This window comes from Cryptomeria japonica, chromosome 8 (genome assembly GCF_030272615.1).
Source record: "Cryptomeria japonica chromosome 8, Sugi_1.0, whole genome shotgun sequence".
In the NCBI taxonomy this organism is placed as follows: domain Eukaryota; kingdom Viridiplantae; phylum Streptophyta; class Pinopsida; order Cupressales; family Cupressaceae; genus Cryptomeria; species Cryptomeria japonica.
Window position 1 is genome coordinate 565603777 of NC_081412.1, and position 72089 is coordinate 565675865.

Below are 72089 nucleotides of genomic sequence, written 5' to 3' on the forward strand. Positions count from 1 at the left end.
GTCAGCCTAGTCACTCCTCTTCTCTCTGTCCTCGAAGATGTCTTCCTAGATCGACTAGATCTCATCGCCATAAAACTGGGAGCTCTGCGCTCCCTGGGAACCAGATCCTCATACAGTCGCTGGTAGTACTCAGCCTCCTTGGTTGTATATTGCATCTCCCTCAAAGTGTCTCTCATCGAGCCACTAGCCACCACTCTCTCCAGACTATCTACCCGAGCCTTCGCTCGACCCAAGCGCTCCAAAACTGTATCACGCTCTGTGGTCAACTCTGTAATATGTTGCTAATGTGCCAGTAACTATGTCTACAGATGTTGCACTGACAACTGTAAGGATTTAATCTAAGCATCCTCTCGGTGAGTGGGAATTTGAATCTGGAGGGGTACCTGTGTAGTGGTACCCCCTATCCCTCTCCCTATCCCCGGCACTGGTGGGGGTAAAACATCTGACCTCCTCCTCTGGGTCGGCCGTCTAAAATCATCTATCCCTCCCACAGCTGCTATCACCTCCCCTGCTCGCCCACCACCCCCAGCTCCAAATGCATAACCTCCTCGGCCTCTATCCTCCACTGCCAGTCGCACTACTCTCTCAACTCGTATCCCTCTATCCCCACCAACTCCACCTCTATCTCGTCTCCTCCCCTGATCTCTTCTCCCTCCTCTATCTCCACGTCAACCTCTGCCACCTCCTCCACCACCTCCATCATCACCTCCTCCACCATCCCCACCTCCCTCATCAAACTCCTCTCCCTCCTCTCTCTGTCTCCCTAGCCTCTTGAGATACTCATCCTCATCCTCATCAAAAGAAGGAATCATCTCCGCTGGATCAGATATCCTGGCTACAGCATGAGCCACAAAAAGCGTTGTGAACTCCTTTGCCATACCTGCATCCACTATCTTGTAGGCATAGTCCCATATCTGGTTGGCTAGGTGCATGTACTCCTCAACCACCGCAACATTGTCAATAGTGGGTCCCCACTCTAGCACATCCTGCCTCCGTTGAGCATATAAGCATTCTTCCTGTGGAATCCCCTGCTATCATCCATACTGTCGTTGAACTCGCCTGTGCAGGAATCTCTCAATAATAAAGGGCGTCTGCCCTATCAAAAATCGGGACATATATAGATAGGGCATCTCCATCCCATCCTCCGCCCACACCTCACAATCCATATACGGTCTCCAGACGACCGTATCGATATCATCAAGCACCCTCCTCCAGTGTTATAATTTGCCCAGCTTACGCTAGATAGCTATCCCCGTGTATCCATATGCATAGGCCCGTCCAACTGGCCTATCTCTATCTGCAAGTGGCCTCATTGTGGGAATATGCTCCCATGCCCATACTTGTAGCAACATAACCCTAGCTAATAGACTGCCATATCCCAAGTACACCACCTAATGCAAGTCCCTGTATAAGTGGGCCAACATAGCCGACCCCCATGCAAATCGGCAACCCTATGTCACCATGTCCTCCAAGACCAACCCCCATCCCACTTCCAGTCCCTTCGACCTACGGTCGGGACACAAAAAGCCACCTATGAAACCTGCCAGTACTTATGGTAGAGGGGTGTAATCCAAATCAATAAACTCTTGCTAGGGGATCTCATAACTGCAAATCATATCATCTTGCAGAATCCAGCGAAGGGCCTCTGTCCTACCCTCCTCAGTCTGCTTGTATGGCAATAGTGCACCTAACACGGAAATCCCCAAATCCGGTAGCAATCCTCAGGTGTCACTGTAATCTCACCTGTCGCCAAATGAAAGGTGTTGGTGTCACTATGCCACCTCTCTGCCAAAGCTATCAATAAACCCCGGTTAATGATATAGCGGGGCATCTCTAACAAAGAGGACAATCCTCATCTCTCAATGATGTCCATGTCTGCCTGTGTCAATCGTGGAATAAAAGACAATGGTCTCGGAAATCGCTCTCACAACTGCACAACCCTAAGCCACTCCTATCACAAGCAAAACATGTCCAATATCAGTTCCACTATCATATCAAAAATCCATATCAAAACATTATATCCACATCAACTTGAAACATTGAAAAACAAATCAAGTTTCACATCATATCCAATCCATATCAACTTGACACAATGCAAATCAAATCAAGTTATCTATCAAATCCATATCAACTTGAAAAACAAATCAAGTTTCACATCCATATCAACTTGAAAAACAACTCAAGTTTCACATCCATATCAACATCACATCAACATCAACTTGAAACACTGAAAATTAAATCAAGTTCATATCAAACATTCATATCAAAATTCACATCATATCCAATCCATATCAACATCACATTTACCCTAACTTGAAACAATGCAAATCAAATCAAGTTATCCATCAAAACTCCATATCCAAAAACCATATCAGAACTCATAGCGGACATCCAAAAATTATTCAAAACAACACACAGCAAGCACGCAGATCAACTATCGCACCCATCCAGGAAAAATTGGTAGACACCTACCTACACCTACCTATCTTCATTCCACTCAAAATCTCTCACAAAATCCTATTTTCTCCAACATTTTCCGCCTACGTGCTAAAAAAAAAATTCTCCATGCTAAGCTGCTAGCTATGCGCTACCGCATTCACCCTATGCGCTAAACTTCATCTATGCGCTATCCTATTCTATCCTTGTGCCACCTAAATCACCCTATGTGCTAAACTTTATCTATGCGCTATCCTAATCCACCCATGTGTTGCAACCCTAACCATATGCGCTAGGTTTACCTATGCGCTATCCCATTCTACCCATACAAACCCATGTTGACCGTATGCACTAGGTCTTACCTATGCGCTACCCTTTCCACCTTATACGCTAGCCTGTTAACCCGTTGCGCTAAAATCCCTAGATGCACTATTCTAAACTACCTATGCGCTACCCAACCCAACCTGGACGCTACCCTAGATTTTAAACCTCGACGTGCTATCCTTTTTATCGTATGCGCTAGGGTGCAGACCCTACGCGCTTAACTGTTAAAATCCACAATAAAAAATGAAAATCGTAACTAAAAATGACAAAACAAAAAAACAAAAAGGGGCAAAAATTGATGACTTATCGGTGGTCCATACGTGGCAGGACTCCGATACCGCCAAACGTGCTCGAATCGATGAGAAGCATGGGGAACCAGCATTTTGTCTTTCTCTCCAAATGTCACTTTCTCCAAAGTCAACAAGCACAAATGATACAAATGAAACCACTTTTTACCTTTTTATAGGGTAAATGGAAATAGGGTTTAGCAGGTGGAACATGTAAATTGCCCGTGGTCTCGCTTCTACCCCTAGCAAACATCATTATCGGGAGATGAATCAAATTAACACATTCAACATAGACAAAATTTTTAAATGTGATGAAATTTATCAACAATTATCAAAATCACATCATATTTTCATTTTTTTGATTCATCTCTCGAGGGGGCATTATCAACATCATTTATCAAATTTGGGGCACAACATGAACATTTCAATACATGACATCACATTGATCATGATCAAATTTTGACGACACATCAATTTTCTTCGAATCAACATGTGCACACACGTCACTTCAAAGAGGGGCAAAATGTAGACGTATAAAAATGACCATATTTCTAAATGAATATTTAATGTTCATTTTATTCTCATTCCTCTATTTAATTAAATCTAATTTAATTAAATCATCCACATTCCTCAATTTAATTAAATAAATTATTCAATTTATTTATTTAAAATTCAATTAAGCCTTTTATATCATTTAATTGAATAAATCATTTTATTTAATTAAATCCCTTCTCTCTACTTTTAATTAAATTTACATTTAATTAAATAAGTTCACCCCAAATAAATAAATCTAATTTATTTAAATCCCCCACTTGCAACCAAATTGAAATAAAGCAATTAATTTTAATTAAATCATATTATCCCTCACCCACTTGCATTTTCCTACATCTCCCACTTGCCTCCTAACCCTCTTCCTAAATTCTTCTCGAAACCCTCTAATCCTAATCAATTAACCTAAACCCTTCAATTATCCCCTTTCCCTAAATTTGAGGTCACTTCTCAAATTTGGAGTAAAGTCTTCCAAAGGCATTAAAGCCTTTATGCCTTCAACAAGCTAACTTGTTGAATACCCTCACATTTGGAAGGACTCTTACAAGTTTGTCCCCAAAGTCTCTCAAACCATTAATGGTTAACTAACCCTTTGTGGCATGGTTAGAAAATTTTTCCTTAAATCGACCCCCATCTAACCCAAGGGTCTCATCAAGCATTCATTGCTTTGACCATGGTTATCCCTTTAACCCTTGCACAACAGTTTACCCTTTGGGTAAAAGATTTATCCAATGGATAACCTTAACCTAACCTTAACCCTTACCTTCTAAGGTAACCATGAGGTCTCCTCAATAATTTAATGCTTCTTACATCTCCTCTCAAGCAATCTTATGTTGACAATTGTCACCACTTCATTGGTGAGAATTGCAAACATGGATTGATAACTTTCAATCCTGACCCTTGATAAGATCCTTCAATCCTGACCATCCATTGCCTTGTTTCTCCTATAAATAGAGCCCTCATCCCTCCATTTTATAATCCAAGTCTTTAGCATCATACTTATACTCAATTTTAGCAAGCATCTAGCCTCTCTTTACAATAGAAATAAATCTAATAATCATTTTAGAAGCATTTCTATCATCTTAGTTAAATCATATAACTAGTATATCATGTTAGGATAGTATTTTTTACTAATCTTGTCATCTTATCATCTAGTTTAGTTCATTTGTTAGAATCATGCATAGATAGGATGCATTCATACTAAATTTGATTTAAAATATCCCTCATTCTTACATTTGTCATCTCTAAGTTTCTTTTCTCAGTGATCTGAGAGCAAAGGCATTGGCTTGAGGGATCTTGGGAGATTGATAACAATGGAACACCCCTTGGGAAGTTGAGCTATTTCTCATAGCTCCATAGCTTGCACCAAGAGTCCCATTGGTGTGTGGGCAAGTCTTTGAATAATTTTCATAATTTCAGTTTCATTGAACCTTTTTTCCTGCATACAATTACAAAACAAATTTGCTTATCATACTTATCTACTATGCTCTATGGTATCCTTTCTTTAGCTTTCATCTTAGTTTGGAAGTTTTTGAAGTAGTCTGCTATAATGTTGTCATTGTTAGAGCCCATACCGGTGATAGCTTCCATGATTTGTCTACCTATCGGGATGTCATATCCAAAGTCCTTATGACCAATGTCGGGTATCTCTTTGGTGAAGTAAAGCATCAAACACACAAGTAGGTTGTCAAAACGGAATGTCCCCTTCTTGTCACCTTTAATATTTTTCAGGTTATCAATCAGTTCATCCTTAAGCCATCCACAAATATCAAGCCTAGCATTGTTTTTAACCATCTCATATGCACTATGAATACATAAGCTGGAAACCAAATTTAATATATTTGTATGAGTTACTCTATAGCCAAGTACCATGCTCACATATCTTACATTTGCATCAGTAATGTCATTAACCCTAAGATATTTGTTGTCAGATGTAGCTCCAGTTAAATCTATAACACCCTTGCTAGGTATCTTCTTAGTTTTGTCAAGCCTACTACCGATTGAGGGTAAACCAGTAACTGCCTTGATTGATTCCTTTGAGATTTTAAAAATAAAATCAAGCCACATGAATTCTCCATGAACTCTTCTCAGTACAAGACAGACTACCTCCTTCGAAAATTTAGGTATGTTTAGAATTTCAACAAATCCTAGGTCTCCTACAATCTTGTGCTCCAGTTTAACCAAACCTTGCTCATCTGTAATAACGTCATTGTACATGTTTTACAAATCATCAGTCCCTAAATTCTCTACGTTGCAGTGAATCTAGATTCTAGGGTGTTCGGCAAAAGTGACTCCCTTCGGAATTTTCGAAAAAGCTCTTATAGAACCATCTTGCTTGGCAATTTCAGGTATGATCTTAAACACGGGCCTAGGGCGCTTAATATTTTCTATCACAGTAGGGTTTGCAATAAACTCAGGTGCAGAAGATGAAGATGTCATTTTGAAAGATAAATAGCTCTTGCTTGAAATCTTGAATGCTCGAAAATACCTTGTTGCTTCACCTTTGGATGCCTTTGCTCAATTTTGCGCTCTCTGAATGCTTGAATGCTTGGTGGATGAAAAATGAGGGTTTTCCAATGCTTTATAACCAAAAAGTTCTTCAAAAACTGTATTTAATGCTCGTCGATTAAGTGAAAACTTAACACATCTGTCGATAAAGAAGAAATGTGTCTTCTTACCATCAACTGAGGGTAGAATGCATGTTTTTCAACTTGTTGCCATACCCCCTAAGGATTATTCCTTAGTTAGATGAATAATCTCCTACCGGTGGAGGGTTACTCTGTTCTACCAGTGCAGAGATAGATTCATCAATTCTCTAGTCTCTCTTCTTAATCCATTGTTTTGAAAATTCTTGCTTTATTTCATTTACCTTTTATTTTCCCTTCTCATTAGATCCTTTATTGTTTGTTGGTACAGTCTTGCTTCTACAAAATTTTGCAATATGCCCAATCTTGTTACATGCATAACAAGTTACATTATTCCTCTGAATATCTTTTCCATATCCTTGACCGGTTTGTGTTCTGCATTGATTAGATAAATGTCCAAATCTACCACAAACATAGCATTTCACATTCATTCTACAATTTTATGAATTGTGACCAACTTTATTGCATTTGGAACATTGACCGGTGGGTAAGTTTGTATTCTGATTATTTCTAAATCTACATTAATTTGCTCTATGACTGAATTTGTTGCAATTGAAACATTTCCCATTAAATTTATAAGCATTACGTTGTCTTACCGGTTTACTATGATCTTGATTATTTGTAGTCCCGAAACTTTCTCCATGTTCAAATCCAAGTCCAATTTTATCTCCATCAGGTTTTTGTCTTTTCAGCATGTCATGAAGTCTTTCTGAACTTTTCTTGAATTTGTCTTTGTGTTCATTTGCAATGATCAACTCATTTTCTAGAATCCCAACTTGTCTTATAAGCTCATCTTTATCATGTTGTATGTGAATCGGATCTATCTTTAGCATATTATTCTCATGGCAAAGTCTCAAGTTTTCATTTGCTCCATCATTAAGTCTCCTAGTCAAGTCTTCTTCATTCTTCTTTATGTCTTCAATATCCTTACATAGCCTCATGGTTAAATCTTGTGTTTCAATCCTCATGTTACAGTTCTCTTGCCTCAACTTCTCTGCAATATCTATAAGAGTTTATTTTTCATCATCATGTTTGTGCATTTGCTCATGAAGTTCCTTCCTCTTGTTTTGTGTTATAACCAGGTTCTCCTGAAGTCCTTTAATGAATTCTTGAGCAATCCTCAGATCATCTTCAAGTTTTATATTCTTCAATTTTTCTACATCAAATTCTTCAAGAGCTCCTTCCAACTGTTTTCTCAAACTCTCCATCAGTACCGGTTTCAGAATCTTCCTCAAGTTGTTAGGCTTTTGCAAATAGAGGACCAGGCTCTGATACCAATTGTTAGATGCAACAACAGTCTCAATGAAACTAAGAGGGGGGGTGAATCAGTGTCTAACCAGTGAATGGAATATTTGAACTTATTTATAACTTTGCAAATTAAATTACTGTACCGGTAAACAAGAAATAATGCAGTAAAGAGAAATAACAAAGACAGCATAAATGCACACCATAACACGGAATATTTTGGCGAGGAAACCCGGTGTGGAAAAAACCTTGGTGGGATTTGTGACCCACAATATTTACTCACTGGCCAATATGAATAAATATTACTTACAACATGGGCCTACACATGCAGGAAGGCCAACAGCCTAGAGTGCACTGCTCAATAGAAGAGTCTCACTAACTACAAAATGGATAATTAAATCCAATATAATGTACTGCTCAAAACAGCATCTCTAATGCCTGGTTCAGTACTGGTTTAAGCTCAGTCAGATACTTTAACCAAAAACCTTTCGTTGTCTTACATATACCAACAATAAATCTATCCTATACTTCATCATACAAAATGATCTATAAGATAGCATACATATATGAGTCTTTACAATACATCAATTCGTCTTACAAATAAATAATTGCATTTACAATATAATTCATATAAACAAAACTTTGTCTCATGTCGGCTTGAGAGACGGTATACTCCATTGTCGATGTAATCTGGATGTCGGTGCATGCCAGTGTATGATGTCTGCGATGTCGGTGCCTGTGTAGAAATATGTTACAGTCAGTTGCCATCAATGACAACATCAACCATATTCTCATAGAGTGTAGAATGCGAACACTATTAGGATGTCTTAAGGGGATGGCCAAAGAGGATGTCTTAAGGGGATGTATAACATAAAAGAATACATTTAAAAGTTTTTCAACCAAGCATGCATATGTAACAATTTACATAAATTAGCATACTTCACATAAGGGGATCTAAAGTTAGGACCTATTAGGATGTCTTAAGGGGATGTCCAAAGACGATGTCTTAAAGAGATGTCCAAAGTGCATGTCTGAAGGAGATGTATATCACATGTAAAAGAACATGTATGTATGTAATTGAAGAATACATAAAATCATAAGTATAAAAGCATTTCAACCTTGAGCATGCATAACAATATATGAAAACCATTGTTCACCATGTAAAATAAAAAAAAACTAGATATGATCCAATATTAAAAAATCATCTCTAAGTTTTGATATGGTCCAAAAATATATATATCCAGTCTTAGTTCAAATTAAACATGAGTTCAAACTCTAGTTCAAATATAAAAGTATGAGCTACAAAAACAAGTTAGATAGCCTAAGTTAGCTCCCGATACGTATAGTCTAGATCCTCTCTATCTTTTATTATCTCCAAAAAAATTCCATGCTTTTCAAAAGGTAACATCCACTTTTGGTTGCCACGTCCTTTTTTTGGCAATGTCTCAAATTGCAGCTTTGTCGCTATAACCAAGTGATTGTAATGTACAACTGTTTTTCTAGGCATGTATTCAATAAATTGAATACGATTTTTGTCTATCTTAGTTTGTTAATAATAGGTTCCTTCTATAAGAACTGAACCAGTTGGATATGATTGTTCATCACTGTCTATAGTTACTTTAGGCAATTTGAATTTTGCTTTCGTGCATCTTAGTAGATAATAATCTACACCTTCCACATTGTCAGGATCCACAACCATAGCAAAAATATCACCTACATGTATGTACATCCAAATGACACCATATAAATTTATAACAAAAGTAAGATGTATCTATAAAATTTGAACATGTCACTACATGATCTAAATTAAAACTAAATAAAAGAACATGTATGCACACACGCACCTGAAACGACTAAATCAGAAACACGTTCATAATCAGTTGAATATATAGGATCATGAATGTCTATGTCATTTTCATCATCTTCATAAGGAGGCATTTTGATTAACTCTTTCATATCCCACTGTGAGACATATCCATTTGCAATATTCTCGCATTGACTCATTGGATAGTGCTCAACACAGTCAACACAAAAGCATGATTTTTCTCTTACTTGAATCAATGGAGGCTTGTGGTGTCCTGTAGTCATCACTTGATGTAAAATTCTAATACCAACAATTGTTTGACAATTGTAAGGGTTAGATCGATCAATACCTATTACAAATATGAAATGAAATTTGCACATTTTAAGATCAACTACTTTAGGATAAAAGTGAAATGCAGAGCTGATGAATTTTTTTAAGAATTCTTGAGAACAAAAATATTTTACGTTTCACTTCCCAAAAATAATGTTTGTTGTATGGCGTGTTCTGACAAGCAAAATGACTTTGACGTCATTCAACAATATTGTTTGCATTCTCTATGCTATTACCTACATAAAAGAACTTAGAGATTTTAATATGTGCACTTCTTTTTAAATGAAATTATATTAAGAAATAGATACAACCAAATTGATAACAAAATTAACAGTACCTGCAAGTTCATGTTGGCGAAGTGCACGCTTCACACATGCTCCTGCTCCATCGTGCTCTCCTTTTCCATGCCCACTTTCAAAGAAGTTCCACAGAAACTTAACATTGTGTCTAGCATGTTGCATGGATAGCCAATTAAAGGCTTTTGCAAATTTAAATTATCCTGCTCCATAAAGTTGTATGTCATGTACATGTACAATTGAACATTTAAAATAAAATTTATCAAATTGAAATCAAATACAAATTTACATATAAATGAAAATGAATTGAAACTTATGTACTCACCTGCACAACCATCCGACCAAATCTAGTGTTGTGAAACATTTATCCCGCGATTTGCAAGATCTTCAAAAAAACAGTGCAAAACAATGAGCTACATAGCTCCTATCATGAACTTTATCATCGTTGATATAGAAATGAACCTCCTTGATGATAATGCGTTCATTTGGATTAGTACATTTTTCTACCCCATTTACATCAAATTGCACATGTTTATAGGTCACTTGCACAAATATTGCAACTTGATCAGAATGATAATATTGAGCTTGAATCTGCGATTGAGAGGCAAATGTATAGTTCTCGGAGAAATCTACAATTGAAAGAATACAACCAAGTGGAAAACAATTTTTGCAATCACGAAATTGTTTATCTTGCGATCGTGCACCATGACAATGTTGGATATGTGATAAATCATAGTACAAAATCTGTTCATAAATTCAAGGTAGGGCAATTCACTCTCCTTCAATGCAATTTTTTTGGATTCATCTCCTGACTTAGTTCGATGTCTCGTATTGAAATCTCTTCCACAAAATTGGCATTGAAACAACAATACTCTCAATTTGTAACGGAAATTTTTGCAAATCTCCACAATCAATACATGTACTTTTTATACACTGTACATTGAAGTCATTTAAATCTTCTAATTTATCACATAAAATTAATTTCACAAATTGTGTCGTACTTCCAGGGATGACCAAGTACTGCCATAGCTTTTTTATATGACTCTAAGTATAGATGAAACTCAACATGATTTCGACAACAAGAAGTTTCGCGTACTTTATTTATGTGTACAAAGCAAGGGCGCAACCTCTCAAATATTCTCTAACATATTTTCACATCTGAAAATTCTTCCTTGAATGCTTCAAATAGTTCACTTTGTGTTGTATCTACAAAATGTTTAGGATGTGAAATCTTCATACGAGTCTCTTCATCTTTCATCCGTATAGTGTCCCTTCTATTGGAAGAAACACGGGAGTGGCTGGTCCAATATTCGATGATCAGTCTTCTTACATCTTCAAAAAAATTATGCCTTTTGAGGAAGTCTACAAATATTTACCCAATTCATTTCAATGTTTTCATCTAACATATTTCTCCTCCTAATATATCTTTGAACAGTTTTTCTAGATATATGTAGTAATTCAAAAATTGTTGTAACTTGTCTTTTATGTGACAACCTACTACTAGAAATCGTAGTCATCAACGCTCTACGTGCAGCACTTGAATCAGCTCCTCGACTTGTGGTGTCAACAAGGTTCATTGCATTTGCAAATTTTCAACTATTGTTTCTTTTAAAATGACCTCCTGAGCTTTTGCTATTATCGAGACCCAACAACTCCAAAACAGGAGTCATTTCTCTTTTTCTGAATAACTTTACAAATAATTGTGCTCTCCTAACCATAGATTTTTTTTCAAAATATTCCTCCCACACGTTTTTGCAATGCAATTTAATTGTGCTCTCAAGTACCATGTGTTCAAATGAAATTTGACTGAAAAGAGAATCCTCATTCATCTCCATCAAATTTCTCATGACAATTGAAAAATTTGTACCTTGACTAGTACTAATTTCTTCCGCTACTTCAATTACATCATCTTCAACATCAACGGGATCTTCCTCAACATCAATAGGTTGCTCTTGATTGCGTTTTGTATGACCATTCTTTGAATCATCCCTTAAAAGATCATACTTTTTTGCTCTATTTCTTTTATTCCCCATTACACAAAGTATTGAAATTTGCTTTCCTAAAATTGCAACTGAATACTCTTTAAGAAAAAAATCAATTCCTTTGCAAAAAAATCACCTCCTCCCTTGAAAAAAATCAACTTCCTAGAAAAAAAATTGAAGATTTTATGAATTGTTTTTTGTTTTTTGTTTTTAAAAAACTAAAAAATCACTTCATTAATATATGAGGGAAAGGGTGGGGAAGCAAGCAGTCGCTTCCCCATGCGACTGCTCGCGTAGGGTCCCACCGCTTGGGGAGTCCCACTCGGCTGAGGATGCCTATGTGGCATCCCACATGGCAGCCTACTCAACAAAAACCCCCCAATTTGCAGAACTTTCAAGTTCTGCTAAGAATTTGACCATCAAATTTTTATTTTTTTTTAAACTAAAAATACTCTGTTCGAGAGCTCAGAGTGTGGAACGTTGACATATAATTTTTATAAAATTTCAATTAGAATTAGTATATTAAAATTAAAAAATACTATAGGTAGGTATATTAATATTTGAAAAGACTCTGATTCGGAAAAACAAAAAAAATAGTAAATCATATCAAAAAAAATTAAAAATTATATATAACACTAGAGGAGAGAGTCATCTTCAAGAATATATAATTTTGGGGGGAATTTCTATAGTTTTGATAGGGGAAATTCGGTGGGAGATGAAAATTGTCGATTTCGGGAAACTTCGACTTTGAATTGTTATAACAGTGAAAATATACATTGAAATCAGATTTTTTTTTCTGCACTGGATATGGATGTCATCTAGAACATATTTCAAAATCAAAGGAAAACAAGATTATTTACATATAGTTTTGTGGTGGGAGGTGAAACCCCTAATTTGCAGTATTTTTCAATAATTGAAAAAATGACTTTAATAGTTAAAAAAACATATAAATTCTTGTTCCAAATTTTTTTTTTAAATAATAGGCATAAACTTCATTCAGTTTTACACATTTGATCTGTTTACATCATCTTCAAATACCAAATAGAAATATCACTTTTGTGCTATTGAAATTGAACTGTTTTGTTGTTGTTAACCTTTTCCTTTATAAAAGTGACACAAGTTTGTACTTTTACCCTAACATCACAATAGTACAATAAATGTCCCCCTATAAGAGAGAGAAAATGAGGATAAGAATCCCCCCAATGAAGAAGAAACTCATGTGCCAATGATGAGACCCTGAAGACAAATCAAGATTCATTGCCTTCAAACAACATTTCTCCCCTTAGCAAGAAACAAATCCACTAGAAATTAGAAAATACATTCCTATTCCCATTCTCAACCCCATGTGTCACATTCATAATGAAGAGACAACATAAGCTATTATTAGCCTAATCGAATAAAAGACAAAAAGAACTTAAGTTTAGGTTAGGTGAATAGAGTGATAAGGACTTGTATGGTTAAAATATGGGGGATGCCTGCACCTGCAAGAAAACACAAATCACACACACACACATGAGACATTACGTTAGTGAAATCAAGAGATAGAAAATACAAAGTAATCTACTTGTTAGTCCAAGAAATCTCAAGATTGCTAAGCCCGTCTCATGCTTCTCTATCCCTAAAGATCTCTAAGATTCAAGGTGACCCTCACTTGGAAGAGCACTTGATCCTCAAGATGACAACCTAGAGAACGAGTTATGAATGATGATTCTAGGATCAAAATGACTACAACTAAGATCGTAGCAAAGATGAGATGATAGATAAAGATGCAAGATGAAAGATGCAAGATGGAGATATGAAATGAGTTCCAAATTGAAAGATTAAGTGAACTAATTAGGCTAATATGAGGATGAGATATGAGAATGCTATGAAAATGATATGAATTAAGCTAGCAAGATATTCTAAACATGCATAAACAAACTAAGCTATGATGTAATTAAAATGGCCTAAATGCTTGGTGATGGGGATTGAGCTCCTTGATAACTTGCACAACAAAATTGGACTATAGATTGGATGCAATAGAAAACTTGATGCCTAGATTGAAGAAATGGGCTCTATTTATAGAGAAAATAGAGAAATGGATGGTTGAGATTGAGCAATCTCAACAAGAGCTAGGATTGAAAGTTATCAATCATTGTGAGGGATTCAATCTAGTCCCAAGGTGACAAATGTCATCTTGAGATGGCTTGAGAGATGCTAAGCAAGCATTAGATACTAATTAAGCATTAGGGAAGGCTTCAAGGGGTGACATCATTGGATAATGCTTTTATCCAAGGAAGAAGGCTATTGTCCAAGAGGTAAACTCTTGTGCAAGGATAAAGGATGGTCGAGTGGACAACCATCATGGGTTAGGGGTGTGGGCTTGTAAGAGGCATTAAATGCCTTTTGAAGACTTTGGAGGCTAACTTGCTTCAAGAGGAAAACCACTAGTGGTCTAGGGAACAAATTTGTAAGAGCCTTACAAATTTGGGGGTATTCAACAAGTTATCTTGTTGAAAGGAAAAGGTCTTAAATGCATTTTGAAGACTTTCTCCAAATTTGGGGAAATGACTCCCCAAATTTAGGGATTGGACATGATGAGGAGAATTAGGTTAATTAATGAAAGATTAGAGGGATTCTAGAAGAAATTAGGAGGGCAAGTGGAAAATGTAGGATTTGGCAAGTGGGTGAGGGAAAATAGGAATTTTAGTAAATTAAAAAGATTTAATTTATCCAAAAGAGGATGCAACTTGCATTTATAGGATTTTGCAAGTGGGGGAATTTACAAATAAATTTTGATTTATTTAGGTGCAAAGGATATCGTAATTAAATGTAGATTTAATTAAAATGGGAAAGGGAGTAAATTGATATTTTTAATTAAAAATGAATTTAATTAAAATGGTTAGAGGGGGGATATTTAATTAAATATGAATTTAATTAAATGGCTTGGATAAAAGAAAGGTATATTAATTAAATCTTAATTTAATTAAATGGCTTACATAGAAGAAGAGTATATTAATTAAATCTTAATTTAATTAATAGGCGATTAGAAGAATATGGGTATTAATTAAATCATTAAATCTTAATTTAATTAGTAGGAAGAATTCTTGATGATTAAATGAATAAAATCCATTTAATTAGTTGTACCAGTTTTAGGTGTCTATGGAACCTAATTAGATAATGTTCTAATTACTCCAAGAATGACAATCTTACAAAGACATTTTTAAATAGCATCAATTTGAAATAATAATAAAAAAAGAGAGAGAGAAAAGTTAATAAATACCAATTAAAAAAATCATAGAGAAAAGGTAAGCATTGAGCAAGATCAAATTAATGTGAAGATGAAAAATATGCTAACACAAACATGACCTTAACAAATGAACTCAACCTAGAGTAGGCAAAATTTAATTGTAGAGTTTGAAACATCACATTAATAAAAAGATAGCATTTCCAAAGTGGAGATATTCTAAAATGCAATACCATATTAAAAAACATTCTTTTTTCAGCCTTCACTAAATGTTCATATCTTTCATATTTGCATCTTATACATAAATATTTGATTTCATATTTCTAATATCTATTATCAAACAATCATTCTTTCCTCAATTATAAAACTAAATGTTCATATCTTTCATATTTACTTTTTATATATTAATATTTAACTTCTATTTCACATACCCACAATTACCAATGTATCTACATCCTATTGGGTTATCTTAGATGAATCACAAGGAAAGATTATTTTTGTTTACAAAGATATGCACTCTAAACAAGAAACATAATTGCGATTACAACCCATGTCCCCATGCAGTTGCTTAATTGCATTTCCTTCTTAGTTTAAGCAATTGGAGTGTTCCCATACAAATTTAAAATTGTGGGAAAAGGATAATTTAGAATCTTTCTTGTGAAAAAGGGGCTTGACATAAGTACAAGCATATTGGCAAATATACCTTCTGACTCCACAAATTTTGTTCCCTCTTTTTTAACATTTACTTTCCATTTTTTCTTAAATTTTAATTGAATATATTATTATTAATACTACTAATATAAATTCAAAATGGTTGCTTAAAAATAAGCCAAAAAAATAAATATGCATGGAGCTAAGGGAAGAGCACCAATTACCGCCCATGTTCCAATTATCATTCACTCTTTGCTCACCCAACCCCCTAATTACTAAGTTTAAAGAAACCAAAAAAATGATAACTAAAAGACCATTAATAACTTTATCATGTACCCTTGTACCCCAAATAGTTAGTGTAGATGGAGGAAACGGATGGAATACAAGATTCAATCTTCCAACATCCAACAATGGAGTTTTTCCTGCCAAAACACACACATGCAAATCGAAATCTAAACTAAAACACACATGCATGTCACACAATCTACTCCATTGCACTCCTTAAACCAAGATCTCATGTAGATAATATTGCTCTCAGAAGCACACACAAGAAGCTATGGTTTTTGGAGATTCAAGATGATGAATGCAAAGGAAGCTAAAGAAAACGAAATGCAAGCTCAGAAAAATACAAAGAATGAACAAATTGCTAGATTGCTAGATAGCCTCAAATGAGAGAGGAGTTGAGCTTAAATATAAGTCCTCAAGAGTGGATTTAGGTTGTAGGGCGAATGTGGGGTAAAATATTGGATTGGAGACTTTAGTGTTTATCCCACATGCATTGGATGAGTGAGATTGATAAGAGTGGGATAGGATAAATAGGAGATGAAATAGATATGGAAGAAATTTGGAAAAATGGTTTTATTTAAAATGAATAAAATGAAATATATGTTATTAAATGGATGAATGATAGAATATATTTTGATTTAATGGAACAATAATATTTTATGACTATTAAGATATAATAATAGAATAATGAATATTGATCAATGAATATTATAATGGAGAATGATGGATAATGAAAAATGAATATTAATTAATGGATCTACTTGATGATGTTGGAAAAATTAAAATTAATTAAGAGGACATTTTAATGGAAATTTTTGTGTCTTCATTTTGCCCCTCTTTGAGACAATGCAACCTGTCATGTTATTTCAAAGAAAATGATCAACTAATATATGCCCCAAAGATATCTTGGTAAGGGTGATGATTGATCGATTATGCCCCTTCGAGAGATTGATCGAACAGATTGATGGATATTGATCTCTCGGTAGATTATGAAAAGGAGATAGGATGATTGATGCACGAGTGATTGATTTGAGATGTACATTTGATGGAAATGCACAGTTGATGAGGCGTAACTAAACAATTGATGGAAATGAATAGTATAGCTAGGTTGATAAGCTAATTAAGATGATTGAACTAATTAAGCTGCTAGGGATTGATGCGAGAGAAAGATAAGGCGATCCAATGATTGATTGATTGATTGATTGATTGATTCAAGGGGCATTGAGATTGCAAGAAGCAAGTTGGTTGATAAAGAGATTAAAGATTCAAAGACATTGCATCAGTTGGATAAAGTGTTTGATCGAATTCAATGCAATAGAAGAATGAAGAAGATGATGAAAGAAATGATGAAAAAGATAAATGAGAAGGAGGATAAGAAGAGAAAAGTGAGGGGAAAAAAGAATGAGTGATGAGAAAGAGGATATGAAAGGTGATGATAATTCTTATTCTTTTGAAGTGCTAAAGTCATCATCAAGCTTATTATAGAAAAAGGATAAACTCATCCAGATATAGATAAGACCCAAATGAATCGTCATACCAATTGTGTGCAAGAAAACACATCAGACAACCAAGGAATGCCCCAGTTCACAGGAGACCCATATGTCCTCAATGATCTTAGATGATCATGTCCTAAGGCGATTCATTATATCACTAAAGAACAATCCACAAGCAACAAATAGGTGAAGATGCCCCATCCTCGCCTTTCTAGTCAAAGACATCCTAGAGATAAAATCTCTAGTCAGAGACATCCTGGAAAAGCTAAAAGACACGTCACCAAAAAAAAAATCTGAAACAATCAAAAGACATAACCAATCAAACAGACATTATATTTTATGCCACAATGATTGTTGTTCTCAGGTAATGTGTTTGGTTTAGAAGTTGATCAAATGTTGTTATGTTTGCTCAATCGTAATATCGTTGCGTCATGAGTTCGTTGAAGTGCAAAGTTGCATGCTTATCCGAAGTGTTTGTGTCATCGCAATGTTTTTTGTGGATATTATTGATGGTGCAAAATGAAACAGTCTGGAAACAAACTCAGTCCAAAAGAATATGCATTGTACTAGATATTCAGAAATAAGATATGAAGCACAGACAAGGCACAAGCAAGCAAAAATATGATAAGATTGTGCAACCTGCAAGCAAAATGAAAGATTACAAATCTACATGCAAACAAAAAACATTAACACCTACAATCAAACACCAAAATGATAACTTCTATCAAGCAAATGAAACACGAGGAAAGGTCCCACCGAGCATGTCAAATGTAGATGGGGGAAATGAATAGAATACAAGATTCAATCTTCCAACATCCAACAATGGAGTTTTTCCTACCAAAACACACACATGCAAATCAAAATCTAAACTAAAACACACATGCATGTCACACAATCTACTCCATTGCACTCCTTAAACCAAGATCTCGTGTAGATAATATTGCTTTCAGAAGCACACACAAGAAGCTATGGTTTTTGGAGATTCAAGATGATGAAAGCAAAGGAAGCTAAAGAAAATGAAATGCATACTCAGAAGAATGCAAAGAGTGAACAAATTGCTAGATTGCTAGATTGCTAGATAGCCTCAAATGAGAGAGGGACTGAGCTTAAATAGAAGTCCTCAAGAGTGGATTTAGGTTGTAGGACGAATGTGAGATAAAATATTGGATTGGAGATTTTAGTGTTTATCCCACATGCATTGGATGAGTGAGATTGATAAGAGTGGGATAGGATAAAGAGGAGATGAAATAGATATGGAAGAAATTTGAAAAAATGGTTTTATTTAAAATAAATAAAATGGAATATATGTTATTAAATGGATGAATGAAAGAATATATTTTGATTTAATGGATTTAATGGAACAATAATATTTTATGACCATTAAGATATAATAATGGAATAATGAATATTGATAAATGAATATTATAATGGAGAATGATGGATAATGAGAAATGAATATTAATTAATGGATCCACTTGATGATGTTGGAAAAATTAAATTAATTAAGAGGACATTTTAATGGAAATTTTATGTGTCTACAGTTAGAACTCGTAGACTTTAATTAAAGATGTGTACAAAGTATTGGTAATTTAACTACGTGTTATGCGCATTTCCGTAGTACATTAGGTCTATTCAGGGCCCACAACGTGAGTCATTACTACCCAAAAGCTAGATCAATAGCTATAAATAGTTAAATCGCATTACAAAAACAACAAAAAAAACCATCAAATTTCAATATACCTTTTAGAATCTGTAGATACACGAAAACCATCAAATTTCAATATACCATTTAAAATCTATAGATACACAAAATTAACTACGCTTCCCCTACCAGTTCCACATATTCACATACCAATAACCATAACAAATTAAACACCCACATGAAAACTTACACTAGAGGGCACCCGCCGTGCACGAAGGACGGGCTCCTTGTCGCGGGAGGCGTCTGTCTAGCGTGGTACATTCTAGCGTATGCCACGAAACAGAGGAGCATGACACGGAGCTTGAAAACTCAAGGGATGATTGGACGAAAGGATTAACATCCGGAACAGACGCCTGTTTTAGGATAGAGTAGATTTAATTGAAAATGATAGGAAAAGACAAGATTACATGATACATCTACTGGTGTTCGCGGCTGTGGTTGGTCGGAGAGATCCTTACCGGATAAAACCCACACCCAAGCACCAACATAAATATGACAAGCTAAACCAAACCTCCATACCAGTCCTCCACATATATCACCAGAAGAAGAGAAAGCAAGAGAGTAAAGCAAAGCAGAAACAATGGCAGCAATGGCGAAGCTGTCGTCCCCAGCATTTGCAGGGCAGATGGTGAATGGCGACTTCGCCAGACAATTGAGGGCATTGAACGTGGGAGAGCGAGTCAACATGAGGAGAGGCGCCACCAAAGCCCCTGTCTCAAGCTCCCCCTGGTACGGCCCAGACAGGGTGAAATACTTGGGACCCTTCTCTGGTGAGCCCCCATCCTACCTGACCGGTGAATTCCCCGGTGACTACGGGTGGGACACCGCCGGTCTGTCAGCAGACCCAGAGACTTTTGCCAAGAACAGAGAGCTGGAAGTTATTCATGCCCGGTGGGCAATGTTGGGAGCTCTCGGGTGCGTTTTCCCGGAGCTTCTGAGCCGAAATGGTGTGAAGTTCGGGGAAGCGGTTTGGTTCAAGGCGGGCTCACAGATCTTCAGTGAGGGCGGTTTGGACTATTTGGGCAACCCTAGCCTGGTGCACGCACAGAGCATCCTTGCCATCTGGGCATGCCAGGTCATCCTCATGGGTGCCGTTGAGGGCTACCGTGTGGCTGGTGGACCGCTCGGGGAGATCACTGACCCGCTTTATCCCGGTGGGAGCTTTGATCCCCTCGGCTTGGCTGATGACCCTGAGGCTTTTGCAGAGCTTAAGGTTAAGGAGATCAAGAATGGCCGGCTTGCTATGTTTTCTATGTTTGGGTTCTACGTGCAGGCTATCGTTACCGGAAAAGGTCCCCTGGAGAACTTGGCCGACCATCTGGCAGACCCTGTCAACAACAACGCCTGGGCTTATGCCACTAACTTTGTTCCCGGGAAGTGAGCGTTCTCATCGTTTCAGTCTCTCGTAACAGCTTTGTGGTGAAGGAAGCACCAAGGGCCGTTAAGTTTCTTATCTCTCGCCAATTTCAATCAATTCTGTGCATATGTTATTATTATTATGTATTGCTCTGTTTTGTTTAAATTTTAATGGAGATTATGGCTCGTTAAATGTGGCTAAAGTGCAATGTATATGTTAATTAATGTAGATGTGTCTCCTTCTCGTCCCGTTGCAGTTTCCTCAGTTTTAATTGTTGCACAGTTATATGGTTTCCGCTTGTGGCAAAGATTTTATTGAAATTAGGATTTCACCATAAGCTTGAATTTTATTTCAATTTTATGAAAGGAAATGGAGATTGTATATTTCAGTAAGTTTTTTATTAATTAAGTTTTTTTAATGTAAAATTGTTATATAAGTGATGTAAAAATTGGCATGATTCAGTTATGTAAAATTGAATTAAGTTTGAGATGAAATTGTTTCTAATATATACATAATTATGAAATTTTCACTTATTACCATGATTTTATTGAAACAAAGATATTACTATAACCTTATATATGTGGTGTATGAACTAGTTTGATTTATACAATTATGAAATTTTCACTTATTACAATGATTTTATTGAAACAAGTATTTCACTATAACCTTATAACCTTATATATGTGGTGTATGAACCAGTTTGATTTAATGGTACAAAATTGAATTAAGCTTGAGGTGAAATTGAGTTCAATAGATTTTATCATTACACAATTATAAAATTTTCACTTGTAAAAAATTTTATGATAACCTTAATTTTTTTTATTTCGATATAATTTCAATTTTAAAAAAGAAAATAGAGATTATTCTTATTACTATGTAAATCTTGTATTTCTCTTTTGAATTAATTAAAGTGTTTTTATGTAATAAATAATTAGTATACAGGTGGTGTATACTTAAAAAAGAAAATAGAGATTATTCTTATGTACTATGTAAATCTTGTATTTCTCTTTTGAATTAATTAAAGTGTTTTTATGTAATAAATAATTAGTATACAGGTGGTGTATGAACTAGTTTGATTCAATGATGAAATTAAGCTTGAGGTGAAATTGATCCCAACTCTTCTAATGGTTACACAATTATGAAGTTTCCACTTATTACAATGATTTTATTGGAAATAAGGATGTCACTATAATTTTTATTTTTATTTTGATATAACTTTAACAAAGAAAATGAAGACTATTGCACTACAACAATGTACAGATAAAATAGCGAAAATTGTATATATTGTATTTTCCTTTTGAATTGATGAGGTTATTCTTTATGCACTAACTAGTATACAAGTGATGTCTTTGACAAAATGGTTCTAATCTCTAATTTACTCAATGCTGCAAATTTAAACTAAGCACTTAACTTAAACAATTCTAAATTATAAAATTCTTCATCTAACTGTTATATCTCACAATTTAAACCCCCAAAACATTTTAAATCATACTGGCATGAATTGTTTTCGGATTCAACTATGAGTTTTTTCCTCAACATTTTATGATCTATGATTAGGAATAGAAAGCAGGAGAAGAGATTTTTGCTTCCTGCTTTCTAATTCAATGATGGATCACGGAGTTTGATCTAAAAATATTAAGGAATGGAGATTTTCAATTCTCTTATTTTCTGATTCTCCATAATGTATTATGGAGTTTGATCCGCACCATCAAGAAAAAGAGATTTTCTCTTCTCTTGCTTTCTGATTTCTAATGATAAATCATGAAATTTGATGCAAAATGTCAAAAAAAAAACCACACAGAATGAAATTCAGAAACAATTCATGCCAATATCGTAAACTAAAATATAAAGCCCGATCCATTATAACATATTTTAAGATCGAAGTATCCATCAAGCTAAAAGAAAAAGCTCTAGATCAACCCTGATTCAGAGAATTGTATTGTTTACTATTTCCTTTTTATCAGAGCTTCTGTCGGGTCTACTTTAACACCAATTCATATACATTGGCAAGTAACTGCCCCTTCCTCCCAAAGGCTACAGGTTTATGTCTTCTTTATATATTTATGGAAGTGACTATATATTTATGGAAGTGAAAAAAGATAATGGGGACTTTTCCCAGGAGGAATAAAATAAAATAATGAGAAAGACCTCCTGGATTTTGGACAAGCGAGATTTAAATGAATTTGTGGATGAAGAAGATTCGGATGAATTTCATTCACTTTTGCCCTAGCATCAGATTCCATGGCCTTGCCCATCGTCACTTCCAACACGCAATTTCAGCATCCTGAATGAGGGTTCGCATGTAATGGTTCTAAGGGCTTCTAGAAAATTTCAGAATGAAGCAAACTGCTCGTGTAGTATGACTTTTTTAGCTATTTGATTTTGTTTTTCAGAACTATCCGTTTAAAACCACATAGAACCGTTTGTTTGGTATAATACCTCCTTTAACATACAAAACTCCACCGTAGAGGGATGGCTTTCGTGGCTTGCCATACCCAAGTGGGGTACAGATAGAGCCCTGCTTGTTAATATAAAATTATAACTCAAATCTATGATGACTTAATGTTATCAGATTTTCACAATTCATGTTAATATAGTTTATTTAGTTGTTTTTCGATTTGATTGTCTAATTTATTTAGAATTAATATTTTCGATCACATTTCATGATCCATCATCAGAATGTTTAAAGAATACCAAAATATGTCAGATTGTAAATTACTCAGATCTGACCACATGTCATCCTCTCAGATGTTGATGTTGTGCCCATAGCTTACTAGTACTTCTCAGATCCTTGACTGTGCAATAAATCACCATGTGTGTACCGAAAGGATGCCACATCAGGGAACTAGTACACTTATTTCGCCAAAATAGCAAATGAAATGCAACTTGGTGGTCACCCAACCATAGACCCAACTAATCATGACCTAGCACATAAATCTAAACTATATTGCTGGAGCTGGCTATGGGTATTTAACCTGTGGATAATTTAATAATCAACAGACATTGGATGACCAGAGAAATGGACCAGAGAAGACATCAAGGTCTCAGAACCCTGAAAATCAGTATTCAATTGTTTTCCTCTACTAAATTACACTTGCCGGTCATGGTGAATTAAAAGATCTAATTATTCTCCAGTCTTTCTATCAATAATGGTATGGGAATGTCAAAATGTCTTAATTGAATCTAACTTCTGAAGCACAGGATGTAGTTTGATTTTTCTACTCTGAATTTCTGTATATAACAAAGTATGAAGGAGTTTTTTTAAGGTTTATAAGTTTTAAAAAATAAAATTAGAGAGTTAGACGGTCTGGCTTGAATGATAGAATCATACTTATGTAGAATCTTCTATTATATTGTATTTCAGTTCAACTCTGAAGGATTCAGACACCTTAATTTGTAGTGCAGTTTTCACATTTTTGTCAATGACCACAATCCTTCCTATATTCTTCCATGGTGATGTCCACTTTAATTTATAGTTGCTTGGTTTGGCGAGATCACTATATTGCAATAGATAATCAAGTTTGGGGTTGGCGAAGAGAAAACTATATACCACTAATTGGTATGTTTTTGTGTCTATCATAGTTTTGACTAGTGGTATGCAATACTTTGAATTCTAACATTGTTCTGTCCAATACATATGCTTATGATAAAGGGTCTTCTATTTTGAATAAAATCTCATATCAACTCATGTGGCTGGTAGGAAAGTTTAGAGTGAGGTTCAGACTGTATTTGAACCATTTCAAAGGAGTTGAGATATGCGATGCATTTTTCTGTGCGCCCATAGTGTCTTGTATAATGGAGATTTTGACCTCCTCAAGGAAGCTTGGATTTCCATTTTGAACAATGATTTGGCGACATGTCTGGTGAGGGAGGGGAATGTTTTCAAGAGGATATGTTTATCTATGTTGTTGAATATTCTACGGGATGCTTCCATTGTTGGTATTAAAACGGACATTTAAACCAAAGTTGTATGGACATAGATACGGATACAAATATGGATACAGTATCAGATACGGAGATACGGAGATGACCATTTTTTAAGATCCTTAATATGGATATGGTTGGATACAACATTCATAAAAAACACATACACATATATTTAACACAATTTATTAGAGGAGATTTTCATTACTTCAAAAGCAATATATATTAAACACATAATTGCTATGTAAAAAATTATAAGTTGATTTAACAATTTACAATATGCAAACATGGTAGAGTTGCATTGGAAGATAACCCAAAAAAATGGGTCACTGAAATAGAAAAACATTTCATTTGTACTTTCTCATTTGGTGTATGTTTTGTTTATACCAATTTTGTTTTTAAATGGCATGAATGAAGTTTCTCAAAATTAAATTCAGATTTACATCAAATTTTTAAGAAAATATAGTATCCAGCATGCTTGGAAAATCAAGGTTTTTTAGGCACACGTGAGTCCTGTATCCAACGTGTATCTAGACTCTATCGGATATGTAACCATCTCAGATACAGAAATACACGTACCCAATGACTAACAAAAGAGTATCTGACTACTCTAATCTAAACACTATGTATAACTAGCGGTTGGACCTCAGGAAGGTCCAATTTGTACTGCCGATAGCAATTAGACCTACTGCTGTTATCTCTTTGTGCTTTTTCTTGACCTGTGTGTGTTTTACAAATGATTCTTTGAGACTGTGCGCAGAATATTCATTAAAAACAAAAAATGTAAATGTATATGGTATCATATGTATATTCATATGATAACAAAAAATGTAAATGTATATCATACAGAAAGAATAAGTCTTTCTTACTTCTACTTCAAAATATGTTTATATACATTTGAATAAGAGAGATTCATATTTTTATTTGACTGATACAATGAAATATTATATTGATACAATCTGTATAAACACAGAGCCAGGTCTCATGAACAAAAGATGTGTCATGGCAGCACCATGAACTCCCACCATCTTTGCCAATTTAACAATTGCCTTCTGGTTCATCATTTTCCTTGACTTCTCCCTTGATATAACTACCAATTTGGGCTTTCCTAGCTGTGAAACAAGCCTGGAATCCCTTAAGGGAAATGATTGTTCTTTGGTTATGCTCTTTGTTTGAGGCATGGAACTCAATATAGGGGCATAGGCCTTGCTCACAAGCTCCCTGAAATCTTTAATGCTTTTGCCATCTTTCATGATCTCTGGTTTCACACTTAATTCGTCATGTATGTTGAGCCCAACTATCATCTCTGGAAAACAGTGGACTCTCTTATCCTTGCTGAAATCAATGACTGCATAAATGGTGACCTGCCCAATTATCTCTCCATATTTTGTCACCCACCAAGAATGGTATTCAAGAATAACAAACACCACTTGTCCATGGAGATGCTGGGATGTTATGTACAAAGGCAACAAACCATCATTGAATTCATGGTAAACATTGCCCATGTATCCTCCTGTTGAGAAAAGTATGGCGGGTAATTTATGCTACTTGCTGCCCCTGAAGCATAATTTACTCCATTCATCACTGCCACACCTTTTGTAGATGCAGCGGCATAGGGAGGAATCAAAGGTAACCCTAGCAACTTAGCTGCATGTAACATTGTAATATACAGTGAAATCTAAAACATCATCTTACAAATTCTAAAATCTATATGGTTAAAATTTGAAAGCGATGTCTAATAGCAAAAAGTTCTCTATCTCAGAAATTTCTGAATTCCAATATTTGTTAGATCTTATAGTGAGAAGCGTCGAATATGTCACCCATCGTAAGGCATTCGTTTTTGTGAACCATCAAATGTGATTATGTGAGTTAGCAAGATATTGTCTTTTGGAAAAATGGTCTCGTGGCAGGGGTCAGTCTATCTCTTTATTGTGATGGCAAAACGGTCAAGTAAGATTTCATTTGAGAGTACTTTGGTTTTCTCTTGGGTCAATGTGAGAGTTGGAAGACATTATATTAGACTTATACCATATTTAAAGACAAAATTGATTGTATAAATAGGGCAATACCATTTGTACAAAAGAATATGTTAATTCTTTTGGCTTTTTGATAGTAGAGATGGTTACAGTAACATTGGCCTAAGTGTTGAACCTGCAAGAGGCATGAAACTTGCAAAATGGTAAGGTTCGGCTTTTCCAAATCTTTAACGAGGAGTGATATGTAATACCAATGCCATTGTAGACAATGAAATCTCGCTAATGCTGAAGATTTGCATGAATGTTAGAGTGAATAGTTTTTAAGCTTGTCTCAATTTCTCTCTGTGTTATTCTAACTTGCATTCTTACTGTTGATTGTAACTAGGGTTATAGGGGTTCGGATTGCCTTTAGGCAACATCCAAACCCCCTTTAGGACCAGGTCCTATCCTAGGGTAACGTGACCCTATCCTATTCACAATGCCACGCTATGCTAAATACACGCCATTTAGCATTGGCACCAAAAACCAAGGAGGCCGACTTACATTTCAAAGAATAAAATATGCATATAAATAAATGACAATTTGCAAGTCAACTACAATCATATACAAAGGCGATTTAGCTCTGCTGTGCAAATTCTTAAGAAGGGTGCAAACTTATTCAGCTTGGTGCGAAATTGTCCAAGAGGACATAGTGGATTTTGATGCAAGTCTTTGAAGCATACAAGGGACAGATCTGATATGTGAAGATCAGATTCAAGCTAAGTATTGTACTTATATTTAGAGGAGAATATATAATCTGACCTGTGGGTCTTTCATGCTGGGTTTTTCCTCCTTGGAGGTTTTCCCAGGGTATGCTTGTTTGTCTACTGTTCTATTTCTGATTTATGTTGGCTTATTAAATACTGCAAATCTGATTACAATCTAGGGCACAATTAATCTATGTTGGTTTACTAAAATACTGCAAATCTGATTACAATCTAGGGCACAATTAATCTATGTTGGTTTACTAAAATACTGCAAATCTGATTACAACCTAGGGCATAATCAATTATATAAATCTGATTAACATACCTAGGGTTTAAAATTACATGGTATCAGAGCTATAGGTGTCATTAACTTCTGATTTTAGCAAATCAATTGTTGGATATAGCTGTTGTTTGTGTTCAGATTAAAGATGTCAGGTTTGAAGGCTGAAGATAGGCTTGAGGGAGCCATTGATTTTGCTGCTTGGAAAGTTCGTATTCTATTGGTCCTTGAAGAAAATGACCTACTGAAATTTGTAGAAGAAGAAAGGCTGTCTCCTCTAGAAGATGTTGAAGAGCTGAAAGTGTTCAAGAAAGATTCCCTCAAAGCTAGAAGGATCATAATTGAGTCCGTCAAGAATCATCTTGTCACTGTCATATCAAAGTTTGTATCTGCCAGAGAAATGATCAAACACTTGGAAGGGATGTATGAAGTCAACAATCTCAGTAAGGCTCTTGCCCTAAGACAGCAACTTCTACACATGAAAATGAAAGAAGAAGAAGACTCAATCATAGCCTACTTCATGAAGATCAATGAACTAAAGGACAAGCTAAGCACTCTTGATTGCCAAATCTCAGATAAAGACCTTGTTATGATTGCATTAAATGGTCTACCTGATGAATGGGAACCATTCATTCGTAGCATTGGTGGAAGAGCCAATCGTCCCAACTTTGAACATCTTCAATCTGATTGCATCGAAGAGGAATCTCGAATTGAGGTAAGAGGAAAACTCAAGAACTCTCTCAAAGATAATCATGTTCTCTTATCTAAATCTAGGAAAGGTGGTCATTGGAAGAAAGAGAAGAGAAGCAAAGATTTTAGATCCTCCTCCTATGATCCAAGGAAAAAGTCAAGAGATTCCTCCCACATTCGTTGCTTCAGATGTGACAAATATGGTCACTATGCCAGAGATTGTCAGAATGACCCAAAGGAAAGGGAAGCCAACTTAAATGAAGTTGCCGAACAAAGTGAAGACTACCTTCTTATCTCTGCTCTTTCCAGCAATGTTCCTACGGACAGCAATATGTGGATACTTGACAGTGGTGCCTCCAGACACATCTCAGGATTTCGTGAGCATCTCTCAGATCTGATTGAAAAAGACACCAAACTTCATGTAGTAATCGGTGATGATGCTCGATACTCGGTAAAAGGTTCTGGCACTACCTCTTTAAAACTAGATTCTGGTATTTCCTTACAACTCTGTGATATTCTCTTTGTACCTGGTATTAAAAGAAATCTTATTTCCATTTCGGCTTTAGAAGATAAGGGTTTGCAAATAGCATTTTCTGAAAGGAAAGTACTCGCTTGGCCTAAGAAATCTAATTTCAAATCTGCTCGTATTATTGGAAATAGATGTGATAGTTTATATAAGCTTGCAGCTAATCCAATTCAAGCTCTCATTCATGAGACCCCTGAATCATGCGAGCTATGGCATAGAAGATTGGGTCATCTTCACTTTCAAGCTCTTCCCACTCTCGGTAAAATGGTCAAAGGTATGCCTAACCTCAATTTATCTCATGATGATGCTTGTAAAGGTTGTGCAATGGGTAAGAATGTAAAGAATCCCTTTCATAAAAGTGATAGTAGGGCTAAAGAAAGGTTAGAACTCATTCATTCAGATTTATGTGGTCCTATGTCTGTAGCATCTCCTAACGGTTTCCTATATTATGTTATCTTCATAGATGATTTCTCTAGGAAAACATGGATCTATTTTCTTAAAACTAAAGAGTCTGAAGAAGTCCTAAACAGATTTAAAGAATTCAAAGCCTTAGTTGAAAATACTACAGGAAATCGAATTAAATGTTTGAGGTCTCACAATGGAGGTGAATACACCTCAGGTAGCTTCTATGACTTTTGTGTTAAAGCACGAATTAAGAGGGAGTTATGTGTTCCCTACAACCCTCAGCAAAATGGAGTTGCTGAAAGAAAGAACAGAACCATTGTTGAAGCTGCAAGAGCCATGATACATGATCAGGACTTGCAACCTTTTCTATGGGCAGAAGCATCCAAAACCCCAGTTTATATACAGAATAGATGTCCTCATCGAGTCCTAAAGGATGTGACACCTGAAGAAGCCTTTTCTGGAATCAAACCAGACATCAGTCACCTAAGAATATTCGGAAGCCCTGTGTATGTTCATGTGCCTAAAGAAAAACGAACCAAGCTAGATCCATCTGGAAAGAAAGGCATCCTAGTAGGATACAGCGAATCTTCCAAAGCCTTCAAGATCTACATTTCAAGTCAAAGGTATGTTGAGGTAAGTAGAGATGTAACTTTTGAAGAAGATATTGCTTTCAAAAGATCTAAAGGTTCATTAACCAACAATAATGATATGGTGATGGAAAATCAAGATTCAATTGTTGATGCTAACCCTGAGTTACAGGAGGAGTCTACTGATCTTCCAAATCAGGAAGTTCAGAATGACTCATCAAAACCCATGCAATCTACCGATATACCTCAGGATATTGTGGTCTGCAAAAAGAGACCACTTTGGGTTAGAAATACAATTCAAGATGCTGAAAGGTTTGCTGCTCCCAGAGGAACCTTCAAAAATAGCAAGAGTGTCCAAAATCACGCCAACTACATTTTTGTGATGTGCAATATAATTGAGTCTGAACCCCACAATATCGGAGAAGCAATGTCCCATCATGCTTGGAAATTAGCCATGGATGAAGAGTATGGGTCTATCATCAAGAATGATGTCTGGGACATTGTACCCAGACCCAAAGGTAAGTCTGTCGTTTCTTCTAAATGGTTGTTTAAAATTAAACATAATGCTGATGGTAGTATTGAAAAATATAAAGCTAGGTTTGTAGCACGTGGTTTTTCTCAAAAGGAAGGAATAGATTATGAAGAAACCTTTGCCCCTGTTGCTAGATATACCTCTATTAGGTCTATAATAGCTATTGCTGCAGCCAAAGGTTGGGAGCTGCATCAAATGGACGTTAAGACAACCTTCCTTAATGGTGTCATTGAGGAGGAAGTCTATATTGAGCAACCAAAAGGTTATGTAATCCATAAAAGAGATTCTCATGTTTGCAGGTTGAAGAAAGCCTTATATGGGCTCAAACAGGCTCCTCGCGCTTGGTATGAAAGAATTGATAAGTACTTACTAAGTTTAGGGTTTTCCAAGAATGATGTTGATGCTAACATTTACTTGAAAGCTTATAATGATGAGATGCTTATTTTAGTTTTATATGTAGATGATTTATTTCTCACGGGTGAAAATAAATTAATCATGAGATGTAAAAAGGAATTAGCCTCAGAATTTGAAATGAAGGATTTAGGTCTAATGCATTACTTCCTAGGGTTAGAGGTATGGCAAAGAGCTAATGAAATCTTTCTAAGTCAGGGAAAATGCACTATTGATATTTTGAAAAGATTTAGAATGATAGATTGTAAACCTATGCATACTCCTATGGAATCTAACTTAAAGAAGTTAAGTGTTTCTGCAGCTAACTCTGATTTTGCAGATCCCTCTGAGTACAGGCAGTTGACTGGCTCCCTGATGTACCTAGTCAATACTAGGCCAGCTATCTGTTATGTTGTTAATGCTCTCGGTCAGTTCATGTGCTCACCTAAACATGTTCACCTGGTTGCTGCCAAGCACATTCTAAGATACCTACGTGGCACGATTGGTTATGGGCTGAAGTATTCACTTAATACCCCAATTCTCTTGAAAGGCTACTCAGATTCAGATTGGGCAGGAAGTGTCAAGGACAGGAAAAGCACTTCAAGCATCTGCTTCAACTTGGGCTCCGCAGTAATCTCTTGGGCATGCAGAAAGCAATCTTCGGTAGCATTAAGCACTACAGAAGCTAAGTACATTGCCGCATCTGTTGCATCCAGAGAAACAATGTGGCTTCGTAAGCTCCTTGTTGGATTATTTGTGTTGGGAAAAATGGTGTCTCAACCTTGCATTTATGCGAGGTTACTATTTATAGTAAGTTTTCATTTGAGCACGAAATGGTGCGAAACTCTCCCTGAAGCTTCTGGTTGGCTAGATAAGCATTCCGGTAAAGTTGCGTCGCAAGGTCACAGCTAGTTTTGAAGATATTAAAGTTTTCGTCTTGGAGGGGTGCAATAAAATGTTTAAACTTAATTTTGGGGACTTTAGAGGCTCCGAAACGCCCTGAAAAGTGGCCGTAACCGGCGAAGCGGGTTACGAGGTGATAGAGCACTTCGCGAGCTTTCCGGCGCTTCAAACGGTTCGTCAATCGGACACCCGGTTCTCAAGTTATGGCCTCCGGAAGTTTGTACTCCTGAAATAGGAAAAATAATTTGTATCGGATACATAAATGAGCTGTAAAAGGGAGCGACACGTGTTGATGTGTGCTTTAACATGTCATAGAAGGGAGATAAGGTCAGCTACACCTTATTGGGTGGTTTTAGCCCATGGTTTTGTAATACCGTTTGACGGTTTCTTGTATTGTATCTCCTATTTATGAGGTGTGTGAGATAGAGGTTGAGTGTAAGAGTCTTATGGCTATTGAGTTGCCTCTGAATCTCTGATTAGTGGTACTCCTGCGAAGAGCTTGCTCTGCAAGTATGTTGTAATCTGTTTTGATTGCTGAATAAAATATTGAGCTGCTTTTGGAGGGTGGGGTTTTTCTCCCGAAAGGGTTTTCCCCACGTAAATCACTGTGTTGTGGTATGATTGCTATTATATCTATTTATGTTTTCTGTAACTGTTGTAACGATCTGAAAAAGTTTTGCATTACCCTCCTCTCAAGGTTAGTGTAGGAAGTTGTTTCCGCTACTTTACTTCCTTACAATTTGGTCAAGCCAATGATCCTACCACCATTCATTGTGATAATCAAAGTTGTATAAAGATGTCAATAAATCATGTATTTCACGATCAGTCCAAACATGTGGAAACACACTATCATTACATTCGGGATATGGTGCAGAGAGGCGCCATTCATCTAAAGTACATTAGCATAGATGAATAGATTGCTCACATCCTCACCAAACCTTTATCCAGAGTGAAGTTCGAGTACTTCAGAGATAGACTTGGTGTCGTGGAAAACAGAACCCTGATTGAGAGGGAGCTTCAATCTCAGTGACTATTTGTAGCACTTTGAATCATTCCTTGTGTGTGTGCAAGAATGAATTACATCCAATCTATGCTTGTGTGCTAGATGGATAATTGTAATAATGTAAAGACCCACTGGTGTATTACACTTTCTATGCTTGTGTGCTAGAACCATCCTATGCTTGTGTGCTAGGTGGAAGATGTAATTCTATGCTTGTGTGCTAGATCCATTCTATGCTTGTGTGCTAGATGGAACATAAAGGTTCAGATTATGTATTCTCCTCCTCCCTAGTTAAGAGGGAGTGTTGATTGTAACTAGGGTTATAGGGGTTCGGATTGCCTTAAGGCAACATCCGAACCCCCTTTAGGACCGGGTCCTATCCTAGGGTAACGTGACCCTATCCTATTCACAATGCCACGCTATGCTAAATACACGCCATTTAACATTGGCAACAAAAACCAAGGAGGCCAACTTACATTTCAAAGAATAAAAGATGCATATAAATAAATGACAATTTGCAAGTCAACTACAATCATATACAAAGGCGATTTAGCTCTGCTGTGCGAATTCTTAAGAAGGGTGCAAACTTATTCAGCTTGGTGCGAAATTGTCCAAGAGGACATAGTGGATTTTGATGCAAGTCTTTGAAGCATACAAGGGACAGATCTGATATGTGAAGATCAGATTCAAGCTAAGTATTGTACTTATATTTAGAGGAGAATATATAATCTGACCTGTGGGTCTTTCATGCTGGGTTTTTCCTCCTTGGAGGTTTTCCCAAGGCATGCTTGTTTGTCTACTGTTCTATTTCTGATTTATGTTGGCTTATTAAATACTGCAAATCTGATTACAATCTAGGGCACAATTAATCTATGTTGGTTTACTAAAATACTACAAATCTGATTACAATCTAGGGCACAATTAATCTATGTTGGTTTACTAAAATACTGCAAATCTGATTACAATCTAGGGCACAATTAATCTATGTTGGTTTACTAAAATACTGCAAATCTGATTACAACCTAGGGCATAATCAATTATATAAATCTGATCAACATACCTAGGGTTTAAAATTACACTTACAGCCACTGCAACAATTGTTATGGTTTTCTCCATGCTGATTTTGTTTGGCTGGGTCCATACATAATATATGTCTACTTAATTCGGATGGTGAAATGTCCCAACTTCAGAATTTTTTTGAACTGAAATTGACTTTGAAGAAATCTTGTAAGTTCATTTTTCCAATCATAGCCATTAAGCCAAGGGTTTTGTTTAGATTCTTCTTCTCTGACATGGATTTGATGCACAGCTTGGACGAGTAACATTCAATGAGCAGATTGCCAATTTTGGGAACACAGTGAATGACATAACCTCACACTTGGGAAGTGCAGAAGAGGTGGCAGAGTATCTGTCAAAATCCATCTTTGCAACACATTCGGTATCAATGATTATATAAATAACTATCTTGTTCCTGGCTTCTATTCAAGCAGCAGAACATATACTTCGGGGGCCTACAGTGACCTCCTCATATCTCATTCTTCACAACAATTAGTGGTGGGTTTGTGAATTCATATTTGGTGGCTTCCATGAAAGAATGGTGATGTTTTCTTTAACTATAGTTATTAGAAACTATATTGGATCTACGCCTGTAGTTTAGACGATGCTTACTGAAATAGTAATCTGTTATATAGAAGTAAAGATATAGAGATAGAGATGCTAACATCTCTGTATACTGACATGTATTGATTAAGAGATGGGAGATGGGTTATGGGTTATGTATGTGCAGAAGCTATACAACTTGGGAGCACGCAAGTTTGCAGCGGCAGCAGTAGGTCCATTGGGATGCCTTCCAAGCCAATTAGCAAATAATATTAATGGCAGTTCTACTTGTGTTGACAGAGTAAATCAAGAAGTTTCACTCTTCAACTCAAAACTTAAGCCTCTTTTGAGGATCATGGAAATCAATCTACCCAACAACTAATACAACTATTTTTAGTAGTAATATTTTTCCTGTCCCTATTTTAGACATTCATAAAATGAGTAATTTGTGGACTACATAGACAGAGGTTTCCCGATAGCGTGCAATATCAGTGACATTTGGAGATAACCCTTCTTTTAGGATTTGATGTCAAATTTTTTAACTCACTTAGACTAGAGTTTACCGTAAATAATAAGATAGTTATCCTATTTGGAAAGAACCCTTCATCTAACTTTGACCTAGAATTTTGTGTACCAAAACATTCACATTGCAAAACACACTTACGTTTCTAAGGAACATTGGAATTGCGCCTCATATAAAGTTTGCAGACTTAGTAATTAGGAAGTGTGCTATGGTAGTAGACTAACAAAAAGATTATTAAAATGATTTAGATGTTTTGGTGCTGTGTACCCTGCTACTGTTGCTGGATTTGGATAACCTCACCAATTTGACTATCAGAAAAGTCTCTTTCATTACAGTTTCACATGTCTCGTCCAAAATCTCTTATAATTCAGAAACATCAAGAATGAAAAAAATCGGGTATCAGCAGTGGTGGGATTTGGTATTGCATGCTAAATCTGATATTTAGAAATGTTATTGCATTGATTATAGAAAGCTTGGCCTAGGTGGTCCAACAAACTATTCATTGCTTACATTCCAAAATCAATCAGGTAAAATATTCACTATTTAAAAAATGATGATATCAGTTGATATATATACTATGCGCTTTCAATTTGTGAATAGCGTGACTTGATCAAATCTTCCAATAATGGTTAATGTTCTCTATGTACATGGGTTAGGGCTCTTTCAAAATCCCTATTTATGTTTTAAAATACAATCTCTTAATTGGTTTTTTTTTATGAAAGATTTTTCATCCACAAAGTTGTTTTGGCTATCGGATATGGGAGGATGAGCCCTAAGCTGAAACCTCTTTAGCTAAGAACCAAAGACTAAGAGGTATCAATCCCTTGATTGTTAATGGCTCGGATATGGGAGGATGAGCCCTAAGCTGAAACCTCTTTAGCTAAGAACCAAAGACTAAGAGGTATCAATCCCTTGATTGTTAATGGCTGGATTACATGGAAAATTAGAATTCTGGATATCAGCTCATCACAATGATCAAGAAGGGACGAATCTTGATTCCCGACCTAAAAATATGGTATTTCCCATTTTTGGTGAATAGGGCATATATTTGACCTTTAATCCCTTGATTGCTAATAGCTGGATTACATGGAAAAATAGAATTCCGGATATCAGCTCATCACAATGATCAAGAAGGGACGAATCTTGATTCCCAACCTAAAAATATGGTATTTCCCAGTTTTGGTGAATAGGGCATATATTTGACCTTTATTGTTACAGTTTACAAGATAGAGATGGACATTTTTCACGTCTCTGGAAAATCAATATATAAAAAGTCTATCTTTTGTAACCAATAGTTATAGTAATTTGCCAATCACATAAATGAGTAATTGTGATGGTGGGAAAATTAATTAGTCAAAAGAAAGGGCTAAAGCTGTTGGAAATCATAAAATTCTACGTTTCAGAATTTTGAGCGGTGCAATGATTTATCTATTCCTGTTCTAGACAGAGAAGGAATGAGTAATTTTGGAGCCCATATATAAGCCACAATTTCCTGTTAATTATGCAATTATATCGCTATTTGGATCCAATCCTTAGCCTGTAATCCCATCCTAGAAATTGTTAAAAAAAAAAAATATTTATGCAGTGAAGCAGCTCTAGTCTTAAAACAGATGTCAATAATGAAATGGCTTAAAAAAATTAGAAAAGAAATCTAAATCTTGGTGATTTTAACAGTATGGCAACTGGCAAGTGCTTGTGGTATTATATCTTCAGAAGGCACTAAGAAAGATTTAGAATTTTCTTGTGTTGGAAACACCATCAAGGTGATTGCCAAAAGGTCCATTTCTTAAGCCATTAGAATTTGTGATTCAACTTACATTGAAAAGTATCAGACATCATAGCAGGATAAGAAATAGTCACTGATACATTTTGAGAAAGGATTATTCAGTATTCATTAGACTGATAAATCCCTGCCAACTTAGATTCTAGATTACTTGAAAAATCATAATTTCAGATGTAAACAGGAATTTTGAGATGCAAAAGTTACGTATTTCCTGTTTTTGGCGAATGAAAAATATATTTGATTGTAAATGTTCTCAAACATTAAAAAAAAAATCATATAGCCAAGGAATAAATTATGGGCTTACCTTACCAATAGGGACATCGTTCGTCTCGCATTACTTTACACACACAAATATATATGCATTAGTATCTAAAATGATTTACCAATATTCCAAACTTTGCTTGTGTTTCACAATTTACTATGTACCTGTTTGCTTTGAGCTTGAATCTCTCATATAATCTCTTTCAACAGCAATCCACTGGCTAGATGAATCTGAAACATAGGAAGTACCGTAATGATTCAACCCAACGAAATCAAAAGATCCCTTTAGCTTTTTAGATTGTTCTTTGGTGAAATTGGGCAGCCTGGAGCCTACATTCTTCTTCGTGCTGGAAGGATAGTCTCCAAAGAAAAGGGGATCTATGAACCTTTTGGACATTGAGAAAGAAAAGGGCCATCATAAATTAAATTTTTATAGATGTAAAATTCTATCACAGGGGTTTCAAAAGCATTCTCTCATTTCAATTCAGTAAACACTTACCACCCATTGTGAAAATCAAGAGTCCTCTGAGTTTCTTTATCCTGTATAGAGTTCCAAGATTTCTTTTACTCATAGCTGTATAACATAAATTAACTTGATTGGGAAAAGAAAATATTGGGTTTACAATGAATGAGTAAGCTTGGGCTCTTTTCATGTGACAATTACCATCGAGAATGAGTCCATTGATGAGATTATTGTAGTATTCCAATCCCTTTGGATTGATGGCACCCCTTCCATCTGCAGGGGACAACAAGTTAACATAATATGTAATTGAAAAATAGGGTTTAATATTTTTATAGTTTTAATCCTTCAGAATTTTGTACTGTAGACAAGACCATCAAGAAAAAATAAGCATACACTGCTATTCCTATTTTTGTTGTTGAAAGAAAATATTCTCTGGCAGTACCAGGTATTAGTCGAGACCATGAGATGGAAAATCTGTATGTATCCAATCCCAGTTTAAACATCAGACGGACGTCCTCCTGAAAAATTGTTTGCAGCAGTCGTGTAAGCAAACTTAAAGCTGATGAATATAGTTTATTTAAAATTACCAGCGGTCCAGAACCAATTAAGCATAAGAGTAATCGAGATTAATTTATAATGGTGGTATTGATCTGCAGTAACATCCCCTGTGCTTCCATCAAACATTTTCCCTGTACATGCACTTTTAACTTAGCCCTTTTATTTGTCAAAATGATCAATGCGCCCATCCAAATTCTATATTTCCTTTTCTCCTCCAAAAAGTAACTAACCCGAATGCGTATAAGTATCCCAAATGCAAGGTTTACGGCCATCAAGTTGTGCTACACCTTCAACCTGTACACAGCCATACCAGAGACAAATACCAATTATTCTACCAGTACAGAATCAACAGCTTAACCAAAGGAGCTACTGGGCGGTGCTGGAGGATCCATGCCCCTAAATACAGGGTTAAAAAACCTAAAACATCATCATGCAAATTCTAAAATCTATATGGTTAAAATTTGACCTGCAAAACCCTAAAAGTCACAGCTTTAGCTGATAGAAGAAAAGAAATTGCAGTAAAAGTCCAAACCTAAAACATGGCAGCTACCAGGCTCATTCCTTGCCCCTCACTTTGTTGCATCGCTTTTGGATATTAACCAACGGAAAGCAATAATTTTAACTATGGCGAGACTATTAATGCTGCAACCCGACGCTGTGGTGGACTTTATTCCGAATGAACACCCACCCGGAGATAGTTAGAAGCTGGGTTTGAGTAGGAACGTTTCAGAATGGCTCCTCGACGAGGTAAGGTAGGTTAAACGCTAGCTGTTCAACCTAGCACTCGACAATCGACAATACAAAGAACACAAAATAAACTCGCAAATTTTTCAGACAGAGAGAAAATAGAACAGGTAAAAAAAACCACAAGATAAACTCGCAAACTAAAAAATACCTTACCTATAAGAAGAAACACAGCTCAAGCAAAAGAAGAGCTGAACTGAATCTGCCAAAAATCGGATGCAAGAATATAAACATAAATTCCTGGGAGTCATCTCTGTTCATTCATCGGTAGATGGGTTCAGGCGGTCTTTGCCAGCGATACACTTCGGAATGAAAACGCGACCAGCATGCAGGTAACCACATCAATGTCCACTACACCTGGAATAAAAACCCTAACCACACGTTGTGGGAGCTGTCACAGAAAACTTATCGGATAAAATTTCAGCGGCAGCGAGAAAGTGACGGAAATTTCGGCGGCAAAGGGAAATTGACGTTTTTCACGGTGTGAGACAATTCCGGTGGGGGTGCAACCCCACAGGGAATTGCCTATCGGCAAATTAGGGTTTGAGAATAATAACTATTGAATTAATTAAGTTCTAAATTGAAATGGATTATGTGCAAGATTGTGTATGTTTTAAAATAAAATAATGTAAAGTTCTATTTTTAAGAAAATGTATGTATACTTGTCTATAAAGTAATGTGTATGAAGATAAATTATAATATTAATTTGTAAAATAGGAATATTTGCATATTTAAATATATGTTTGGATTTCACATAGTTTGTAATTGCATTTCTACACCTTAAATCTCTTAAGGTAGGAAATGTATTAGGTTTTTGATCTACAATGCATCTTGAGTAAGGTAGCCCTTCAAGGTGGTAGCCCTTCAAGGTGGTAGCCATTGGCATGTATAAGAATTCAATGTGTGACTAGTAAGGTCAAAATGTACAAAAAGGTAAATTTGGGTAACATCTATTTTTTAATATTTTGAGGAATTGAGTTATCAATGTGTGGTGGTTAGATGACGGTGCAATGTGATTTAATTTTTTAGTTTTGGGATATTTAGAATGTTGAGTTGTTTTGGGCATTTGAGTCTTCGTTATTAATCATTCTAGTAAGGTCAAAATGTACAAAAAGGTAAATTTGGGCAACATCTATTTTTTAATATTTTGAGGAATTGAGTTATCAATGTGTGGTGGTTAGATGACGGTGCAATGTGATTTAATTTTTTAGTTTTGGGATATTTAGAATGTTGAGTTGTTTTGGGCATTTGAGTCTTCGTTATTAATCATTCTAGTTGAATTGTATTTGAAGTGCACATTTATGTACTAAATGGTTCTTCCTCATCACTTCTTGTATAGGAGACCTTTAAAATGTTTGACTGTGTGATCAATATCTCGATTGATGTATGTCATATTATAAATTTCAAGGTAGGAATTTTTTATTTTTTTTAATATTGTTAACATAGTGATAAGGGAAAGGTTGTTAAATAAATGAGTAGCTTATTGTTGGTTAGGGTTCAAGTGATTCTAAATGTAGATTATTAAAGCTAGGGCTATGTGTTCATGTTCAATTTGTGTAGACTTGAAGCCTAGAACAAAGTGTTGAGCTTGAGTTTGATAGTTTTTGTTGGCAAGAGTATATTTCAGTTGGTTTCATGTTTTGTAATGGTCTGAAATATTGCAAGGAAGAATTGAATCAAAGTGTAGGTGATAAAATTTTATATTTTTTCTCTCTTAGCAAAGATCATTATTTTCTATAGGTGATCAACACCCATTCATTGCAAAAAAAATTACAAAATAATGTGGCTATTGCTCTATGTACCATGATAAACTCATGAATGGCACAATGATTGGATTGAATACGATGACTAATAAGTAGAGGAAGCAACAAACATGCAAATACCATGATGATTTCTTATTGGTGTAACCACCTATCTCATTTTGAGTCGAACAATATCAAATTTGAAATGTTTCACTTAGTTTTTTTATCATTCATGGACATTAAATATTTATTTCTCCAATTTGGAAACATTCTTGAAGTCCACATATATGTGGTGGATCTAAGATTTGGCTATGGAGATAGCCATCTAATATCAAGAAAAATTGAAGGCAAACACAAAAAAATCAAATGATCAGAAGGATAAAATTAATGCTATTATATTCAAGGATGCAATATGAAAAAATGATATACAGAGATTGCTCATATAAGAGTTACAAGTGAGTATATATATGGTACACCACTAAAATATGTGAATGTACAACCAATGTTGAATAAGGAAAGATTTAGTGACATGTAGAGTACAATTCCACTACACGAGGGAAGTACAAGTCACAATTACAACCGACTTACATAAACAAGCTTATTATATCTTAGGTGCATATAATGCAATAAAATAATCAACTAAATGCAAACCAACACCCCAACATAAGTGGAGCTTAATTTGGTAGGAAAAATAAATAATTGAATCCCAACAAATGTGTAGCCATGATAGATACCCATGTACAAAATAATCCCCTCAAAAAAAAAGATAAAGAAAAGCCATAAGATAAAATTTCCCCAAGAGAGATGATGAAAATAGCAAGACTAGGTAATCCTACTTAAACAAACTAAGAAAGATTAAACTCCATATAGAAAATTGTGAAAGAACTGGGAGAATAAGAGAGACCATGTAGCCCCTCTCCCAATATATAATTTCTTATGTCAATAATGGATGTTGCCCACACAGATAGCAAAGTTGGCTTGAGTCGTGGGTTTGCTCCCCATTGGTCTTGGGTTTAACTTCAAGGCTTGGACGCACCCGATGCACCTGGCTTGCAGGTGGCTTGGTACATCCCCAAGGGATTAGTCTCACCCCAACTCGCCCCTTCTTTATCCCCAACAGGTTGGGTGCTAGGCTGGGTCATAGAGATACCCCTATGGTTACCAAAAACAAATAATGGATGTTCGATTGCAAATACAAAAATAACGTAAGGTCAACAAACAACATTTCTCCCTCTAAGAACAAACAAGGGCAAAAATGCATGCAATCCATTCTTGAAAGAAATATGAGGGAAAAAACTCAAAATGCATGTTCTTTCTAGAAGCTACTAAAATGTTGTCTTCGCAATGCTAGAGGTGTCATAATCAACTCAAGGAGGCTTTTGTTGAGTTGAACATCGAGGAGCTAAAGAACTAGTGCCTCACCATGTTCTCTATGTTCAACTTCTTCGTGTAAGCCACTTGTCATTGGAAAAGGTCCCCTTGAGAACTTAGTGGATCATCTCATAGACCTTGTCAACAAGAACACTAGGGTTTACGCCACCAACTTCGTCATTTCAGCCTCTCGTAAGAGCTTGACGTTGTGGTGGAGTCCCAAGAGCCGTAAAATTTCTTATTTCTTCCCAATTTCAAGCATTTTTTTGTATATACTATTATTATGTGTTACTCTGCTTTGTTTAAATTTTAATGGAGAAGGATTTTATGGCTTCTTAAATGTGGCTACAGTACAAATTATATGTTGCATTTGTGTTTCCTTGGCATCCTATTTCAATTAACCCACTTTAAATGGTTACACAATTATATATTTTTCACTTATTACAAATATTTTATTGAAATACAGATTTCATTACAATTTTTATTTTATTTTGATATAATTTCAATTGTAGGGAAGAAATGGAAATTATTTTTAGAAATTTTGAATAAAGAAACCTTGAGCCAAAAGATCACTTGGGCACCATTTTGTATTTTTCTTTTTCCCTTGGCTAGAGATGGCATGCAAAGATAAGGTAAAATTGTTGGTATAAGGCATCTCCACACCCACCTCCATCAAAGAGTTAACGACTAGAGTAGCCAATTTTCGACTAGATAAAATCCTTCCCATTGAAAGCCAATTAACAACATAAGCTTGTTCATCCTAAGGTTGCCTATATCTTCCATTCTTTTTCTAGGAATTATGTGCCCTACTATTGGCGGAAAACAACAACAAAGTGACTAGACTTGTGGCACTTTATACAAACAACCAACATAGACTCATAATCAAATTTTTGCACGCAAGCTCCATACTTTAAGGACAGAGTGACTGAAGTTGGAAGCTCCTGGTCCACATTTACATTCACATAGTAACCATAATCATTTTTTATATTTGGTATCAAAAGAGTTAACAATACCAATCATAATCTCATTTTGTCAAAATTCACAATTTCTTAGATTTAAAAAAATAGCAAATATTTAGAAGCTTTAAGAGATTGCAATAAATGGCATAAGATTTAGACGAAAAAATTCAACATTTCTTCATAAATTTCAAATATAAAACTGCAGACATAATCATCTATATTTATAGACAAAAATATAATCAATATTTGAAAGATTTAAGAGATAATGATACATACAATAAGACTTTAAACCCAAAAATTCAATATTTCTTATTAGATTCAAATATAGTTTAATACAAGCAAGCATATGAAAATGGAAAAGCACCCACAACAAAAATGTGTGAGAAATGTAATCATTTCCTTGAAGCGAACTTTGTGAAAGCTGAAAGACATTGAAAATGGTCGGGTACTTTCCAAGCTAAAATGAAACTGTGAGAATTATTTGTGAATTTTTATGTAATTAAGATTAAAGTTAGGAAGCCACATTTAAAGTCTATAATTAAGCCATCATAAAATCATCTTATGAATGACGAGTCTGAATCTAAGTTACTTTGATTCAACAAATGAAGAAATAAAATACTTGCTCCCTTAGGATACAAAATTTTCACCTTTGAATTCACATATACTAGCTATGAAACTCTAGAAAAGTGGAAGCCATGTCACTGTTACTAGCAAAAGCATCATCAAATATAGAAAAATTTGTCCTTTCTTTCAGCCTCGCTATCCCATTCCTCAATATTTGACATCAGCATCAGCTTATTAGTTCCTGCCATGGAACTATAGCGGAGGGAGGCAGATTAAACTACACATGAACGGCCAATCAGAATTCAGCCTTTTTAAAGATTTGTTTTCCATTGCTACTTGCATCAGTGAAGCTGCATATTTTTTAGGCAAATATTAGTTCAAAGTTTTTTGGCACAGTGTTATTGACCTCTGTTTTCGGTTGCAGAATGTCAGGAATTGTTTGTAGGTATTCGATGCAAGAGAATGCACATCCCTCCAAGGACTGCTTCACTGGCTGGCTACCATTCTCGTTTCACGAGACAATTAATTTGGTTGTTTTTTTTCCCTCCTCTAGGCATTAAAAGCACTCCCAGCCCAAACATGCAAACAGTCCACATGCCTTGTCTAGGTTTCCACATTCTTGCATATATGTCAAGAAATAGGAATGGCAATGAAAACAAATTTTAACTTGCATTCAATATTGTCATTTAACAGGCTGCAAAAATCTTGGGTCGAGCTCAAGAATCTAGTAGCTTAACCCCAAAAATTTTAGATCCACTTTTGTTTTCTTGGCAATAGATTGAAACAGCAGCTGTAGACTGTAGAGAGACTGCGACAGCTGAAGGAGGCGTCTAAAATGGGTAAGACAACATTTTATTATTGGTAAAAAAAAATTGTTTCTACTTTTCGTTTGTTTGTAACAGGCTTTCAAGAATAAATGTGTGATCTTCTGGCCATTTTCCCTTTGTTTCCAGTTCTGGAAAAGAGAATGCTATAAATTTTCTCCAAACCACACAACATCTATCATTTCGCTCAATCCAATCCATTATTTTAGCTATTGCAAGCCCAATCTTGCAAAAGATCATTTGGCTCACGAATTTGGTTTGGGTGTTATCCCGCAGAGGATATTGAGAGCTTCCCTGCTGATGGTAGCCTACTAGTTAAAGCTCCACCTAGAGATCCTCAGACGCATTATTCCTTTGTTGGGTGCACCTGTGCACCTGCATTCCAGTTTCAAGATTTAGAGTTGGCATCAAGATCTGAACTACTGTCAATAACTCAATTGCCAAACCCTTTATTGAATACCTAACATCTGCTGAAGATTCATGAATTGGATGTCATCCAATAGGATTTTTCTTAGGATTTCAAAAGTCTCCATAGTCTGTTCCAGAGGAACCATGGCTGTATTAAAAAATTGCAATAGTTGGTCAAGGTTTTTTTTTTTTTTATAGGTTGTTTTAGAGGAAGCAATTTATTCTCTCAGAAAATTGCAGAGGATTGCAGTAAGGCTATTTGTTTGATCTATATAGGCTGTTTTAGAGGAAACAATATAAAATCAGAAAATTGAAATGTTTTGTAGCAAGGCTATTTGTTTTATCTATATAAAATGTTTTAGATGAAGCAATATACTAAATGAAAATTGCAATAATTTGCAGCAAAGTCGTTTTCTTTATCCATATGAACTGTTTTGGTGGAAGCAATACACTATGCAGAAAATTGCAATAGTTTGCATAAGGATATTCGTTTTGTTTCTATAACTTGTTTCAGAGGAAACAGTACACTATCAGAAAATCGCAATATAATCATGATTGTTCTTTCATTCTTTGGCAGGAACTTGCTGCCCTTCAGCTTTTGTTAGAGTGGTCACAGGTCTTTCTATTTGCTGAATGCTATATGGGATTTTGAGTAATTGTTAATAAAGTATTCCATCACAAAAACTGTATTGTTTATTAGAAGCAAAAGTTCTGTTTTTCTTTCTAGTACAAGTTTATTCAGAATATTGTAGTCATAAATCCCCATGGGATCTACAAAAAACAAACTGCTAGAAAAGCTGTCTACAAACAGGATATGGCTGTGTGATATTTATAAATCAAGTTGCAAATCTAGATTAAAATTTTGGACTGATTGCCATAGAGTAATGATTATTTAGTAGCGCTGGTTGGAGGCTTATTAGCCCAGTAGTTGCTGTACCATTTGTAGCAGCAGTTTAGCATCCTTTAGCTACGGTTTTCCTCAATTCTACATTAAATTACACAATCATGAAACTGCATACCCTGTATTCAAATCAACAACATTGCAACATTTAATGTGTAATTTGCAGATTTGAGTTAAGTAATTTCTCTAGTCCCTCCAAAAATGGCATTTTCTAATGTCCAAAAAATATGAAAAGTCTAAATGAAAAAACAACGTACAAACCGGTTACCAAGAGAAAGAAAAAGAACAAGAAAAGCGAAAATCAGGGACCAACAAAGGCATCAACTCTCTCCCAAAAGATTGTGACAAAAAAAAGACATAAGTAGAGGATTTTCAAACACCCAACATACAACCAACTTCAAAAACATCCACAGCATTAGTTTTTAGGCATTGATTCAATATACAAAAATAAATGTCAGCATTAGAAACATTATAAAAATCAAAACAAAATAACAACGAAAAAACCTACAAGATGATGTTGGAAAATGTAGAATGGAAAATTGCCTGATAAATCTAAACAAGTTTTTTTCGAATATATGTTCAATCTGATTATTGTGATTAAGTATTAACCCCAACATTATATGTGCTGTATAAAGGGAAATAAAAATAAAAAAGAGGATGAATAAATATCAATTGTAGGAATTCACATGTTTGCTTGAAATATTAACATCTATAATTCTGGAGAACAAAAGAAATGTAGATTCTATAAACAGAAGTTCCAATTCAGTGTACACATAAATGACTTTTGGGATTTTACGGTTTGATTATCTGAATACTCGATTAGGTGTTCTGCAAACTTCAGAAATCTTCCTAAGCATTGGAAAAACCTCCATTGCAATACTCTGTCAAATAGTTTCTGAATGTAGATATTTCTGTCAAATAAATTGGAAAAGATTACAACGCATAATCATGAAACGATAAATAAACCTCAAGAAGAGTTCATTGGCAAATCTCTTCCAGTAACATACCCTACAGACCATTACATTCCGTTGGCTCTCATCTCCCCTAGACATTTTGTAAAACATTTGACGTGCATCCTAAGTCCTTCGGTATTTGGCATATACCTGCAAAAGATCAGATGCCACATAAACTTTATGCTTGAGCACAGTTCTGAATATGTGGACATTAATCTACTTACCTTCTTGTTGAGCCAATATGTAGGCGCATACCTCGAATACAAAGGAAAAGTTCCAGAGGTTTTAACTTCAACATCCCATTATGCTAAGAATGTAAAAACAAGAATGTTGAAAGATTGTCACTCGAGTATGAACGGCTGCAAAGAGGCTTAGGCGTCCATGATTGATAACTTTAAGCTGCTGTAATTTCCTCTCGAACTGTTGTAAATCCGGTGTATAAGAATGACATTAATCCTAGGGTTTCTGGATCAGAGAGGTTTCGTGCGCTTGAAAAATGAGAAGTCTGAGGAAGCAGAGGCCAAAATCTTAAGCGAATACATTATAATCGTTGAATTTTTGCAGCTTCTTTCATAGAGTTAGGCACGCCGCACCTTGCAAGCAAAAATCAAACGAGCTAAGGCTTTGATCCGCCTAGAGAGTTTTCACAGGTACCATTATATGAGCGGTTCTCTATCTATAAAAGTAAATGTAGAGATATTGAGTATAGATTGAATGAATGAATTTAATTACCTGAGGTGAAATAGTTTGTCAAAAAAGTTTGAAATATATCAGCTCTATTAAATCTCTTTTTCCTTCTGCATTTTAGATGTTTTATTATATATTTGTATTTTAGATGTTTTATTATATATTTTGATCAGGAAATCTGCAACTCTTGTTATCTTTCATTTTTTAAATAGATTATTCGAAGTGTTCATCTTCAGTGTTTCAATATAATTGATCTGATTTCAATATAATTGATCTGAATATTCTTGTAAGTCGAACACTTCATAATGTAATACCATTTTGTCTCCATAATTTATTGAGTGCTTGAATTTTTGCAGCTTCTTTCATAGAGTCAGGCACGCCGCACCTTGCAAGCAAAAACCAAACAAGCTAAGGCTTTGATCCGCCTAGAGAGTTTTCATAGGGATCATTATATGAGTAATTCTCTATCTATAAAAGTAAATCTAGAGATATTGAGTATAGATTGAATGAATGTATTAATTAAGTGAGGTCAAATAGTTTGTGGGACTCATGGATAATCAACAAAGCTTGAAATATATCATGTAATAACCCACCATATTTAACCCAACAAAATTTGACCATTCTTTTTTTTTGTTTAATTTAATCATTTGTGTTTGATTCAATCGCATACTCTAGGCATCCATCCATTTGGATTAGGCATTCATCCATCTGGGATGAGCATCTAACCATACGGGTTAGGCATCCGTCCATACGGGACATAAGATTTCATCTATCCAATACAGGATAGGCATCTACCCTTACGGGGTAGGCATCTATCCAATCGGGATAGGAGGTGCTCTGGCTAGAAACTTAGACTCATCGGGACCATTCGGGTCCTGAGCCACTCACTAAGTACTACACTCTTCTAACAGAAGTGCACCGAGGTCGCCGTCCTTAAGAGTAATTAAATAACATAATACAAGCTTGAATTCCGCCTCGGAATTTGGCTTAAAGCCTCGGGAAGTCAAGTGAATCCATATGGGATTCCTTCCGAGCATGCATTGAATTACTTTTTTCCATTTTAATTATCTTTCAAATTAGGATTCTTACTCAATCCTCCTCCTTACCAAGCCTAGACCCCACCCACAAACGTCTGAGTACTAGGGACAACTCCGTCTCAAGACTGCCTACATACCCGTTTCAGAACGGGATCAAGGCGTAAAGTATGTAGTTCTATTTTCTATTCTATGGTTTGATGTAAACTGATTAGTGGGTACGCAACCCTTTTTAGGGTCAATGTCCCAGACAGTTTCTCTACAGTTGCTACCCACAGTGGTAGCGCTTAAACAAAGGCTCAAGGTGGCCTATTGTTTGTGGCCTAAAACAACTACATCCTAACACCTATCATAAGCATCACCCTTGATCAAATTGTCAATCACCAATATCTCTTCAAGATTAAATCAATTTCATAAAAGCATTTTACTTAATCAACCCTAAAGGGGGTTTACTATGGTTTAACTCAACAGATGTAAAATCATTTAAGGATTATCTTGTTAGATTATCGATCCAAGAGGGATTACCCACCCCTTGGATTTTAACTTCCAAGTGTCCCTTATTACTCCCCGACGATTTATAGGGACGATGCCACAGATGTCGTTGATGCAGCTTTATTAGGCATTAAGTGCAGTAGTTCAACATGACGGCATTACCCGTAAGCGTGACCTAGAGGCACTGTATATACCAACGCTACTAGGTTTTGGTTTTCCAACTTCCTTTGTTTAGTTTTCTAACTAAGAAGCTATGAAATCATCATGCTTGAAATTAATCACGAAATGAATGTACATAATTAGACATTGTGAAGTTTAACTACTTCAATGGCAACCAAGTACCATTTGATAAAAGAAATACCATTCTTCTACAACTAAACTAATTAATATATAATGGTATGATAATGACAATTATGAAAAAAACATGTAACTTGCATGAAGATAATGGAAATGTAACTTGCTCATCAATTAATACAATTTAATATATAAGCAATACGCATGATGCAAAAATAGTGTCATTTACATACAAAATTAAGCAATGTTTACTTCTATCGTGAGAATATTTAATTATAGAGTTACTAGTTCCAAATGAGCAATTAGTTTTATACTTTTGGAAATTTTGGGTCGAATCATAATAATAAGACTTATTTGTTTTTAAGTGAGCCTAAAATCAGTAATCAAGTAATCCAATAAATCCTCAAAGGGATTGAGACAAAAAATTTAAATTTCAAATCTTTTACACAATAGTCCTAATTTTATTAACTGAAATTTTAACTAAAGCAATTATTAGCAATTACTTAAAATTTAACCCAAAGTAATTACTAAAATTCCAAATTGTAATTTAAAAGGAATAAATTAAAAAAAAAAACTAACTATAAAAATAAAATAAGCGAATTGTTTGTTTTAATAGTAAATAGGGGGGGGTGGGGACCACGAGTCCCATCACCCCTGCGGTCCTACATGCGCAAGCCCTCAGGGTTGAGGGGACACCACAGGCCCCTCCACTCCCCCTACGGCCACTGCTGTGGCAGTGACCGCAGGGGTAGTGGAGGGTACCACTGCACCCAACGGTTACAATAATTGCCGCCCTTGCATGCCATCCATTATTCATTCGAAATAATTTTCGAATACCGTGTCGTTGCTAATTTATATTCGCCTTGCAACATTTAATAAATTTTAACGTTTGAAATAAATTTTATATGTGTGTGTGTGTGTGTGTATTTATATACATGAGGATTACATGTGTGTGTGTGTGTGTGTGTGTGTGTGTGTGTGTGTGTGTGTGTGTGTGTGTGTGTGTGTGTGTGTGTGTGTGTGTGTGTGTGTGTGTGTGTGTGTGTGTGTGTTTATATACATGAGGATTACATTTCCAGCTTATTAAATTACATAAAAGAAGAGTATGTAACAGGTATGTGTATATATAAAAAGAAAACATCAATGTAAGAGTGAGAATAACAATTTAATCCCAGGGACGAAAATATAACAGAGAAATAATTTGCTCCAACGATGCACAGATTATCAAAGAAATAGGAAGATGTTTATACTAAGAAATACAAAGCTCACACAGAGGGATTTATATTCTATTTCTCAACTAATGTTTAGAGAGGGGGATTTATTTCTTCATTCACAAAGAGATTTATTTCTACACTCACAGAGAGATTTATTTCTTCACACAGAGAGATTTATTTATTCATTCATAGAGAGAGAGATTTATTTATTTTTATATTCAATAGCATCTCTAGTTTTCAAGAGAAAACAGAAAAGCAAAAAATCTAATTTTCTACCTTTTAAATAGATCAAATAAAATATGCAAGAGAAATCTGCATTTGTATTTAAAAAGAGAAAGAATTATATCACTGCATTTCTTTAAGGAAACAAAATAGATTTTCTTCCTATCTAGCAATTATGAAATGATTTCTTCCAGAAAACTATATTCAATGAAAGAATCTAGAAACTATATATTTTTTGATAATATAAATTTCTCATATGACAAAAGGAGAGAACCTGGTTTGTTGAAGCTTGATGTTGAATCCTCTAGCTATCCTTTTGATCCTTACTTGCAACTTGAGAGAAATCCTTCAAACAACAACTTAAAAATCCTGCAACGAAAATGAGACTACCAAAGAAGATCCTACTACTAAAACTTGGGAAATTTCCTTCAAAACATAATCAACTCCCTTCTTTGAAACTTGCATACAATTTTATAGGAAAAATCCCTCAATTCCACTATCTAGAGAATTTAATTAAAAAAAGAGATTCTTTTCCAATATTGGACTCGTGCAAATTGATTAAACTTAGAGGGGGATTGCATGCAAGGTGGTGGAGATTCCTCTAGAAGCTTCTTATTCTTCCTACAACATGTGCCATAATTGGGAGTGGAAAATAAATAAATAAAAATAATGTCTTTTGAATTATATTCTCCAAGTGTGTGTGTGTGTGTGTGTGTTCATTTTATTCTTTTATAACATTTATTCAATCATTTTAAGTAGTATAACCAAAAACATAATAGAATTGCATTTAAATCTAAAAGTGATAAAGGAGGGTTGTGACATATCAAGCCTATTGAATCTCTTTTTCCTTCTGCATTTCAGATGTTCTATTATATATCTTGATCGAGAAATTTGCAACTCTTGTTATCTTTCCTTTTTCAAACAGATCACTCAAGGTGTTCACCTTCAGTGTTTCAATATAATTGATCCGAAAATCCTTGTAAGTTGAACACTTAATGATGTAATACCATTCTATCTCCACCACTTATTGAGTGCAATAACCACATCTTTTGTCTATCCACTCCTCTTTAGTTATCATACATCCTCCAATTTCACATGTAAGTTGGTGTGAACTAGTTCTTATTTGAGCAATTAACATTTTTGCTTTCCATTTTATTTCCATTCATGTGTGATTCTTTTGTGTGTGGTCATATGTGGAATTTAAATGTTTGATATAGTATCCATTTTTCCTCCAAAATTGTCTTGTCCACGTGCTTTCTTTGAATTTTTAGATCACATACTTTTTTATTTCCCCATTGTTATTTAAGTGTTCTCTTATGCTAATACCCCACTTATTCATCAATTTGTTATTTTGTTTCATCTGCGTGCTCTTCCTTCCTAATTTTTCTTTTGCTGCTATTTTTGGCCAATGATGTAGCTCCATGTTCTCTAATCATAACCTAATAATAGGAACATAGTCAACGACTCAACACGAAAATCCCTAGCATCCGCCAAGACAAACTCGTATGGAATTAGACGATTTAATGTTGAGGCTATTTGTGATTAATTTTTTTTGTAATCTCTCTATTTGTCTCCACTTTTTGTTGAAGTGTTGTTACCCTATGCCTTACATTCATATAGTACCGTCAAAACCATTAGAAGCCCAAAAAGAGTTTTCTAGTTTTCCAATCCCATAGTCCAACTCTTTTGCATCTATTTTGTAATGAATATCCCCCTTGTATCCATTTAACTCTGCATGTTTTTCAATTGACTTTATTGTGGAAATTAAGGCAAAGCTATTTGTATTCATTGAACACTTGTAAGGGGTTGCCTTCAACAAATTCCTTATGAATCTTCTTTCTCTTCAAGGTAAAGATCATGACCTTAGTTTTGCTAGTGTTCACTTGCACTCCCACCTCATGAAAAAATAATTCTAGAGATTTCAAGTATTCCCTCAAGTCTTGTTTATTTGTGTCATTAAAATAAGATCATCTATGTATATAAGCGACTTCATTGCATAGTTGGTCAAGTAAACTCCCCCACCACCCAACTTGTCTATCCATTCCTCTAATTTGTCAATGTGCATCCCAAATAAAGTAGTAGATAATAGGCAATCCTACTTTACCCCAATGTCACTTCCAAAATATTTTGATAATCCTTGTTTGGTTTGAATTTTTGCCCAAACTTGGTCATACAACCTATGGACAACAACCCTATATTGTTCTAGAATTTCCAACTCTTCCATTCTACTCCATAATTTTCTTTTATGGATCATGTCAAAAGCTTCCTTGAAGTCAATGAAGCAACAAAAGACCTCTTCTCCCTATTTATCCCAAACCTTCTCAATCAAGTGTTTGAGTGTAATGCAATGGTCAATGGTAGAGTATTTTGGCCTAAAGATCACTTACCCTTTCACCCTCTTCCCTCCTTTTCAACCCACATACTAATTCATCTTTCTATCATGCTCCCAAAAAATTTACCAAAAAGAGGATTGATCATTATAGTGTGGTAATTTGATGGGTTGTTAATGTCCCCACTTTTGAGCGAGGCAATGACAACACTAGTCATCACATTTGTCAAAAATCCATTCTGAATTACCTCATTGAATATTCTTTTGATGTGAGGTGTGATGACTTTCAAATGCCATTTTAAGTATTCTACTTATAGACCTGCTATGTCTCTATCTTTGCCCTCCACAAGTTTTCTAATTCCTTCATTAATGTTTTTCAAAGAGAAGAGTTTAGTTCTTGAATTAATTACTAGAGGTATGTCTTTATCTTGCCTTTTGTAGTGCTTGACAACAAACCCCATGGAAACTTACTACAACTAGTCCAAAAGAGGGATAAATTATTTTTTGTTTACCAATAAGGTTTACATTTAACTCAAACTAGACATTATGTTTAAGAATTAGTTCATTAGTTTTAATTTAACGTTAAGTGCTTAACCATTGTTTCATACATTACGTTACTAACACAAGTGAAGTCATATTTATAAGGTTTAATTGTTTACATGTTTTCATTGTTTCCCTATGGCATTGACATCACTACTTAGTCCTACATCATTTATGGTTTATGATCAATACATGTAATTTACCATTATCATGATAATTAACTTTTATGATCCTAATGATCTAACCTTACCATGAAACACAACTACAAGTGCATAAATGCATACTAACCTATATTGTACACTTCACCTGATATGCTACTATTGTTGTCCTCAAATAATCTTAATGCATGCTATCATCAACATTGCTCGATTACCACTAACTAGATACGAAATACTTCCTTATAGCCACTAGCTCCACTTGGGAACCCAGTGCAACCATTACCACAAACTTACATAACCATATGCATACCACAACCTGTTAATACATAATAGCTTCAGTAAGATAAATGATTGAATGAGAGATAAATGAAGTCTCTCATTCAATCATTTATCATATCGTTAACTATGATAAAATCATCAAGCAATTAATTCATCCTTGATAGCGATTCTATATTTGCATATGAGCAATCTATGGATAATCACATATTTATCTATCTAATGAATTATGTATTTAGATGAATAACAACTAAACATAAATAATGATCACCGATTAATATATACCAAATTGGATATATATATATATATATATATATATATATATATATATATATATATATATATATATATATATATATATATATATATATATATATATATATATATATATATATATATATATATATATATATATATCGGGTTGCATGTTATATTATCGGGCTGCATATAAAGTATACCGAATATATATCGGGTGGCAATGAATTAATCACCGATAGTTATCGGTGTGTTAGTCTACACCGATAGTTATCGGTTGTCAAGGCTAACACATCGATAACTATCGGTTGTTAGCATTGACAGCCACCGATATACTATCGGTCATTAGCATTGGGTTAAATACACCGATAAACTTCAGTTGTGATTACCGATTTGCATTTACCGTAACATGCATGTGTTAGTATAAACAAAAAGGTACGATCAAGTAATGTCTTGATCGGTCATGACCGATCAAGGCATTGCTTGATCGTGCCTCCTTTGTCATATACTTATAGTAAGTGGCATTCTTGAGATAGGACATAGAAAATATCAAATGCTCCTCTCATCTGCCACAAGCAAGAAGATAGTTAGACATATACAATAAAGAACGTAATAATACATATCAGATAATAGAAATACAACTTGCATATTGAATGTAAATTGAACATCTTTTACATGGTATCAGAGCTATAGTTCAATCGAACCTGAGGCTGTTCAATTTTATGTAAAAATTAAAATCAAGTATATATTCAACATCACAATTCTATCAATGGCCAGCACTATCAGATTTGAAGACAGACTTGCAGGAGGTGATGATTTCTCCGCATGGAAATTTAGAATTCAAATGATACTAAAAGATAACAAAGTTGAATCATTCGTAAAGACTGAATCCAAAGAACCTGAGATTGAACCTGATCAAGCAATTTGGAGAGAAGGAAATGATAAGGCTATCAAAATAATAGTCAATGGGGTAAGGAACAATATTATGTCCATTATAAAGAAACACGAAACAACTTTCAAAATGTTCAAAGCACTTGAAGACGCTTTTGAGATATCCAATGCCAGTAGAACCTTGGATCTAAAAAGAGAGATAAATCATATAACCATGATGAAAGGAGAATCAGTCAACGCTTACTTCATGTAGATATCGAACTTAAAGGATGAACTAGCAACCCTTGGATATGAGATCCAAAGCAAAGAATTAACCCTCATTGCTTTAGATGGGTTGCCTAGTATCTGGGAAATGTTCGTCCAAGGCATCAGTGCAATGGACAACTTTCCAAAATTTGATAGACTAAAGGTTGACTGTCTCCAAGAGGAATCAAGGCAAAATAAGAAAGGAATCAAATAAAAGAATATAGATGAAGATCTTCAAGTTCTAACTACGAACTCAGATAAAAAGGGCAAGAAGAAGCAATTTAGGAAGAGAAAGAGTCGCCATGGCAAGAACTCTTTCAAAAAAGGATCTCTCTCAAATTCAGTGTTACAGATGTGACAAATTTGGGCACTATGTTGCCAAATGTCCAAAAAGAGCTAAACAAGCCACATTTGCCAAATCAGGGAAATTGAAAAGGGAAGAGGACTTCGCGAAGTATGTGCTCTATTCAGAACTCACACATCAAACATCAAACAAAGTGAATTCCTGGGTAATCGACAGTGGCTCATCCAAACACATCACAGGATTCAGAGAAGTACTAGACTTTATGAAAGAGGAAAATGATGAAGAGGTAACCATTGGAGATGACTCCACACACCCTGTCAAAGGAGTTGGAAACTGCACCATCAAATTGAAGTCAGGTATATCATTACAACTTGAAGGAGTGCTATATGTTCTAGGCATTAAGAGGAATCTTGTCTCAATATCAACACTGGAGGACAATGGATACAGAGTGACATTCATGGACAACAAAGTATTGGCTTGGCCAAAGAACTCATCTATCAAGAAAGATAGTATAATTGGTCAAAGACAAGGCTACCTATATGAACTATGTACAGAGCCCAATTCAGCCCTAATTCATGAAACTACAGATGCCAGTGAAATCTGGCATAGAAGACTAGGTCACCTAAATTTTTGAGCTTTATCATCAATGGGAGACCTTGTCACAGGTCTACCTAAGCTAAAGCAATATCATTCAGGGGCATGCACAGGATGTGCCCTAGGCAAAAATAATAAGGGTGCTTTCCAGAGTAGTACTAGGAAAATAAGTAAAGTCTTAGAGTTAATTCATTTTGATGTATGTGGACCTATGTTTGTAAATTCATTGGGGGGATTTTTGTATTATGTGATATTTGTCGATGACTACTCTAGGAAAACCTGGATCTACTTTCTGAAATGCAAAGAATCAGAAGAGATCCTTAATAGGTTTAAAGAATTCAAATCATTAACAGAAAACTACTCAGGAAACAAAATTAAAACACTTAGATCTGATAATGGGGGGGAATACACATCAGAATTATTTAAAGAGTTTTGTAAAAATTCAGGGATTAAGAGGGAGTCAACAATACCTTACAACCCCCAACAAAATGGGATAGCAGAAAGGAAAAATAGGACAATCGTTGAAGCTGCCAAAGCTATGATTCTTGATCAGAATCTAAATATCAATCTTTGGGCAGAAGCAACCAGCACTGCAGTATACATTCAAAATAGATGTCCTCACTCTCACCTTGAAGACAAGACCCCTGAAGAAGTCTTTACAAAATCAAAACCAGATATAAGCCACCTTAGGATCTTTGGATGTCCAGTATATATTCATGTACCTAGGAGAAAAGATTAAAATTAGAACCCTGTGGAAAGAAAGGAATCTTTGTAGGATACAGTGAAACCTCCAAAGCCTACAAAATATATATACCCGGCCAGAAGAACATTGAACTAAGTAGGGATGTGATCTTTGAAGAAAACTTAGCCTTCAAAAGAGCCCAAAGCTCTCTAGATCCTAAAATCCATATTCCTAACCCTGGCTTAAAAAGAGATCCTACTCCTGAGCTTCAGAGGGAGAATCTTGAGGAAACTATGAGTGAAACTTTAAGTCCACCTAGAGAAAACCTCAAGAAAAGACCACTATGGGCCACCAAAACTGTAGAAGAAGCTCAAAAGTTTGTTGCTCCCTTAGGAACCTTCAGAGAAAGCAAAAGGCCTAATAAATTTACTAGCTATGTTGCCCTTATGAATGACCTCTCTAAAGCTGAACCAAGCAATGTATCAGATGCACTTCAACATCAAGTATGGAAGGATGCCATGTCTGAAGAGTATCAATCCATTATGAAGAACGATGTTTGGGTGATTGTTCCTAGACCAACCAAGAAATCTGTGGTTTCATCTAAATGGTTGTTCAAAATCAAACATGTTGCAGACGGTAGTATTGAAAAACACAAAGCTAGATTTATAACTAGAGGCTTCTCACAAAAGGAAGGAATAGATTATGAAGAAACTTTTGCACCAATTGCCAGGTATACCTCAGTAAGAGTTGTATTAGCCATTGCAACAGCAAAGGGATGGAAGGTACACCAAATAGATGTTAAGACAGCTTTCCTAAATGGTGAGATCTCAGAAGAAGTCTACCTAGAGCAACCTGAAGGCTTTGAAATTCATGACACAAAGTCTCATGTGAGTAGACTCAAGAAAGCCCTCTATGGGCTCAAACAGGCTCCCAGGGCATGGTATGAAAGAATAGACACCTATCTCTCAGAACTAGGTTTTTTCCAAAAATGATGCAGACCCTAATCTCCACTACAAAAGAAATAAAGATGATATGCTAATATTGATTTTATATGTTGATGACTTATTAATCACAGGAAGTAATCAACTTATAAAACAATGCAAAAATGATCTATCTAAAGAAATTGATACGAAGGACTCAGGATTCCTTCATTACTTCCTAGGGTTAGAAGTATGGCAGAATTCTGACAACATCATACTAAACCAAGGAAAGTACACTTTGGATATTTTGAAGAGATTTGGAATGCTAAATTGTAGACCCATGACCTCTCCTATAGAAACCAACTTACATAAACTTAAAGAAGCAGCAACAGAGTCACAACCCACTGATCCTACTCAATACAGACAGATGATTGGGTCCCTGATGTATCTGGTAAATACAAGACCAAATATCTATTATGCAATCAATGCTCTAAGTCAATTTATGTGTGAACCAAAGGAGATACACCTGGTTGTAGTGAAGAACATTATGAGGTACCTACAAGGTACTCTAAACCTTGGTCTCAAATACAAGAAGGTTGAGATAGACTTACAGGGATTTACAGATTCAGATTGGGCTGGAAGTGTAATAGACAGGAAAAACACTTCAGGGTGTTGTTTCAGTCTAGGTTCAGCTATGATATCTTGGATCAGCAGGAAGCAGTCTTCAATAGCTCAAAGTTCCACCGAGGCGGAATACATTGTAGCTTCTATGGCTACCCGAGAGGCAGTATGGCTCAGGAAGTTGCTTGTAGGATTGTCTGGAGAACCTATGAAACCCACTATTATACATTGTGACAATCAGAGTTGCATAAAACTTTCAGTAAACCCAATGTTTCATGACAAATCCAAACATATTGAGATTCCCTACCACTATGTGCGAGATATGGTAGATAGGAATGCAATCCAACTAGAATATGTTTGTACAGGAGATCAAACTGCAGACATTCTGACCAAACCCCTTTCCAGAGTGAAGGTTGATCACTTCAGAAAAGGTTTAGGTATGATAGAAAGGTAAATTGCTTTGTAATCTATATTTGCATACCTATAAGATGTTTAATGTGTAAACCTCTTTGTCATGTTAGGATAATTTTTTGGATTATATCCCCTGGGTTCACATCTAAGAGGTGACGATCTCTCAAGACAGTGAACACTTGTATGAGGACATTATAAGGTGACGATCTTATAATGTCCAAACCAGTTATCATGTTGGAACTTTGGTATGTCATGGATGTGCCATGATTGTGTTGTGATAAAACATTTGTATAAAGTGTTAGTGCACTTATCGCAACTAGGATAAGGTGAGAAATTAAGCTTTCTCATATGATTATCCTTAAGTATTGTGTGTAGGCACTATTGATATCGCATGCTTAGGTGATATCCTATCAATCACAAGATTGATGTGATGAACTTCAGTATCACGTGTTTAAGTGATACTACATACCAAATGATTAGATGGTATGATTCTCATGAATGACTTAAATTATTACTATCAATTAAATTATGATGCTTGAATATATTGTCTACATTCATCTTACCTAGCTAAGAGGGAGTGTTAATACATAATAGCTTCGGTAAGATAAATGATTGAATGAGAGATAAATGAAGTCTCTCATTCAATCATTTATCATATTGTTGACTATGATAAAATCATCAAGCAATTAATTCATCCTTGATAGCGATTCTATATTTGCATATGAGCAATCTATGGATAATCACATATTCATCTATCTAATGAATTTTGTATTTAGATGAATAACAACTAAACATAAATAATGATCACCGATTAATATATATCAAATTGGATATATATATTATATCGAGTTGCATATAAAGTATACCGAATATATCGGGTGGCAATGAATTAATCACTGATAGTTATCGGTGTGTTAGTCTACACCGATAGTTATCGGTTGTCAAGGCTAACACACCGATAATTATCGGCTATTAGCATTGACAGCCACTGATATCCTATCGGTCATTAGCGTTGGGTTAAATACACCAATAAACTTTGGTTGTGATTACCGATTTGCATTTACTGTAACATACATGTGTTAGTATAAACAAAAAGGTATGATCAAGTAATGTCTTGATTGGTCATGACCGATCAAAGCATTGCTTGATCGTGCCTCCTTTGTCATATACTTATAGTAAGTGGCATTCTTGAGATAGGACATAGAAAATATCAAATGCTCCTCTCATCTGCTACAAGCAAGAAGATAGTTAGACATATACAATAAAGAACGTAATAATACATATCAGATAATAGAAATACAACTTGCATACTGAATGTAACTTGAACATCTCTTACACAACCTACATGTTAAAACCTTGCTAATGCACGATACCTAAATGCATATCCTTATCCTTAGCTTGAACATAATAACTAGACACCATAATGACCAACCTTGAACTTATCTCTAAGCATATACTTTAATCTCTTATACTTATACTTTAACATGACAACTATGAGCTACTATGTCTAAAATGATTACTTCTATAATGTTGTCCACTTCACAATGCATCACACATCCACTAACTTATCTCACCCTATCACCAAAAGCATGCACATTAACCTACTAATGCAACTACAAGCTCATTGATACTATTTATGAAATAATAGTTTTATTGCATCCCTTTCACAACCATATGTATTCCCATTTGGTTCTTAATGATATCTATTTACTAAGTTTCAATACAATTTCCAGCCTTGGTGTTATTCTAGGTTCCAAGATTCTAACTTTGTCATCCATTAATCTTGTGTTTCCATGCTTAAACATTGATAGTATAAGAGGGCTTTTTATTCAATGTCATTGTTCAAATCATTTAATCTCATAACAAGATGCTAAGATCTACTTAATTACATCTATATTCACATAAAGATATTGAATGTTCAAGCATTAGTTCATTTTCATTGTCAAAGATATAACACGAAGATAGTGATAAACATCCATGTTCTATTGCATTGAAATCACATCTATGCAATTACTGTCCAACATATTAATACCACATAAATGATTGAATTGTTGATTTAACTAATTGTCCATAAGCACTTTGTAATTACCATTAAATAAGCTATTTCACATACTATGCATGACAAATCCATACATGTCTTATGTATCAAATTCAAGGGGATACATGGCTAACAAATGATAAGACATTACTAGCAAGAGTATACCCTTTTCTTCTTTCTTCCTATTTACATATTAGTAACTTATAATGCTTCCATTTGAAGGTTTAATCTAAAGCATAACCATGGATACAATGAAGGTTACTATTACATAGTAGTACAATCGTGAGATTAACTCACTTCTTATACAACGTTCTTAATCTAATACATGATAAAAATATCTCAAATCATGAAGTAATCAATACATAAATCTATTCCAAGGATCCAAAATCAACATGATGAAAACTCCAAGTTCACGCACGAAGAAGACACCAAACAAGAGGGAAAAACCCCAATGGTAAAAAGCTCCAACCACCCGACCAATGTGGAACCTACAAGGAACCACCCCTCGAGCTAGGAGATGTCGCTAGGTCCCAACTCGCACACTAAGCCTAGGTTGACGCTTCTACCCAAGGGACTAATACCGAATGAATTCTATACACACGACCATACACCAAGCAAACAAAAAGGAACAAGAGAATCTAGAGGTCAACAAAACATCATAACATGAATGAAAAAGTAAGCAAATGACTCACATGTACAAGGGAGTGTCATCACATGCCGGACCAAGAACAAGGCACTAGCATATGGGCATGTAGAGCCAACTCGACCTTGAGAGAGAGACCAAGGGAGATTAGCTTACCATCTCCATGATCTTCTCATGCTCAACCTAAAAAATCCTCCCTAGGACTGAGTCATGAGGCACTGATAAGTTATTATCTTTTTAAGTATCTAGCTACTCATACCCATTCATTAATTAGTTATCACTTGATTAAAATATGGTAAACTCCCTTCCGCCCAAAAATGTCTAGACTTCACACATCCTTACAAGGAACCTTGTGAAATTCCATCTCTCATGACCCCCAAGTGTCGTAAAGGAGCCCACTCCCTTTACATGGATTTGAAATCAACAATACAAGAGGCTCTTACACGAGGTAATAAATCTGACACAAACATCAATAATGCCATACCACAACATACACGTATCCAAAAGACCAAACAATGACACATATAAAAGAACAAGCCTCTTAGCTAAAAGAACATAAGCAACTCATAACACTACTGCAACCAAATCATTACCAACACTACGAGGTCTTCACACTCGCTACCATAAAATCAGCAACATAGATAATCCCTCCTCATGGAAAAATCAACATGAGGGCATAACTAGATAACCAAAATTAAACTCATAAATAACAAGTACAAAAAATCAAATTAAACACCGATTTTAGAACAATCACACAAATGACCTCCACGAACAAGAACATAAATCACAAGACACTTGACTAGCACTAGGTTGAGCAATGAGATGAATTGGGGCAGTGAATAACTTACGCTTAGCCAATGCTATCACTTGCGGGCTCTTCCCAATTCACACTTGAAAACCACAATTAACATATAAGGACTCTTAGTTGAGGAAGACTTGACTTATACAACAAATATCGAGGAATATTGAGGATTCATAGGGTGTATTTATACACATACACATACACGTACACATATATATCCAATATCATTTAATATCACAAAATGACATAATATTAATATAGTTAATACGATTATATACATCATCACAATATATTATCATCATTATTGTTGTTTTAAATGTTGTTTTGTTTAATATTACTATATTATTATTTTAAATATTTTATTTTATTTAATAATCACTAATGCAGATCATTTATTGATTATGTATTATTATTATTATTATTATTATATATATATATATATATATTTATTTATTTATTTAAATAAAAATTGATTTTTTATCAGTGTTGTGTTGCACCCCCACCAGAGATTACTTTAGTGGCGAATATTTTGTACCGACTGGGGGTGGCTATGTCGCTAGAATATTATCAATTTCCATCAAATTCACGACCCGATCTCCATATGGTTTATGTAATTAAATGTTTCTATGAGAGGATTTTGCCAATACAATATACGGTGGACACACAATAAATTTAATTTTTTCGCCTACACTCTCTAAGGTTACCTTAATAGACGACCATAATTCGCCTATAGGCATATGAAGATTTGTTAGCCAGGAGGACCCAATTCGCCCGACATTTTGCCGACGCGTGTCTCCATTCACCCCAACTTTCGCCAACTATATTATATTTGCCAATTATTTGGACAACCCATAATCGCCTCAAAAATTACATAAGTCGTGTTATAGTTACGTGGGACTCGCCAAATATTTGTATACCATATAAAGTCCTCGCGGAATTCACCATATAAGGATTGGTATAAATACATTCAAAGATCAAATCTATCTCTACACAATCTGGTGGGTTCTAGGCTTTGAATTCTAATCAATAGCGAAGTTTCAGACCAAGGAAAATCATTGATGTTGACTGCATTGGCGACTGCTAGTGACCTAAAGGTGAGCTATCATATTTTTGAAGTATTATAATATTATTCTAAATTTATCTATATTTGTTTGCACTATTGAGTTCATTCTTATTCAGTGGGGACCCGTCAGTGCCAAGTGGTCAACCAGGAGATTCAGACCTCAAACATCTAGATTGTAGGTTGTAGGGCCAATGAAACATATATTATACTTTATAGTCTATTATTGCTTCTTCAACAAATTGATATTTTTTGGCAGCCTTTATTTCAGTGGAGATGTCGAACAAGAAGAAGGGTAGGAAACCTAGATGTGGGAAAGGCCATGAGAGGCCAACAAAAAGCAAAACTTTGTCTTCGTACTTTGGCTTTGGAAAAGATTGTGGTGAAAATCAGGAAGGTACATCATCACAAGTACAATTACAAAATTCACAACCTACACTGCATGTTGAAGACAACAGCAAACCTAATATCTCAGATCTGGATGATCTTGAAGAAGATTATCTAACAGATGCCCAAGTTATCCTGAATGATATAATCGACTTGGGTGATAATGCCATTGATGATAATGCACGGAAGGGGAAAAGAAAAGCCAAATCAAAAAAGGATCAACCACAATCAAAAAAGGATCAGGAGTGGGATGTGTCAGTGAGGAATTTTTAAATTAATTGGGCATCAAAGTATCCATTCATTGAACCAGTGGAGAATCCAATTGAAGGCGAGCCTCCAATAGAATGCAGGTGTAAGATTTGCACTTGGAAACATAACAAGGAAATTAAGTTGCAGCTAAAATTTGACACCATATAAAAGCATATGGGTAAAGTTTATGAAAAATAAATGATAGATGAAGTTGAAAAATCAGTGATAAGATGGAAAACAAAGGAAGAATGTAAACATGTGAGGAATGTTGAAGAGTATTATTTTGATGAGAAAATACAGACGAAGTTTGCTGAAGTTAAAGGTTCTATTGAAGCTAGTTTTGGAAAAGCAATGCAAATAGAAGAATTGGGAAAAGTTGTTCAGTTAAGTGTTGTTTTTTATATTTTGAGCAAAGGGCATGCTATGACAAATTTCCCATCAATTAGTGGTTTATTACTCTTTTTGAAAGTTCCTAACTATCCTAATAGACATTGGTCAATAAACAGTGGATGGGAATGGGCAAGTTATCTTGCTGAGGTTGAAAAAGAAGATGTAAAGGAAAAAAATAAGAGAGTCAAACTTTATTACATTTTCTTTAGACGAAGTTACGACAGTAGACAATACTTCATGGGTATGCATGCATGTTTATATTGTACATAATCATGCCCTCCAACCTCATCTACTATTTGTTGCTAAAATAAAGGAGAGTGCGACAATAGAAAATTTAATTCAACTAGTAAAGAGAAGTTTAATTGAATATGGAGGTATGGATGACATGATGGTTGCCAAAAAATTGGTGTGTGTTGGAGCAGATGGAGCTTCAGTAATGCAAGGTCATAGGAATGGTCTTTGTACAAATATTGAAACTTCATTTGCACTGTGTATTACTGCAATTCATTGCATGGCTCACATAATGAATCTAGCTTTCGAAATTGTGAGCAAGTATGTTTCGGTAAAAAAATTTGAAATTTTAATTAGAGAGCTCTACTCACACTTTTGTTGAAGTCCCAAGCGATTTATGGAATTTCAACACTTTGTTGATGGAATAACTGATGGGAACAAGCTTCTCAGGGATAATGATACGAGATGGATCTCTTTGGATGGTCCAGCGCATCGAGTTTTTCCAGAATATCTATCCTTGTTTGGACTATTTCACACAACTCACAACAAATCAAAGCAACCAAAATTTCTTGACCTTCTTCAGAGGTTAAGTAATCTAGAGACACTCTTAACTTTAGCAGCTCTTCTGCCCATGCTAGAGGAAATGAGGAATATTATGAAGGCTGCCCAAAAAGAGCTTTGTATATTGCATAATATGCTACGCTGCGTAAGATGACATGCATGACCCTCGACAATCTCTATCAAAATCAACCAACACTATCTAATGAAAAATTTGTTAAGTGGCGGACACTCACAGATTTGAACAATCCTGATATCTTTTTACAAATCGGTGCAAATGGGGAGGTATGTGCCAATGTACGGGGAGTTGAGATACCAATGCACTTCTATGCCATGGTCGACCCTGAGGAACCAAGAAAGAACCCTAGGAAGCAACTAGCAAGAGTTACAAGGGAATATTTTGACAAGATCGTTGAGTCTCTAACTACTTCTATGAAGAAAATTGCCTATGATCTTTCCTCACAAATTAGAACCAGATTACCTCTTGACAACCTACTCAAAGCCATTTCTATTGTGTTTCCTCAATATTGGAGCCTCAACAATGCAGTTGATTTTCAAAGTAAGCTACTGACTTTGATAAAACAATTTTGCATATCCAGAGAATTGAATGGAGTAACTATAAATGGAATATTAGATGAAATTTGTCTTAGAGAGAAATCATCTCATTTTTTATACACTAAGAGGGAACAATATGGCACAGTGGAGAACCCCGCGAAGAGGGATCAGTAACAAGGCTTTGGAAATATATAGCTGAGAACACAGTGTTATGAGATTCAATGCCAAAATATTTGAAGCTTGTTGATTTATGTCTTACCATGATATTAGGTTTGGTGGAAGATGAGAGAGTTTTCAGTGCTTTGGGGTTCCTAAAATCAAAGCTAAGAAACAAACTAGACAAAAATTTGGAAAATTACTTAAGGCTCTATACATCTAGGTATGATGTCCACACTTTTCCTTACGATAGGGCACTGCAAATCTAGAGGTCCAAATGTGAAAGAAGAGGTTTGGGAAACACTTCAAACCAAAGTGTCAGTGGGACTATTGAATCATGTACTAGACCTACTGGTAGCATTGAGATGCAGTTTAACAAAGGTATGCAAACTCAGAGTGAAGAAAACACAAACAAGAATCAAGAAAGCTCTGAATTTGATGAGGATGAATGGAAACTATAAGAGATTGATATTTATTAATCTTATTATTGTATGTCATCATTCACATTGCAAAAGTATATTATTATGGTTGATAACTTGATGATATTTTGTGAGTCTGTCAATTTTTTGCAATTAGAATTTAATATTGATTTGTAATTGTATTTTTCAACTTTCTATTTCTAGATTTAAAATAGCATAATAAAAGACCATAATGTGTTTATTGATACAAAGATGTTTATTTAGACATATTGAGAACTTAGATTTTCCTTAATTCTTTCAAAATATAGGCATATGATACAATTCATTCAATACACCACTCTATGTGATTCTCCATGCAAAAGTCAATACAAAGTTTCAGAACCCTTTGTAAATGACCCTGAATTCCCTTTTATAGAAACAAGGGAGCAACAATAACTTCAGGTCGATTTGCAACATGTGAAGACTCAACATCAAAATCACAAACTCAACACAAATTTACATGGCCATCATAGGTCGGATTAGCAATTTAACAACTGCTACATGTCTAATGTCTCTTGTTCGAAAAACAGAGTTCAAAATTAAATATTAATTCAAGTCATGACAAATTAAATATAGATAATAGCAGTGCCCAAAACCTAGCAACCAGAAATAGAGAAATGCAGAAATGTTAAAACTTGGGAGAACTTGAGAATACAAATTTACAAGCTGAAGGTTTGCACTGTGCATCATAGATTCATAAGCTGGATTAGAAATAACAATGCTGGTTTTTTCCTGTTCATAAAACAGAGTTATTTCAAGCAATGCCAAATTCCAAATAGAAAAAAAATAAAACCTTGAAATTAAGAGTAAAAACAAAAAATTATGCAATACATACTATAATTCTTAAGATTTTTGTGCTAGTTTTTGTAGGGTGCTCCACTTTTCGTCTGATGGAAGGTCAATATTCTTTAAGCTATGGAAAGTCAACTACAACTTCGTCAACAATCCATATTTAGAAGAGTGACTTGACATCACTGTTTCACCCAATACCGCATCCAGAGTTGTAAATGGTTGGATAAATTTCAGAAAGCTTTGGGGAGTTGTGTTCTTAGGAAGAAAGTCTAAATCGGACTTCATTTTTATCTCCATGTTTTTTTTGTAAGCTTCTTTTCCAATGAATTTATTTGATGGGTCAATGGTCTTAGGCAAACCAAGTTTAATCAAAGTAGTTGTCTTTTCTTGCAGCTTCAATATCTTTTTGCCACATTTATCCATAACTTCTGATGTTTCCTTTAGTTTCTGACATTTTTGAAGGATAGATGATGTCTTAACTGTAGCATCAATGTAGCTGGTAATTCCCTTGGATGCCAAATAGCTGTCACTGGTACCAGTAGACTACTTGCAAAATCTGTTTTGCCATATCCTCTTTTGAATAAACATGTGATGCCCTCCTAAATGGCACAATTGTTAGTTCTTGATCAATCAAAACAAAACACACAAGATGTTAACGTTAGTCAATCAAAAACTAAAACATGAAGGCATTCCAAAAGAGACACTAAAAGAAACATGCTAAATATATCTAATAAATAGAACAAATGATCATGAGACATCTCCAACTGCCTCTTAACATGGCCTTAGCTTCTTCTCCCTTGTTCCTCTCCTCTCCAAGTTCCAAAATAGTGTAGCTCTCAGCAACTTTTTGCACTATGGATGCTTATGGAGGATTGAGATTTGTATAATAGCTCCAAATATGAAATGAAAAGCTAATAGTAATGCTAAAATGATGTATTTTAACTAAAAAGACAAGATTTAGTTATGCTATGCTAAAATGCTCTCTAAAATGGCTATAGTCTAAATGCATACAAGTTTTCAGGATCTGGATTATGAAGGAATGGGCTCTATTTATAGGAAAAATGGAGCAATGGATGGCCAGGATTGAAAGGTTTAATCAAGGGTCAAGCTTGAAAGTTGGGGATCCATGTGCACAATTGGCACCAATAAAATAATGACAAGTGTCAACACAGGATTGGGTTGAAAGAAGAGGTTGGAGGCATTAAAGGCCTGAGAAGACCTCATGGTTATCTAAAGGCTAAGGGTCAAGCCTAAATTAGGATTACCCACTGGATTAGGAGTTAATCCAAGGATAAACCTTTGTGCAAATGATTAAGAGATAATCATGGTCAAAGTATTAAATGCTTGATGAGACCTTTGTGGTTGGATAGAGGTTGAGTCAAAACAAATGTTTTAACCATGTGGGAGAGTTGAATTAACCATTAATGGTTATTGGAGACTTTGGGGATTAAGTGGTTGAAAGTTGGAAGCCTTTAATGGTTTTCAAAGACTTTGGGGTTTTTGGTGGTTGAAGGTTGAAAACCTTCAATGGTTATCCAAGACTTTGGGCCATTTGAGAAGTGACTCCATTTTGCTTAGGAATGTGACAATAATTAGGGGATGGATTAGGCTAATTAGGAAGGGGTTTAGAAGAATCTAGAAGGGGATTAGATTTTGCAAGTGGATTTGGTGGGTGAGGGAAAATAGGATTTTATTGAAATAAAAATTCATTTATTTCAAAATGTATGCAAGTTGCATTTGTAGGAAAATGCAAGTGGGGTGGAGATAATGATTTAAATAAATGTTTTATTTAATTTATTTAAAAGAGGAATAGGGGGATTTAATTAAATAAATAGATTTTATTTATTTAATTGATTTGTAATTTGATTTAATGAATTAATTAAAATAAATTGAATAATTTATTTAATTAATAGAAGAATGTTTGGGGATGAATTAATTAAATATTAATTTAATTAATTGATGGCTAGTGGATTTTTAATCAAATAAATACGAAATATTCATTTAATTAAAATGGACAGATTTGTGTGACTACATTTGCCCCTCTTTGAGACGGTGCAGTTTATCGCATCGTTTCAAAGAAAGAAAAATTGGTGTGAAGAAATGCCCCATAAAATGTAAATTTAATGGGTGGTATGCCCCCTCGAGAGATGGGCCGAATTTTTTTGAAAAATCGGGCGAGCTCTCGAAAAAGAATGAGAAGTGGAGGGGAGGTAGAATAGAAGAAATTAGCAACAACAGTGAAAGAATGGAAGAAAAATAGAGTGAATATGGAGAAACAACAAGCCAGCGAGTACCTTGAGGTCATGCAAGAGATACATAGTAGATGTAGTGTGGGGTTTGGATTGATGCTATACAATTGATCAAAATTGGTTAGACAATCTGGTGCAATCGGTTTAATTGCCCCGGTCAAGTCAAAGCATGACAGTTGATGCCAGTTGTTTGCTTGGACAAGATAAAGTCTGAGTAAGTGAAGCAAAGTGACCTGATGAGACTTAGGCAATTGATGCAATTGCCCGATGAAGTCAAGGTATATGAAACAAAAATACTCGTTGAGACTTAGACAATTGATGTAATTGTCCGATGTGATTGTGTTTGATTGGTTGATCAATTGATGGTGTGTGCATGTGATGGATGGTTGTGGGGAATCATGGCAACCCCGTTGAGACTAGGTCATTATGATAAATGCCTGATGTAGTCTAGGATTACCATAATCGATTACCTGTTGAGACCCGAAGATACTTGATCAGAGTATCTGTTGATAGTCTAGGTGTGTGGGAGTTGATGTATCTGTGTAGATAGAGTAACTGGCTTAATTTTGTGGATGACTTAGGATAGGAAACACAATCCCTCCTATTTAGAGATGGATGGTGATGAACGTGGCTTGATTGGGTTGATTGAGAAATGATGTAGGGTATGTGATGCTGATTATCGAGATGGGGAGGGTGAGGGGGGGTGGGTTCGATGTTAGATAGAAGAAAGGGAAAACCTATGACTCATTCCTATGGAAGAAGAGGAGTAAAATAGAGTATGCATTATTATGACTATGTATGCATGATATGCAGCTATTATGAATGTATTGATGGGTGGAATGCAACGAAATGCAATATATAAACAGATGAGGTGAAATGACGATCCATAGTGCTCTATTTTCATCATTGAGCTTTAAAATGTTGGAAGAGAATACAAGCATCTTGACATAATGATTCAAGATGACCTGAGTATTCCTTTCATGGATTTTATATAGCAAGTTAATACAAGCAACTTGATATAATGGATCAAGTTGACCTGAGTATTGCTTGCGGAACAGACAAGGATTATCTCCTTTCGTGCATGACTTGGATCGTCCTCCTTGATCTTAGGCTGATCATATCCTGAGACAAGTGCATACCGTACTAAAAAATAAAACCTTGATCCAATTTGGAGGAAGAGGAACCAAAGAATGAGCATTGTACCTGCAACCAAACAGCATATATACATAAAGAATAAAGAATATGGATCCTTGGTAATGGTTCATGTCCATATGGTCGAGATATACGCTGTAGTCAGCAAGCCGTAGTGATCTATGACTGCATTTTGCATAAGATCACGTAGCTTAGTGAACTTCCCACGTAGACACCATTAGTACATGCCCCAGAACTTCATCGGAAATAATGCGCAAACGATACAAAACAATGCTGAAAGATCCCGATACAGATAAACAAATGAATTACTCACGAATCAACCAAGCATTTGATAGCTTAACAGAATTTTCTTGTCAAAGAAAACGTCATCTTGTCTTTGTTTTTGATAAGGAAGGATGCATCCTTGTGTTAAAGACAGTTTGGTTTGTTGATGTTGATTGTGTGGTTGATTGGTAAATGGTCAGTGTGTGAGTAGTTTGTCAATGCTTGTTTGGGTATCTGCATAGATGGGTATGTACAAAGTTTTGTCATGTTTTTTGTGTAATTTTCAATGTTTTCTGATGTTTTTGGATTTTGTGAAACAATTTTGAATGTTTTTGGTATTTTGAGAGTCATTTTTGAATGTTTTTGGATTTTGTATTGTTTGTGAATGTTTTTGATATTTTCTGGGACATTTTTGAATGTTTTTGATATTTTGTGAGACATTTTCTGAATGTTTTTGTATTTTGTGAGACATTTTTGAATGTTTTTGCCAATGAATCACCAGTAATGTAGAATCCACGTCCATCACGAGGGTAAGGGTATTGCCCCCAGTTTGTAGACCGGACTATGAAAAGGTGGGATGCTAGACGCATGGAGTACTTTCTTAATTGTAGATCAAATAACAAGCCATGGTTGGGATGGATGGATGTATGTGTGCATGAATGTGATCGCAACAAGTCTGAAAGATACTGGAGCCATTGCCTTCACGATTGGCGCCTGTTTGCCAGGTTTTCACCATCACACTTTACCCAAGGTGCCACCGGAGTGGTTGTTCACCGTTTGGATGCATGATTTTTTCTTTATTTTTATGATGTTTTTGTATTTTCTTCAGGACATTTTCTGAATGTTTTTGGTATTTTTGATGTTTTTGTGAATGTTTTTGATATTTTCTGGTATGCAGGGGAGCCTGATGCTCTGTATACCTTAGGTATAAAACCTTTTGAGGTGCATGCTATTGATTGGATCTGCAAGTGGTTCTCCTTCTGATGTAGCCAACTGATATGCCCCGGACCCGAATACAGCAGTGACAACATATGGGCCGAGCCAATTTGATTCAAACTTGCCTTGATGTTCTCTGTTTGGTTGGTTGCGAGGATTCTCTCGTAGAACAAGATCACCTACCTCAAATGTACGAGGTCTAACTCGGTGATTGTAGCTTCTGCTCATGCGCTGCTGATAGGCTTTGAGGTGATTGTATGCAGCTTGTCGTTTCTCATCAAGTAACTCTAAGTCCTGAAGGCGTGAGACTCTGTATGCGTCATCATCAATGAGATTGTGCAAGGAAACTCGTAAGGATGGTATCTCGACCTCAATAGGTAAGATAGCTTCAGCACCATAGACCAATGAATAAGGAGTTGCACCTGTAGGGGTTCGAATGCTAGTTCGATATGCCCATAATGCTGGATTCAATTGAACATGCCAATTACGACCGGCATCATTGACTGTCTTCTTTAGGATTCTCAATATGTTTTTATTGGATGCTTCGGCCTGACCATTGCCTTGTGGGTAATAGGGAGTGGAAAAGCGGTGTTGGATATGAAATTTCTCACAAAGCTCACGGACATCCTGATTTTTGAAAGGAAGACCATTATCTGTGATGATGGAGATGGGTACACCATACCGGCAGATGATGTAGTTGAGGATGAATGGGGCGATCTGCTTGCCGGTGACTTGGGTAAGTGGAACAGCTTCGATCCACTTGGTGAAATATTCG

General features: G+C 35.4%; 3 protein-coding genes and 1 long non-coding RNA gene across 11 annotated transcripts; 1 reads left to right on the top strand and 3 right to left on the bottom strand.

Annotated features, from left to right (window-relative positions):
- Positions 1–8734: 8734 nt before the first annotated feature.
- LOC131045867 (uncharacterized) lies at positions 8735–12029 on the bottom strand. Its single transcript, XR_009105880.2, has 3 exons — positions 9958–12029; positions 9331–9856; positions 8735–9199 (listed from the first exon to the last, which is right to left on the bottom strand). It is a non-coding gene; the product is annotated as an uncharacterized LOC131045867 (long non-coding RNA).
- Positions 12030–12876: 847 nt separating this feature from the next.
- LOC131045866 (beta-glucosidase 22) lies at positions 12877–46956 on the bottom strand. 8 transcript variants are annotated; one of them, XR_009358682.1, is made up of 9 exons: positions 46279–46956; positions 38659–44337; positions 38291–38535; positions 37643–38052; positions 37402–37473; positions 37237–37277; positions 36903–37123; positions 36781–36813; positions 12877–13379 (listed from the first exon to the last, which is right to left on the bottom strand). XR_009358682.1 is itself a non-coding variant. In XM_057979536.2 (9 exons), the coding sequence occupies exons 3-9, from the start codon at positions 38028–38030 to the stop codon at positions 26180–26182; spliced, it is 363 nt and encodes a 120-aa protein (XP_057835519.1). In that variant the 5' UTR covers positions 38031–38052; positions 38291–38535; positions 38659–39110; the 3' UTR covers positions 26046–26179. The 8 variants fall into 8 exon arrangements, 7 of the variants coding, with proteins under 7 accessions (XP_057835519.1, XP_059065630.1, XP_057835518.1 ...); XM_057979536.2 differs by lacking the exons at positions 12877–13379; positions 46279–46956 and adding an exon at positions 26046–26183 and having other exon boundaries at positions 36786–36813; positions 36903–36968; positions 37237–37311; ... (1 more) ...; positions 37989–38052; positions 38659–39110; XM_057979535.2 differs by lacking the exons at positions 12877–13379; positions 46279–46956 and adding an exon at positions 26047–26183 and having other exon boundaries at positions 36903–36968; positions 37237–37311; positions 37643–37718; positions 37989–38052; positions 38659–39104.
- LOC131045864 (chlorophyll a-b binding protein of LHCII type 1) lies at positions 19758–20860 on the top strand. The gene has a single exon (XM_057979532.2). The coding sequence runs from the start codon at positions 19836–19838 to the stop codon at positions 20634–20636; it is 801 nt and encodes a 266-aa protein (XP_057835515.1). The 5' UTR covers positions 19758–19835; the 3' UTR covers positions 20637–20860.
- On the bottom strand, positions 25385–26041 carry LOC131045865 (xylan glycosyltransferase MUCI21-like). Its single transcript, XM_057979533.1, has one exon. The coding sequence runs from the start codon at positions 26039–26041 to the stop codon at positions 25481–25483; it is 561 nt and encodes a 186-aa protein (XP_057835516.1). The 3' UTR covers positions 25385–25480.
- Positions 46957–72089: the final 25133 nt, after the last annotated feature.

Bases quoted from the DNA above. Each gene is read 5' to 3' on its own strand.
- LOC131045864 (XM_057979532.2), top strand. From the start codon at position 19,836: ATGGCAGCAATGGCGAAGCTGTCGTCCCCAGCATTTGCAGGGCAGATG.
- LOC131045865 (XM_057979533.1), bottom strand. From the start codon at position 26,041: ATGGGCAATGTTTACCATGAATTCAATGATGGTTTGTTGCCTTTGTAC.
- LOC131045866 (XM_059209647.1), bottom strand. From the start codon at position 37,473: ATGGAAGGGGTGCCATCAATCCAAAGGGATTGGAATACTACAATAATC. The intron at 37,124-37,236 runs GTAAGTGTTTAC...AATGTCCAAAAG, and splicing joins CTTGATTTTCACAATGGGTG to GTTCATAGATCCCCTTTTCT. The intron at 36,814-36,902 runs GTACATAGTAAA...GTGTGTGTAAAG, and splicing joins TTCAAGCTCAAAGCAAACAG to TAATGCGAGACGAACGATGT.